Source organism: Schistocerca gregaria, chromosome 1 (assembly GCF_023897955.1).
Source record: "Schistocerca gregaria isolate iqSchGreg1 chromosome 1, iqSchGreg1.2, whole genome shotgun sequence".
Taxonomy (NCBI): domain Eukaryota; kingdom Metazoa; phylum Arthropoda; class Insecta; order Orthoptera; family Acrididae; genus Schistocerca; species Schistocerca gregaria.
Genome location: NC_064920.1, coordinates 996,217,458 through 996,289,546, shown reverse-complemented (window position 1 = coordinate 996,289,546; position 72,089 = coordinate 996,217,458). Strand labels below are relative to the sequence as shown.

The 72,089-nt window shown below is 41.4% G+C and overlaps 1 protein-coding gene across 1 annotated transcript; it reads right to left on the bottom strand.

Annotated features, from left to right (window-relative positions):
- Window positions 1-18,875: 18,875 nt before the first annotated feature.
- On the bottom strand, window positions 18,876-57,391 carry LOC126278441 (GPN-loop GTPase 1). The gene is made up of 5 exons (XM_049978559.1): window positions 56,717-57,391; window positions 43,495-43,859; window positions 43,178-43,407; window positions 23,535-23,776; window positions 18,876-19,084 (listed from the first exon to the last, which is right to left on the bottom strand). Exons 1-5 carry the CDS (start codon window positions 56,973-56,975, stop codon window positions 18,978-18,980), a joined length of 1,203 nt encoding a protein of 400 aa, XP_049834516.1. The 5' UTR covers window positions 56,976-57,391; the 3' UTR covers window positions 18,876-18,977.
- Between the last annotated feature and the right edge of the window lie 14,698 nt (window positions 57,392-72,089).

Here is a 72,089-nt window from a genome sequence, read left to right as displayed (position 1 = left end):
GTGAGAACACAGTCACTGCTGTATGAAGCATTGATATGGCTGAAACTGTCTTCTAGGGTGAGTGAACAAGTTGCGGGTGCGATCGAGTAGTGAACGGGCGGGCGGTAAGGGTGCATAGTGTCATCGAGTCATTGACAAAGATGCGGGTGCAGTAGCCGTGGCAGGATTGTATGTCACGCAGCTGTTTGTTTTGACTGGGTCGAGGTCAGTGAGCCAGCAAGCGGTGGCCATGACGTCGCTGTCGGCAGTGGTCGAGCAGAGTCGGTGCGGCTTGGGTGCTGCGTAGAGGGAGGTGTGGCACGTCCAGTGTAACACTGAGAAACAGCCGGCATTGTCGTCGGTGTAATTGGTGCATTGTCGTTGATCGGTAGGATGTCCTTAATGAAATTGTTCCTGTGATGTTGGTGACAGGCACTGAATTAAAGCGGCTTTTGCTCTGGTGTACTTGTCACTCAAATTGTCACAGATAATGTCCGTAATTATATAATGATATTTTTCAATTTCGTTGGTGATGCCATAAGAGGAGAATATATACTCCGTGGCCATGAACCACACTGGAAGTTGGTATGAGAGAAATGTTGGTAGTTGAATGGTGCAACTGAGGGACAAGCACGGAGAAGCAGCGGAAAAGTTGGCGCAAACATTCGATGTGAGAAGGTGACGAAAGTTATGAAAAAGCACAATTCACACAAGAGTCAGGAATTTACACACTAATTACACTTCCTGTACACTGCATCCAGATTCGGGGCGACGCGAAGTCAATGGACGTATAAATCCAAAAAAGGGTTGCTGCATTGTTTGTCCATGGCGATGTTCCAGTACACATTTCTGGCATCATAAGTGGCATTCGTGAGCATTGGGGTCACCAGTATAGCGATTGAGATGTTACGTACAGTAATATCGAACCTAACATTAAGTATTCACTCGTTAATAATGAATTAACTTTATTTTGATCATGTTGATACAAACACATCCACTTGAATACAGAGTTTGGATCACACTGAGTTCAACAGTTTTCAAAGAAGTTCCTTCTCAAAGATGAGGCAGTTGACTCTTCCAGTCGATAACCACCACAGCTTAATTGAAGGTTGAAATTCAGACACTGGATGGTGTCTTCTAGATGATTTCTCAGTTGGTGAAATGGCACAATAAGCTTATTTCAGTTTATTAGTATTCATCTGTTATACTTAATACAAATTGGATACCAAGAATGGTTTCTTGAGCAAAAGCTTACCGCTGCTTAGTGGGTCATGATTTCATTTTGAAACATGCCTTCATCAGAACAGACAACACACATACACACTCACTCTCTCTGTCATGCAACTCACGCACACATGACTGAGAGAGATTTTCAAATGGGCTGTGTAATCTTGCTTTAGCAACAAGTGTTTTGTCAATGACCGCAAATCCATGCAAGCATTTTTGTTACAGTTTGTGAAAAAATAATGATGTTCTGCATCAATTTTGTAATCAATCTTCTGAAGGTGTGTCCTGAGAATTTTTTTAATGTTTTTGTATTGTACAGCACTACCATCAGAAAAGCAGACCATCTCTTTTTAGGTTAGGCATTTTTCCCTTGACAGTGAAATCATTGTCAACTGGAAATCATTAAAAGCCATTGTATCACGTTCTAAGCAGTCAGACATGAAGCAGATGTTTGAGTTCAGTGCTATCCTCACAACAAAATGATTCACTGTGGTTTGGATAATGACCATTTTATCTTCTTAGCAGTTCATATCATAAGAAATGATCAACAGTTAACAATTATGGAAACACTGAGTAGCCTTTATTCCACTGTTAGATCATAGTTTTTTCACTGTAGCTTTTGCATATATTATTGCATGCTCCCTGTATGAGAGATACTCTGTCAGATTGAATTAATTCATTGATGTACTTACTTGCAGCATAAAATTGCTTATCACTGAAATTGACTTTGAAAATAAAGAATCTCTGCTTCTGTTGTTAGCTTATGTTTGGTGAATAAAGTGGGACAAACCAGTTTTCTGGTTATATAAAATAACTTAAAAGAGGCACAAGTTTTTTAATCTATGACTTTGCTGAAGATTATTCATTTCTGTTCCAAGATTATCCTTCATGTCATTTCAGAGACAAGAAAAACATCTAGTGCATGCTACTTCAATGTCATTCCTGAAAGAACCAGTTCTATTCCCTCTTCTCTCTTTGGTCAAGCATAAAGTTTTTTATTAAAAAAGATAATCTTAGCCAACTGCTACTATTAAGTTTGAAACAGAGTGAACACACTGTATTCCACATTTTCTTGCATTTTTATTTTTCAGAAACTGTAAAAAAAAAAATTTAAGATTTGGTAAGTTGTCTTTGAGAATCCAGGAATTGGAGTGTCATTGCTGATCCATATGCAAAAGTACTAGTTTTGATTGCACTGTTTGGTACAGATGAACTGATGCACCTAACCTCCTTGTGGAACCATGTTTACATGGACACAGTTTCCAACATGTTTCATAAGCTATTATTGACATCTTCCCCTTCAGATGAGTGCTCTTTCCATGAATCCCAATTAAAACTTTCTTTACAACATGTTTCTAAATATTCTAAGCCTTTTGGTTTCACCTCTGCCATTCCTATTCAAATCTCCAGTGCACTATTACAAATAAAACTCTACAAACTTATTTCTTTCTTAAACTAACTCAGCTGAAACTAGCTTGAACAATAGCTTGTGCCAAAACTGCTATATCCACAAGTGGCTGGATACCATTGCACATGTCAGAAAACAGAAGAGAAATGGTGACAACACAAGGCGAGAAGATGCCTGCAGATGGGACTTGAACGTACACCAGAGTGGAGCAACCAGGCTGACTGAGGGGCGGACCCAACACAACAAAAGCAAGTCATAGCAACCTATGCAACAACCTACATGTAACAAACCTTCAACACACTCCTGTGAACAGGTCAAGTATGAGCCACAATCCAAACCATAACCAAAAAGGAAATCTATATCAAAGCGAATTCGTCGACGAGTAGACAGTTGTGCTGTGGAGACAGTAATGAACACTATCAAATTAAGTACACAACTGACTAAGTGGCTGACTTGTGGTGGTATTTATGTTGGCATGGGGAACACTACTGGCTGGTGTATTCATGTTGTGAGACAGTGGTGCACTCACTACGCTGTGCGACACTGCCCTGTCGTCCATCGAGACCCATTTGCTCTGGCAGGCATTCAACTTACTCGCAGCCTGATACCAGGCCCCTCCCCCTGAAACCAGTGCATAAGAGCAGAAACACTCCAGAGAGTGCCATGGAAGATGAAACAAAGATATGAACAAAGGTGCAATCTCGTCGACTGTAGGCTATGGAGGTGCTGGAGATGGCCATGTCAGGGAGAACCACTGATCCACAGGGAGCCACAGGGGCAACAATGGGATGTCCACATTAGCTGCTCTGCATCATATTGGCACTAGAAGGTGGTGGGCAAGGGGCGCCGCGAAGGGGATGCTGGTGTCTGGGGCTAAAGTTGGTTCTGGTGACGACATTCAAGCCACTTCTGAGTTAGAACTGATGTAAATCATCAACTGTAACTGGCATCCAAGCCTCAGCACTCCCATAGGAGCATGCCACACTGCTTTGCAAGGGGTGCAACACTTGGAGGGAGGCAAGTGAGGTTCCGATGGTGACAGTGTCAGCAGATGAAGCAATCTCCAAGGCTGGTGACCAGGGAGGAGCCCTGCAGAGCTATGACTGTTAACTGGTATGATGCAATAAGTGTTCAAAAACAAAGTAAGGGCTGCTGTAGTGATGGAGGATACAGTAGCCTTTTTCATTTGGTGCCTTAAAGTCCGGACCAGGGATTCAGCTTCACCATTGTAGGAAGGGGAAACAGAGGGCTACAGATGCATTTGATGCCATTGGCAGCAAAGAAGTCGTCAAAGACAGAGGCCAGGAATTGTGAGCCACTGTCAGAGACCCATGTGCAAGTCTACCTTTCAATGGCCGAAACTTGGGTTAAGGCAGTAAGGATGGCCTCAATCATGGTGGATGCCATGCTCACGACATAGGGGTACTTGAATAAGCATCCACAATGAGCAACGACATGGAACCCAAGAATGGGCCCGCAAAATCAAAATGGACTCAGTTCCAAGGGAGGTGAGGAGTAGGCCTGGTGGCAAAGGGCTGAGGTGTTGCCACCTGTTGCCAGGCGTATATTGTGCAACTACGGACCATGTATTTGACGTCACCATTGATCCTGGGCCAGTACACTTGGCGGCATGCCAGTGTCTTCATGTGGGACATGCCCCAATGGCCCCAGTGGAGCACATTCAATGGTCGACAAAGCAGTTCTGCTGGAATAACCACATCCATCTCAGTGCCCTCAGCCACACACTGTTGGGTGGCTTGTGGAGTATAAATGTAGATGTAGATCAAAAAGGATGACACCATCCACAACTGAGAGGTGGTGAGAAAGCTATATCCCAGGGCAGATCTCTGTCATCAGCCGATGAGTGAGATAACGGGGCAGCCATGCAATACGCAGCAAAGGACCTGTCACATGGTGGGGTCCCGGAGCATTGCAGTGGTGGCATGTGACTGTAAGGGGAAAACAGTCCAGTGTATGTCTGTGTTCAGCATCGGTGTGGAAGCAGAGGACCTCCTGTTGGTCAAAATCAGGATCTTGGCCAGCCGGTAGATGGGACAATGCATCAACATTAGAATGCTGGGCTGTTGGCTTGTACAGGATAGTATAATTGTAGGCACTGAGGAACAACGTCCAGCACTGGAGGCATTTCACTGTTAGTTCTGAGAGATTGGAAAGTGACCTGAATAGTGTCACTAATGGCTTGTGATCCATAATTAGAGAAACTGTGTCCCAAAATGGTAGACATGAAGTGTCTTGACTGTGAACACTATTGCAAAGGTCTCCTTTCTGATCTGGGAAAAGTTGTGCTGTGCATGGGTCAGACTCTTGGGAGAAAAGGAAGTGAGGCAGGGTGTGGCTGTCAGCATGGTTTTCAATTTGACAAAAGCCTGCTTGCAAGCAGGGATTCAGGTATAACAGATTCCCTTTTTATGCAACTGATTGACAGGTTGTCCAATGTGGGACGCCATGGTTAAAAATTCAGTCTAATAGTTGAGCTTGCCCCAAAACATTTGCAATTCAGGAAAGTTCATCAGGCCGGTTAAGGAAGTGATGGCAACAACATACTGATTGGTAGACCAGATTCCCTCCTTAGAGAGCCAATGCTGCAAGTCCGCCACTCCTGGCTCAAAAAATCTCCACTTTTCTGAATGACAATGCAGGCCTGTGTCCTGCAGGGTGGTGATCAGGGAATCCTATGACAATAAGGTCATCCAAGTAATTGACATAAGCCAAATATGCTGTATCAACTGTTCAGGAAATCACTGGAATACTGTAGGAACTGAGGAAATGCCAAAGGGGAATTTCCTGTACTAATACAACCCAAACGGTTTGTTAAGGACAACAGTGTTCTGAGATGCCTCATCTAAGGGCACCTGGGTGCATGCATCAGCAAGGTTGAGCTGGGAAAAATCTTCCTTTCCCAGTCAGTTTGGTAAGATCTTGCCAGGGAATAGGATTTGTTTCTACCTGCAACTGAACATCTTGAAATCCCCACTCATACAAAGAGACCCATTCTGTTTCTAGATAACGATTAGAGGCCTGACCCATGCGGTGAATTTGACATGTTCAACAACCCCAGCTATATGCAGATGATTGAATTCTTGCTTCACGGCAGCCCCCAAGGCCACCAGAATGGTCAGGAATGGTAGAAATGAGGCATGGCATCCAGGCGAAAAGTTATGTACTCCTGAAAGACTGAAGCATAGTCCAAATCCAGTTGAAAGAGAGTTCCAGTTCCTGGAAAGGGATTTCAGTGGGAGCCACTTTCAATTCATCTGAGATAGAAAATCCAAATGCAGTGAAAGTGTCAAGATAGGTTAGAGAATTCCCTCCATAGGCCCAACAAGACGCCTCCTGAGACGTGGCAAGGTAGGAGTAGGCAAAATGCAACAGGGAATAACAATATTAATGTGCTAATAGTAAACTGCAGGAGCGTCTATGGAAAGGTCCCAGAACTGCTCTCATTAATAAATGGTCACAACGCCCATATAGTACTAGGGACAGAAAGTTGGCTGAAATCAGACGTAAACAGTAATGAAATCCTATACTCAGATTGGAATGTATACCACAGAGAGAGGCTGGACAGTGAAGGGGGAGGCATGTTTATAGCGATAAGAAGTGCAATAGTATCGAAGGAAATTGATGGAGATCCGAAATGTGAAATGATTTGGGTGAAGGTCACGGTTAAAGCAGGCTCAGACATTGTAATTAGATGTCTCTATAGGCCCCCTGGCTCAGCAGCTGTTGTGGCTGAGCACCTGAAGGATAATTTGGAAAATATTTCGAGTAGATTTCTCCACCATGTTATAGTTCTGGGTGGAGATTTTAATTTGCCGGATATAGACTGGGAGACTCAAACGTTCATAACGGGTGGCAGGGACAAAGAATCCAGTGAAATTTTTTTTAGTGTTTTATCTGAAAACTACCTTGAGCAGTTAAACAGAGAACCGACTCATGGTGATAACATATTAGACCTTCTGGTGACAAACAGACCCGAACTATTTGAAACAGTTAATGCAGAATAGGTAATCAGCGATCATTAAGCGGTTACTGCATCGATGATTTTAGGCATAAATAGAAATATTAAAAAAGGTAGGAAGATTTTTCTGTTTAGCAAAAGTGACAAAAAGCAGATTACAGAGTACCTGACGGCTGAACACAAAAGTTTTGTCTCAATTACAGATAGTGTTGAGGATCAGTGGACAAAATTCAAAACCATCGTACAATATGTGTTAGATGAGTATGTGCCAAGCAAGATCATAAGAGATGGAAAAGAGCCACCATGGTACAACAACCAAATTAGAAAACTGCTGCGGAAGCAAAGGGAACTTCACAGCAAACATAAACATAGCCAAAGCCTTGCAGACAAACAAAAATTACGCGAAGCAAAATGTAGTGTGAGGAGGGCTATGCGAGAGGCGTTCAATGAATTCAAAAGTAAAGTTCTATGTACTGACTTGGCAGAACATCCTAAGACATTTTGGTCTTATGTCAAAGTGATAGGTGGATCAAAACAAAATGTCCAGACTCTGTGACCAAAATGGTACTGAAACAGAGGATGACAGACTAAAGGCCGAAATACTAAATGTCTTTTTCCAAAGCTGTTTCACAGAGGAAGACTGCACGGTAGTTCCTTCTCTAGATTGTCGCACAGATGACAAAATGGTAGATATCGAAATAGACGACAGAGGGATAGAGAAACAATTAAAATCACTCAAAAGAGGAAAGACCGCTGGTCCTGATGGGATACCAGTTCGATTTTACACAGAGTATGCGAAGGAACTTGCCCCCCTTCTTGCAGCGGTGTACCGTAGGTCTCTAGAAGAGCGTAGCTTTCCAAAGGATTGGAAAAGGGCACAGGTCATTCCCGTTTTCAAGAAGGGACGTCGAAACAGATGTGCAGAACTATAGACCTATATCTCTAACGTCGATCAGTTGTAGAATTTTGGAACGCGTATTATGTTAGAGTATAAAGACTTTTCTGGAGACTAGAAATCTACTCTGTAGGAATCAGCAAGGGTTTCGAAAAAGACAATTGTGTGAAACCCAGCTCGCGCTATTCGTCCACGAGACACAGAGGGCCATGGACATGGATTCCCAGGCAGATGCCGTGTATCTTGACTTCTGCAAGGCGTTTGATACAGTTCCCCACAGTCGTTTAATGAACAAAGTAAGAGCATATGGACTATCAGACCAATTGTGTGATTGGATTGAGGAGTTCCTAGATAACAGAACACAGCATGTCATTCTCAATGGAGAGAAGCCTTCCGAAGTAAGAGTGATTTCAGGTGTGCACAGGGGAGTGTCATAGGACCGTTGCTATTCACAATATACATAAATGACTTGATGGATCACATCGGAAGTTCACTGAGGCTTTTTGCAGATGATGCTGTGGTGTATTGAGAGGTTGTAACAATGAAAAATTGTAGTAAAATGCAGGAGGATCTGCAGTGAATTGACACATGGTGCAGGGAATGGCAATTGAATCTCCATGTAGACAAGTGTAATGTGCTGTGAATACATAGAAAGATAGATCCGTTATCATTTAGCTACAAAATAGCAGGTCAGCAACTGGAAGCAGTTAATTCCATAAATTATCTGGGAGTACGCATTAGGAGTGATTTAAAATGGAATGATCATATAAAGTTGATCGTCGGTAAAGCAGATGCCAGTCTGAGATTCATTGGAAGAATTCTAAGAAAATGCAATCGGAAAACAAAGGAAGTACATTACAGTACCCATGTTCGCCCACTGCTTGAATACTGCTCAGCACTGTGGGATCCGTACCAGATAGGGTTGATAGAAGAGATAGAGAAGATCCAATGGAGAGCAGCGCACTTCGTTACAGGATCATTTAGTAATCGCGAAAGTGTTATGGAGATGATAGAGAAACTCCAGTGGAAGACTCTGCAGGAGAGACACTCAGCAGCTCGGTATGGGCTTTTGTTAAAGTTTTGAGAACATACCTTCACCGAAGAGTCAAGCAGTATATTGCTTCCTCCTACGTATATCTCGGAAGAGACATGAGGACAAAATAGGAGAGATTAGAGCCCACACAGAAGCATACCGACAATCCTTCTTTCCACGAACAATACGAGACTGGAATAGAAGGGAGAACCGATAGAGGTACTCAGGGTACCCTCCGCCACCCACCGTCAGGTGGCTTGCGGAGTATGGATGTAGATGCAGAAAGAAAATCCAAATGCCATGAAAGCGTTGAGTTAAAAAATGTTGGTAGCACACGGAAGGTTGACAACAAAGAATGTTAAAGCCAAGTAATGCATATGTAAGTTGCCACAATAGAGAACTACTCACAAAGAGGAATTGCACTGTCTCCATAGGGTGGGGACAAGTCAGGTGAATACATTCAAACCTAAGTTGTCTGATTGATCTAAGAGATGATGGCCCCAGTGTCCACCTGAAAATGGATGTTCTGGTGAGACATGTAAAGGATGCAAAACAACTTCTGTGTGAAGGGGTTGCCCTGGCGAACCACTGTCTGCTGCATGTGTACTGTGTCCAGGTGTGATCACGGTGCTGGGTAGAGCCGGGTCATACAACTGCGACATACTGAGCAGAGGTGTCCCTCCGTGCCACTGTGTGTACAAAACCCCCAACAATATGGACAGTCTGCTCGGGAGTGAGAAGAAAAACACTGCAGGCATGAAGCGAGTGGCCCCTATAGCCATCATTGAGGGGGGGCTGGAGAGTCACAAGTCATAGAGACGTTGGACCAAGATGAATCACAACACTGTTGAAATCTGGCAGCCATCTTATGTTTATGACACTGCGTTGGTGTACGGGGTGGTGTGTGAACTGCTTCCATCCGTGTAATTTTGAATGAATGAGTGATTTGCAGGATGTCCTCTAATGACAGGCTATCAGCTTAAATGCCGCCATGCAAAACTCTGGGTCAGGCGCCAGTTGAACCACCACATCATGAATCAGAGAGTCAGCATAGGAAGCTTCACAGCCATGACTGGCACACATATAATCACATTTTTCACCGAGTCCTTGAAAATCAGTGAACCACATGCGGTATGACCGTCCTGGCTGTATATGGCACTGACAAAATTGTAGCCTGGAGGCAACTGTCAGCCACTGTGGCCAAGCGGTTCTAGGTGCTTCACTCAGGAACTGTATAGCTGCTACGGTCACAGGTTCGAGTCCTGCCTTGGGCATGGATCTGTGTGATGTCCTTAGGTTAGTTAGGTTTAAATAGTTCTAAGTGCAGGAGACTGATGACCTCAGATGTTAAGTCCCATAGTGCTCCAAACCATTTGAACCTGGAGGCAACCATTTGGTACCATTGGGCATAATAATTAGTCAGCAGATTGGATATCTCCTGAAAGGAGAGGGCGATGGGGTCAAACGGAGGCGGAAATTTTTGGAGGAGAAAAAATGTGTTCAGTGAAGCCCAAGACAGAAAGACTGATCACTACTTTGAATTGCCTGTGATGTGAAATGGCTGAAATGCTGTTTCAGTTGATAAATATGTGTTCCCATCCTCTGCTGCATCACTGAAAGGTGGAAACAGTGGAGGAAGCTGGTCCCTTGGGCGCAGCAGCCTCTTGCACACGAAGTTTGTCTGTCAAGGGCTGAAGTGAGTGGCTGGATACTGGTGCACACCTCAGAAAATAGGAGAGAAACTGTGATGATGCCAGGCAGGAAAACCGCCTGCGGACGGGACTCAAACCCATGCCACAGTCAAGCAACCAGGCTAAGCAAATAGCGGACCTGACGCAACAAGAGCAAATTATAGCAACCTATGCAACAACAAAGTACAATGAACTTTCAACACAAAATTGTCAACAGGTCAAGTAAGAGCCACAAACCAAATTGAGACTGAAGAGGAAAAGTAATACCAAATCAAAGTTGTTGATGCGCAAGCAGCAGTACAGTGGAGATAGTAATAAACACTATCAGATGAAGTATACAACAGACTGAACAGTCAAGGTGCAGCAATATTTATGCCAGCTAAGGGGGACACTATTGGCCAGTGTATTCATGTGGCGAGACTGTGCTACACTCACTAGCCAAGTGCATCAATGTGGCAACACTGACCTCTATTGTCCACCGCGATCCATTTGCTAGAGCAGGCTTTAAACTTGCATGCAGCTCAATAACAGAAAAACTGCAGGAACTAAAGGAATGCATGTGAGCAGCTTCCACATCACGGAATTTAGCCTGTCATTTACAGATATCACATCGACACCTTCTCAGCCCACAGTAGAGGAGCCACTGCTCAGGATTAGAGAAATGAGCTCTGTATACTCACTTTAAACTCACCTGTGAGCCCTGTGATGTCTTCTCTGAACTCACCATCACCATGTCCCTGTAACAGTTGAATCCAGGTACTTGAAACAATCGACTCTTTCAAAGGTATAACAACCCATCGTTATTTCAACTGTCACAAAATGTCCGACCTTCCTATATGACAGAAGCAAGAAATAACAACTGACCAATTAGGCTCGTTACATTGTCTTGGAGGAGGTGATGAGAGAAGCAAATATCTTGAATATGGGAACGATTTTTCATAAATCTGTGCAGATACTGGCCTAAGCATACAGCGTCGGCATATTAGCAAGAACTCTGACCACAATGAAAGAGGCATTCACAGCATTTGAACAGGCAGGCAGGAATACAGGACTAAATATCAATGAGCAGAAAACAAATACCTAGCTTTTGGGAAAGCACACAGGGAGGCATGCCAGTGCGTCACCTTGCCATGCTTCAGTTTTAATTTCTCCAATTTTTTTGAAATACCCAAGTCACGTAGAGCTTGATATAGTTTCCCTCCGTCTGTACTATCGTATGCTGCTTTAAAATCAATAAGAAAGATGATATGTTCTGACCCCATATTTCTTTGTTTTTTTTTCCAGGGGCAAATATCTAGTCAATAATTGACTGACTGGGCATAAATCCACGTTGGTACGATCCCATTTCCCTCTGTATTATTGGAAGTTGGTCGTACAGTGTGTTAGAGAGGATTTTATATCCCAAATTAAGCAGTCTGATCCCTCTATAGTTACCGCATACCATCTGGTCCCCCTTCTTATAAATAGGGTATATAATTCCCTCTTTCCATGCCTGATGCACTTCCTCTTCATCCCATATTAGATTAACCAGTTTCAGAATGTTCATTTCCAATTCAGAGCCTCCTTGCTTGGAAAGTTCTGCTGGAATGCCATTCATTTCTACTGCCTTGTTGTTCTTTAATTTCCTCATTGCAGTTCTCACCTCTTCTAGGTTAGGTGGGTCCACACTATTATTTGAGTCCTCTTCCTCCTGTTTTTCTGTTGGGTTCCTTGGCACAACTGGTCTAGGATTAAGGAGTTTGTCAAAGTTGCAACGCCGCCTCCCCCATGTCTTCTTCTCTTCAAAACTTTTTTGCCCCTGAAAGGTTTCCGTGCCTTATTCTCCTCTCTATAAAATAACCTTGCCTCATTTGCACATCGACTGCAATTGTATGAAGTGACTACAGTGCCACAGTTCTCACACTTGCCATACATGTGGAACTACAGCATGAACGACGGAGGTCCTTTAGCACTGATTTAGCAGCAATGCTTTGATTTATGAAGTATGCATACCCAACATTAGACTGCACTCACTCCGCTTCTGACCTGTGCTGAGGATCCCAAAATGGATCTAAGAAGCCACTCCACAAGACTGACCAGTGACCTCTCCATGACTTGTTAAAAATAGGACGGTCTTGGCTTCCCATTTGAGGCCCTAATGACACCAGATGAAGAATCAGCAAACAGCTTCCAAGCTGGGTCTTCATTGTGTACTTCCAGAATTTAAAAACAGTGTCACCAGAGGCATGTGCGAAGTGCTGTCTCATGAGTCAAGGAATGGGATAAATAAGTGAACACCACCATCCTTTACCAATGGAGTGTTCTCAGTCAAGTTGGTTGTTGTTGTTGTGGTTACAGTCTGTAGCTCTTTGCACTAGTAAATCTTGGTGCAAGCCTCTTCAGTTCTGCACAATTACTGCAACCTACATCCATTTGGACATAATTACTGTAGTCAATTTTCATCTCACTCTATAATCTTTAACCCTAACATTTCTCTCCATTATGAAAATGACTTTTTCTCACAACCTCAGGCTGTGCGCTATTGACCAAACCATTCTTTTAGTTGTGTTGTACCATAAATTTCTTTCCTCCCCATTTCGATTCATCATCTCCTCATTAGTTACCCCATCTTCTGTATTCTCTGTGGCGTCAATAGTTATGATGCCACAACACAGGTGCACATTCTCGTAAGTTGACACTACGAGAGAAGACTAACTATGCTGACCACAGCGCCCTCTGGCCAATGCTGTGGAGCTCAGAGAGTGCCGTCTTTTTCTCCCTTACTGATGTTTCTTGCTCGGTACTGCTTTATCTTTTTTGTTCAATCTCCATGTAACTGAGTGAATGTGCGCTCCCACCATTCACCCTAAGAAATCATTTCGTGTCAATGATGGCTTCGCAACAGGAACAGACTTTGCTGTCCGATATTGTACGGTTTCAGGCTCAGCAAATGACTCAGCTGCTTGCTGCTGTGAATGGACTTGTCACACTACAAACTGCAGCTGCCTCGGTGCTTCTGACGCCTCTGCCTGTGCCGCAGATGATGCCTACAGCGCCACCATTCCGTGCCTTCAATCCAGATTCTGAACACTGGCCAGAGTACATTGGTCACCTCGAGGTCCACCTTGCCGCATAAAGCATACCAGGTACAGAGTGGCTTGCCTCTTTCATTGCCAACGCTCGTGATGTGTTATACTGTGTGCTTCTAAAATTGTTTCCATCACCCATCCTGAAACTAAAACTTATGCCAAAGTGATAGAAGCATTAAACTCCCACTTCTGTGACAGTGTCCATGTGATAACTGCTTGCAACAAATTTTTCCGTCTCCGGTGTGGTCCTACTGAGTGAAATAAATCATTGTTAGCTGACTTTCAGGGACTAACATTTGATTTTGACTTCAATTGCTCCAGTGTACTCTCCTATGTGGATATCATGATTTGGGACATATAGTGCAGAATGTGGCAGATGACTGCATCCGCGAACAACTCCTAACATTTAAAAACCTGTCTTTGCAGGAAGTAGTAGACATTCTGACAGACAAGATACACTAGATATGGCTACTTCCACATTTGACGTGACTTCGGGTGTGTGTACTGTTAGCGAGGCACAACACATGCCCTCCCGCCCTGCCCCAGCACAGGGAGCCACGCTGTGCTGCTCACACGCAAGTAAACAAACTTCCACCCAGGCACCCACTAAGAAACTGAAATCTTATCCAAACTCCTTTCTTGCCCACCCATGTGACAGTTGCCCATCCCGCCATGCACAGTGTTATTTTTGCAATAAGAAAGGACATGTGCAAGCTGTGTGAAGTAAGAGACTCACTAATTCTCAGACTGTTGCAAGTTCGCGTGAATTGCAGGGACGACACCGCAATGGAAACTGACGTGATCATAGTTCCAATCACCAGCCTATGGACATTAATGCCATTTTTTCAAAGCCTTCTGCTTCAAGTGCTTCTACAGCTTGTAGTGTGCATGAACAAGTTTTTCCATGTGCTTCCTTTTGCATTCAGAGTGATTTGAATAAACTTTTTGTGATTTTGAACATTTGTGGACATTCTGTTCACATGCAGCTGGACACTGGTGAACCTGTTTCTTTTCACAACAGATTGACATATGACTTGCTTGGTTCACCCCCACTTCGTCGTTCGCATTCCACGCTGACTGCATTTACTGGACAGGAAATCTCAGTGTTAGGCATGTGTACTTTGCAAGCCACATATGGTGCAACGATGAAAACAGTATCTTTTCATGTGCTCCGCTCTAGAAATGCTCTGAACATTTTTGGCATGGACGCATTTGAACTTTTTGGTCTCGCAATTCGGGGTAATGTACTTTGCATCAATGCTTGTCACCATGCAGTTAGTGTGGTTGCACTATGCGACAATTTTGCTGAACTCTTTTCTGATGGCCTTGGTTGTGCCACAGACTTTGCAGCACATGTTGTAGTTAGAAACAATGCCATGCTTATTTTCTGGCATGCACACGCGGTCCTGCATGCACAGCGCAATGCCGTAGCTGCTGAACTTCAGCGTTTGCAAAGCAGTGGTGCCATTGAACCTGTTTCTGCTTCACCTACAGTGTGTGTGGCAAAAAGCAAATGGTCGGCTCTGCACTTGTGCTGACTTTAAGTCTACAGTCAATCCTCAGACGGTGGTAGCTATGTTTCCCTTACTGCATCCTGAAGACATTTTTGATAAGCTTGGTGCGGGTAAATTCTTTTCCACAGTTGACTTGTACGATGCATACTTTCAAATTCCGCTTGACGAACAGACACAGCGATGTTTTGTGATCAACACCCACCTTGAATTGTTGAGGTTTATCCGCCTTCCATTCGGTTGTGCTTCAGCTCCTGTTATTTTTCAGTCTTACTTGCAGCAGTTGTGTGCCACTGTTCCTGGTTGTTCCAAGTATCTGGACAATATTGTGGTATCAGGTCGCACCCCTGACGAACATCTGCAGAATTTACTGTACTTTTGCCGGCAGGACTCAAGTGTAACAGAGACAAGTGCAAATTTTTTCAAACTGAGATTCAGTATTTAGGACATATGATTAACGGACACGGTATCCTCCTGTCACTGTCCCATCTCCATGCGATTAGGGACTAGCCAGCACCCAGGAACTTAAAAGAACTTCAGATCTGTGTTAGGCAAAATTACATATTATGTTCGGTTTATACCAAACGCAGTGCACATTGCAGCGCCTTTCCCTTTGTTTGGTCTTCGGAATGTGACGCTACTTTGCGCAAGCTCAAATCTGCTTTTTTGGGTGATCAATGTTTTGATTCCATATGATCCCTCCAAACCAGTTATATTGGCTGTCAATGCATCTTCTCATGGCATCAGAGCAATTCTCTTGCACCGCTTTACTTCTGTCGATCCCGATTGCTTTTTTATCTAAGGCTGGGAGCAGGAGTGCATTCTTCGCCAGCTTGGCTACGCCTTGTTTGTAATTTCTGGTACCTTCAGCACTGTCAAGCAACACTGGAACCAGATCCATTTGTGCCGACCTCAGTTTTCTGCTCCTGGTTCTTTTCCGCCAGACTTGAATGCCACGCAGCTTCCACCACCACAGCCCACGCCTTCAACAATAGTGCCTCTGCTGCTTGCGCCTATCGTGTGGGCGCCCCTGCCTGCGCCGCTGGTCCTGTGTGCTACGCCGTGCGGGTGCCTCTCGTCCCCACCACGGTCCCACCTCCGGCTGCCATCACCGTCGGGTTCCTCCGCGGTGCCAGAGCTGATGGACTTTGAGGCTGACGTCACGCCGCCACCACCATCGCCCATGGACATTGTTGCTCCACCTCTTCATCTGAGCATACCCAGTGGAGGTGCGCATACTGGGCAGTTTTTGCAAGGGGCGCTTTCCTCGCCCCCTCGGGAGCAGTTCAGGGATGTGGGTGGGCAGCATGTCCCGGCAAAGTTACATGCAGTAACAAAGTGCTTCACCTCTCCTGCTCCTACTCACTTCCTTCACTCTTGGCCTATATTACAGAAGCAGTTCACAGGAGCAGACCCACATGCTGCCTATCCAGGTGGGATACAAATTTCTCTTGTAGTACCATATTTCAAATCTTATATTCTCTTCTTATCTGGACTGTTAACTGTCCACTTTTCACTTCCATAGAATAAATAATGTCAGGAAAGACTTTCTGACACAATTTTGTGTTAACAAATTTATCTTTTTATTACTGCCAGTCTGCATTTTATATCCTCTCTATTGCAGTCATCATTATTTTATTTTCATCTGAGATATCAAGACTCATATATGACTTTTAATGTCTCAATTTCTTAATCCAATTCTTTCAGAATCATCTGATTTCCTTCAACTGCACTTCAATACTTTAATCACTTTTCAGTCCAGTATTCATTTATTTCAGCTGAGCCCTTGCCAGCTCTAATGAACTGCATCGGTGTCAGCAAACCTTACAGAAAATCTCTCCTCCCTGGTCTTTAATTCCATTTCCAAATTTTTCCTTGGTTTCCTTTACTGCTTGCGCAATGTTCAAATGGAATAACATTGGGTGAACACAATAACCCTGTCTCATTTCCTTTTAACTACTGATTCCCTTTTATGTCCTTTAATTCTTATAACAGTCGGTTTCCAAAAAAACACACACACACAAGTTTCCATACAAGTTCCAGATAACTATTGCTCCTTGTATTTTATTCCTGGTGCTTTCAAAATTTTAAAAAGTGTATTCAGGTCAAAAGATTTATACAAATTTTCAAATACTATAAATGTAGGGTTGGTTGCCTTTTTTCCATCTACACTCCTGGAAATGGAAAAAAGAACACATTGACACCGGTGTGTCAGACCCACCATACTTGCTCCGGACACTGCGAGAGGGCTGTACAAGCAATGACCACACGCACGGCACAGCGGACACACCAGGAACCGCGGTGTTGGCCGTTGAATGGCGCTAGCTGCGCAGCATTTGTGCACCGCCGCCGTCAGTGTCAGCCAGTTTGCCGTGGCATACAGAGCTCCATCGCAGTCTTTAACACTAGTAGCATGCCGCGACAGCGTGGACGTGAACCGTATGTGCAGTTGACGGACTTTGAGCGAGGGCGTATAGCGGGCATGCGGGAGGCCGGGTGGACGTACCGCCGAATTGCTCAACACGTGGGGCGTGAGTTCTCCACAGTACATCGATGTTGTCGCCAGTGGTCGGCGGAAGGTGCACGTGCCTGTCGACCTGGGACCGGACCGAAGCGACGCACGGATGCACGCCAAGACCGTAGGATCCTACGCAGTGCCGTAGGGGACCGCACTGCCACTTCCCAGCAAATTAGGGACACTGTTGCTCCTAGGATATCGGCGAGGACCATTCGCAACCGTCTCCATGAAGCTGGGCTACGGTCCCGCACATCGTTAGGCCCTCTTCCGCTCACGCCCCAACATCTTGCAGCCCGGTGCCAATGATGGTCGTATGCGTGTTTGGCGCCGTGCAGGTGAGCGCCACAATCAGGACTGCATACGACCGAGGCACACAGGGCCAACACCTGGCATCATGGTGTGGGGAGCGATCTCCTACACTGGCCGTACACCTCTGGTGATCGTCGAGGGGACACTGAATAGTGCATGGTACATCCAAACCGTCATCGAACCCATCGTTCTACCATTCCTAGACCGGCAAGGGAACTTGCTGTTCCAACAGGACAATGCACGTCCGCATGTATCCCGTGCCACCCAACGTGCTCTAGAAGGTGTAAGTCAACTACCCTGGCCAGCAAGATCTCCGGATCTGTCCCTCATTGAGCATGTTTGGGACTGGATGAAGCGTCGTCTCACGCGGTCTGCACGTCCAGCACGAACGCTGGTCCAACTGAGGCGCCAGGTGGAAATGGCATGGCAAGCCGTTCCACAGGACTACATCCAGCATCTCTACGATCGTCTCCATGGGAGAATAGCAGCCTGCATTGCTTTGAAAGGTGGATATACACTGTACTAGTGCCGACATTGTGCATGCTCTGTTGCCTGTGTCTATGTGCGTGTGGTTCTGTCAGTGTGATCATGTGATGTATCTGACTCCAGGAATGTGTCAATAAAGTTTCCCCTTCCTGGGACAATGAATTCACGGTGTTCTTATTTCAATTCCCAGGAGTGTATCTTCTAATTTGTAGATTGAGTGCTGCCTCACGTTTACTACATTTCTCCAGAAACCAAACTGATTTTCACCAAGGTCAATCTTTATCATTCTATGCATTCTTAACGAAATAATTCGCGTTTGTAATTTGTAGCCATGTCTTATTGAGCCAATGGTTCCATAATATTCACATCTGCTAGCAATTGTATTCTTTGGAATTAGAATCATTACATTCTTCCTGATGTCTGATGGTATTTTGCCTGTCTTTCACGTTTTGCATATCAGGTAGAATAGTTATGTCATGGTTGGCTCTCCCATGTATTTCAATAATGTCAGTAGTATATCTTCACTGATAATTTAATCATTATGTGAGAATTACTTTATAGCTTTTAACAGCCATTTCACACACGAAATAATGGTGTATGCTTCACAAGTTTTTCAATGGTAGTGTTTAGGATCATACATGTTCAACAGTGTTTCTTCTTTCAAGTTATAAATCTATGTATGGCATGTTATCACTTGCACTTTTTTTATATCTACAATATTCATTAGTGTTTTATAAATGGCAAGGTAGGTATGGCATTCTAGTAAATAACTTCTACAAAAAATAAGTGGTTTATTAAAATCATATAAATTTGAAAAGTTTTACAGGGTCCATTATTCACAAATGGTAACAATTACAAAATTGTAAACACTCCTTAATTCTTATTCTGTTCCATTGCAGCTTCTACTCTTTGCTCCTGTATCTTCTTTTGTTGTTTGAGAAAGTTCATGAATGATTCTCTTTCCTTTTCTTCTTCTAAATCTGAAAGAGGGAATGATGCATGCAAGTTTTAACAACTAAGATTTCAAGTTAAGCTAGGTGAATGTGAATTGCATTACAAGACAAGACTTACAGAGTTCCTATCTGAAAGAGAAATTCAACAGGTAACGTAGACTTAGTCAACAGTAACTAATATTATATATTAGAATTATTATATATTATTATTTAGAAATATTATAATATTTTATTATATAGAATATTATATATTAGAATATCTTTGGCTTCCCTCTGACAACCAAGCCTCCATCCTTGCTACCCTCCCTGTTTACCTTTCCATGTTGCTTCATAACCTGGGTTGTGAGTAACTGAATCCACTTTCCCTTCTTCCCTTTCTTCCCCTTTCTCCTCCCCGAGGAAGGAACAAAGTTTCGAAAGCTGAGAACATAAATTTTCTACTCTATTTTGTGTATCTATTGGCTGTACCGATCTGAGGTAAGTACTGGCCAACCCCTCTATCTCCTTGTTAGTAACTAATATTATTGTCTCTAGGAAAACTAAATGCCCTAAGCAAGATAAATAGTCACAAATAGTAAATGCAGCACTTTGAAAAGTACATGAGTGTTGACACAGTGCCCAGAGTGACGATGTAAGTTGACATCTTAACATTACATTTTCATTTTGACAATGACATCTTGATAAAAATTTTAAAGTGATAAGATAACAATAAATCACTAATTTATTATGCTTATCATTTAATAAAATAAAGAAAATTATGTAATAGGAGAATGGCAAACAAATACAAATGTCCTAGACATCTTAAAGTAGGACTTCATCATGAAAAAGTAACAAACAGAATGTTGTGAAAATTTGAGTATTATTAATGAGATAATGTAAGTGATTCTGCTCTCACATTTCAAGTGTCTGGCTCACTTAAAGTCTAGTAGCACTAAGTTTTGTATGGCGAGATGCTTCCTGTCATTGCACAGTGAGATGGCCATAGCTTGCTGGGAGGAACACAAGGCCCAGGAGGAGATGGACTCAGGTAGGAAGCAGCATTCAGTGGGAATTTTAGAGGTTTTGGTAGTGTGGCACAGCAGACGGCAAGTGTGCTGAGTGATCTAAGATGGTGGCCCCAGAAATTTGGGATATAGAGTCAGAAGTATAATATTTACTGAAGATACATAAAATGACTTATAGGCATGGTGAGAGGAATCTAAATACAGCTTGTGAATCACAGTAATGAGACATGCTGAGTGCAAGTCAAGCCTACTTTGTAAACACAACATTTAAAAAATTTATCAAAATTTACAATTATTATAATTCATAAAAATTATAACAACTGAACCTATTATGCAACTTATGGTTGCTAAACATCAAATGCAAGCTGATGAGCCCAGTAATTATGATAAGTTACCTTTACTTTTAAACAAATTTGTTAGTAATTATAAACAATTTATTTAGTTATATGCAAACAGTGCCTTAACTATGCATTACTCCACATGAGCACATTAAATAAAGTTAGTGCGAGCATCCAGCTTATTATCCAACTATGTTTATCTAAACATAATTCAATGTTTATAATATATTTAAAACTTGTGGACTGAATATCATCATGCTGTAATGCCATATGTAGCATGACTTTCATTAAGTTAACTATTATTTAAAAAAGTAAGATACTAATGTTTTGTAACAAGTTTGCGAACTGCCCAAGAGTATTTATTATATGTTCTCACTGTATATACAGTATGTGGAATTTATTTTAAAGTATCCTGAATGGCAATCATGTTGTAAGTGAATGTATTGAGTAGAGCAGTGGTCATGTGACCGAGTCTTTAAATAAGCTTGCATACCAGAGCTGGAGAACCTTTATCTGGCAGCAATCAGGATTATAGGCTGGCCATGTACTTGGGTGACCAGAGCACCACAGAGCATTTATAGGACTTAAAACATTTTGTTGATGCAAGCTCAACACTGGGAAATAATTCAGGGCTTTGAAGTCAGTTGGTACTTTGAATATTCAAGTCACATGCAGTGAGTGGTTATTTTGCGACCAGTGAACTTTACCATTACTTAACTTTTACACTACTGGGCATTAAAATTGCTACACCAAGAAGAAATGCACACAACAACCATCTGCACGAACATTTCAACGATGTTTGCAGCAGCATGGACTATCAGCTCGGAGACCATGGCTGCGGTTACCCTTGACGCTGCATCACAGACAGGAGCGCCTGCGAAGGTGCATGCAACGATGAACCTGGGTGCATGAATGACAAAAGTTCATTTTTTCAGATGGATTCAGGTTCTGTTTACAGCATCATGATTGTTGCATCCGTGTGTATTCGTCAGCGCCATACTGGCGTATCACCCGGCGTGATGGTATGGCGTGCCATTGGTTGAACGTCTCGGTCACCTCTTGTTCACATTAATGGCACTTTGAACAGTGGATGTTACATTTCAGATGTGTTACGACCAGTGGCTGTACCCTTCATTCAATCCCTGCGAAACTCTACATCTCAGCAGGATAATGCACGACCACATGTAGCAGGTCCTGTACGGGCCTTTCTGGATACAGAAAATGTTTGACTGCTGCCCTGGCCAACACTTTCTCCAGATCTCTCACCAATTGAAAACGTCTAGTCAATGGTGGCCGAGCAACTGGCTCGTCACAACACGCCAGTCACTACTCTTGATGAACTGTGGTATCGTGTTGAAGCTGTATGGGCAGCTGTACCAGTACTCGCCATCCAAGCACTATTTGACTCAATGCCCAGGCGTATCAAGGCCGTAATTACGACCAGAGGTGATTGTTCTGGGTATTGATTTCTCACGATCTATGCACCCAAATTGCGTGAAAATGTTATTACATGTCAGTTCTAGTATAATGTATTTGACAAATAAATACCCGTTTATCATCTTCATTTCTTCTTGGTGTAGCAATTTTAATGGCCAGTAGTGTAGTTAAACCTAGTGTCTTGGCTAGTAAGAAACTAATTGATTGGGTGTTGGTGGCAGTGCATCACTAATAAAAGTGTGAAATAGCTGCTCCTTAATTTTTTTACTGAAAATCACAACCTATTTTGGCCTTACAAGAGGGCATTACATGTGATATGAGTCACATGCTATTTCAGATGAACACTACCAAATGATTTTCAATAAAATGAGATAGAGTTGTAGGCTATTCTCAATGTTATTCAATCTGTGCACTGGGCAAGTTGTAAGGGAAAACAAGAAGAAATTCTGAAAAGGAATTAAAATTCAGGGGGAGAATATAAAAAAACTCTGAAGATTGCTGATGATACTGTAATTTTCTTAGAGAAAACAAATGATTTGGAAGAGCAGGTGAGTGGAACGATAGTGTCTTGAAAAGAGGTTATAAGATGAACGTTACCTAGAGTAAAACAAGGATAATGGAATATAGTTGAATGAAATCAAGTGATGTTGAAGGCAACGAGACACTAAAAGTAGTAGATGAGTTTTGCTGTTTGGGCAGCAAAATCTCTGATGATGCTCAAAGTAAAGTGAATTTAAAATGTAGACTGGCTATAGAATGAAAAGCATTTATGGCTATGAAAAGTTTGTTAATACTGAGTATAAATTTAGCCATGGCAAATTCAGGATGGACTGTAACAATATAATGGAAAGGATAGTTGCTACTCACCATATAGCGGAGATGCTGCGCTGCAGAAAGGCATGCCAAAAAGACTGTCTGATAGTTAGCTTTCGCCCAACTAGGCCTTTGTCAAAAGTAGACAACATACACAAGTGCACATATTCATGCCAAAACAACTCACACACACATAACCACAGTCTCTGGCAGCTAGAGCCAGATGAATATAAATTTAATTACTAGGAAGTTTTTTCTTAAGGTATTTGTAAGGAGTGTAGCGTTGTGCATAACTGAAACATGGACAGCTAGCAGTTACTACAAGAGGAAAATAGAACCTTTTGAAATGTCATGCTACAGAAAAATACTGAAGGTCAAATGGGTAGACTGAGTAACTAATGAGGAGGTACTGAATCAAATTGGGGGAGGGGGGGGGGGGTGAATTATGGCACAATTTGACTAAAAGAAAGGAGGTAATTTGGTAATGAGTGAGTTGTGGAGAGTAAAAATAATAGAGGAAGATCAAGAGAGAAATACAGTAAGCAGGTTCAAATGGAAGTGGGTTGCCACAGCTGTTCAGAGATGAAGACGTGTAGACATGAAAGAGTAGTGTGGAAACATGGATTAAGACTGAAGACCACAAAATACCATTTATTACATTAAGAGTGGATATTTTTGGTAACTTTAAACTTTTGTTATGGAACTCACTAACAACTTTAACACTAACTAACAACTTTAAATTGGGAAATTACCCACTACTAAGAGTAACAGCAAGAGAGTTTCGCATTAGCAGCAGCAACAAGAGTAGTAGTAGTAGTAGTAGTAGTAGCAGTGGTAGTAACAGTAGTAAGAATTGGAGCAACAACAGTTTAATATTGACAATACCTTCGTCATTCTTCTGTACTATATCTTCCTCGCCTTCTTCATCTTCACTGCTCTCATTTGCTGGATGTTTCAGGTAAATTTCAGATAGTTCCCTTCCGGCACTAATCTGGGTTATTAGTGGAACAGGTTCTCCCTTTCCCTGCTCACTGTCCTTTGCTAAGGTTTCTAACTTCTCTTCTTGTTGCTTTCTTTGTTCTTCTTGTTTCTCTTTCTTCAGTTTTTCCCATTCAACACGATAATCTCTGAAATAAGAGGAAAAAAACTTCACTTTTTTGACATATCTGCATCATAATAACAAAGCTCAGCTACAATAAAATACAAAAAGAAAAACAATTTATTGTTCTAGTACTGGGACATGACAGGAGCAAAAAAACGGTTTTCAAATTCAAACATGGTTTCATTTAGTAAATGTGAGGAAATGACTGAAGGGAATAAAATTAATTGAGGATTACTGCTGATTTCCTACTTGACCCATTCTGTTTCACCTTAATTGACCAAGGGTATTACAATTAGGTGACTCTTCTAACTGATTTTTGACTAGACACATTTTTTTAGTTACGGAAGAATTAACTGAAAAACGCCATGATCCTTTGTAACACTCAGGGGTCTAGAGAAATGTAAAGGAAAGATAGATTGCTACTTACTGTAAAGATGACACATTAAGTTGCAGACAGGTATGACTAAAAGACACTTACACATAAGCTTTCGGCAAAGCACTTGTTAGGAAAAGAAAACACACACACATTTACACAAGCAAGCACACCTCATGCACACAACTGTCATCTCCGATAACTTGGGCCAGAATGCAGCTGTCATGTAGAATGAGAGTAGCTGTCTGGAGGGGTCGGGGAAGGGGAATGGTAAGGGATAGCACTGTACTGGGGAAGGGGGGGGGGGGGGGGTAGAAAAGCCCTGTCTGGTTGGGTAGAGGGTGTGGGGACAGACTGTTACTATATGTTGATGCTCGGATAATTTCAGAAGTGCAGAATGTGTTGTCAGGGTAACCACTGGTGATGGAGAGGAAGATATAGATGAATTGGGTAGTGAATCAGCCATGGAACAAGCATGTTATGTTCAACTGCATGTAGAACCACAGGGTGGTCAACTTTGCTCTCAGCCATAATTTGTCTTTGGCCATTCATCCTGCTGGACAGTTGGATAAAAAGCTGTGCAGTGATTGGAGCAGAGCTGGTACATTGCAGGGCCGCTTTCACAGGTGGCTCAGCCTATGATGGCGTAGGATAACCTTGTGCAGAACTGGAATAGGAAATGCTGGCTGGGTGGGTCGGACAGGTCTTGCAAATAGGTCTTCCACAGGCCTATGATCCTTATGGCCAGGAGTTGGGATTGTGAGTGACATAGCAATGGACTAAGATGATGTGAAGGTTGGTTGGGCGACAGAACACCACTTTAGTAGGGGTGGGACAGATCTTGGTTAGCATGTCCCTCACCTCAAGGCATGATGATAGGTAGTCAATGCCCTAGGGAAGGATATGGTTCAGTGGTTCAGTTATTCCAGTGCATGGTGGTATCGGGTGACAAAATGGGCTCTTCATTGTGGCTGGTTCTTGGGTGGTGGTGGGAGGATTGGGGGTATGAGGAGAAATGGGGTGAGAGATCTGTTTATGGACTACGTCTGGGGAATAGTGCCTGTCTGTGATGGCCTTGGTGAGGATCTTCAGCATACTGTGTAAGGGAGTTCCCGTCACTGCAGATACGCGCTGTCCTTGATTGATCAGACAGTATGGGAGGGATTTTTTGGTGTGGAAGGGATGATAGCTGTCGAAATGCAGATACTGTTGGTGATTGGTGGGTTTAATGCACACAGAGGAGTGGATGGAGCCATCAGAGAGGAGGAGGTCAATGTCCAGGAAGGTGGCACACTGAGTTGAGGAGGATCAGGTGTAGCAGCTGGGAGGGAAGGTGTTGAAATTGAGACAGAATGAAGATAGGGTGTTTTGTCACTGAGTTGAGATTGTGGGGATATCATCAATAACTCTGATACAGACTAGAAGTTTGGCATTTTGGGAGACTATGAAGGTCTCCTCTAGACGGCCCATAACCAGATTGGCATACATGGGTGCCATGCAAGTGCCCATGGCCATGCTGCAGATTTGTTTGTATACTTTCCCTTCAGAGGAAAAGTAGTTGTGAGTTACGATACAGATAGTAAGTGGTATGAGGCATGACATGGTGGGTTTTAAGTCGGAAGGGCGTTGGAAAAGGTAAGACCATGCACATGAGGAATACTGATGTACACAGAGGTAGTATCAACAGTGATAAGTAGGGACCCAGGAGGTAAAGGGATTGGGATGGTGGAGAGTCAGTGAAATAAGTGGTTGGTATTTCGATATGTGAGATTATATTACGGGCAAATGGTTCGAGGTATGGGTCAGTGAGGGCTGAAATTCTTTCAGTGATGGCACAATAACCAGCCGCAATGGGGTGTCCAGGATCTTTGGGTTTGTTGTTTTTGGGGAGCATGTAGAAGTTGGGTTTGCAGGGTGTCATGTGGGGTGAAGAAGGAAAAAGATTAAGGGGAGAGGTTCTGGAAAGGACCTAAAGGCTTAGGTAGGGATACGATTTTATGTTGGACTTTAAGGAATGGGATCACTCTGGCAGAGTTTGTAGATGGAGGAGTCAAATAATTGCCAGGTAGTCACTGTGATTCATAACAACAATAGTAGAACCTTAGTCTGCAGGTAGGACGATTAGGTCAGGATTTGTTTTGAGGTTGCATATGGCTGTCCTTTTTTCTGCTGATAGGTTGGTGTTTTGAGGAAGGGACCTCGGGAGGGATGGTGAGGCTAGGTTGGAGGTAAGGAATTCCTGGCAGGTGACCCCTAGCCACTGGTCACCTTCCACTACACGAAAAATACCAACCACTCCCTTCACCGACTCTCCACAATCCCCACCTATTTACCTCCTGGATACCAACTTGTCATTGTTGATGCTACCTCCCTGTACACCACTATGCCTTATGCCAATGGTCTTACCACTGTTGAACACTACATTTCCCAACGTTGTTCAGTCTTCAAACTCACCATCTCATTCCTCATACATCTTAGCAACTTCATCGTAATTCCTTTGAAGGCATGATATACAAATAAAACTGTGGCACAGCCATTTGCACAAGCATGGCACCCTCCTATGCCAGCCACGTTATGCACCATTTGGAGGAGATCTTAATTGCATCCCAAAACACCAAAATCCTGGTCTTGTTCCAATTCATTCATGATCTGGACTTAGTGCCAAAACACTCTACCTTCATAGCTTTTCAACTTCTACATATTCTCTCCCATCCGCTTCACCTGGTTCTCCTCAACCTAACATGCCACCTTCCTGGATGTTGTCCTTCTCCTCCTCTCTGATGGCTCCATGTACACCTTCGTCCACATTAAACCCACAAACAATCAACAGTATCTGCATTTCAACAATTGTAATGCCTTCCATGCCAAAAAATCCCTCACATACAGCCTGGTCACACAGGGATGGCATATCTGCCATGATAGGAATTCCTTTATCCAGTATGCCGAGGTCTCACCAACATATTCACAGACAGGCACTATTCCCCAGACTTAGTCTACACACACATCTCTCATGCCATTTCCCCTCACATCCCCAATTCTTGCACCATCCTCTGGAACCAGCCACAAAGGAGGCCCCTTCATCACCCAGTACCACCCCTCACTGGAACAAATGAACCACATCCCTTTCCAGGGCTTTGATTACTTTTCATTATGCCCTGAGATGAGGGACATCCTACCCAAAATCCTTCCTGCCCCTATTAAGGTGGTTTTTTGTCACCCACCCATCCTCCACAACATCCTTGTCCATCCATATACTACTATCATGCGCATAGATCATATTCCTGTGGAAGACCTGCCAAAATCACCTACCTAGAACTTCTCATTCCACTCCTGTTACAGGATTATCATAACCCATCAGAGGCCAGGCCACTGTGAAAGTAACCATGCAATACACTTGCTCACTGCTGTCATTGCACAGGTTTTTATAGTGGTGTGACTACTAACCACCTATCTTATAGGATGAATGGCTGCCACCAAATTGTGGTCAAGAGCAAAGTAGACCACTCTGTGTCACAACATGCAGCTGAACATAACATGCTTGATTTCAGTGAGCTGGCCAAGCAGTTCTAGGCGCTACAGTCTTGAACCGCGCGACCGCTACGGTCGCAGGTTCGAATCCTGCCTCGGCCATGGATGTGTGTGATGTCCTTAGGTTAGTTAGGTTTAAGTAGTTCTAAGTTCTAGGGGACTGATGATAGAAGTTAAGTCCCACAGTGCTCAGAGCCATTTGAATCATTTTTTTTTTTTATTTCAATGGCTGTTTCTTTACATGGATCCTACGCTACACCACCAGCGTTTCTGAACTGTGGAGATGGCAGCTACCCTTGAGTTCCCTTAAAATACATTCAAGACTTCTGATATTATCCTGGCTTCACCTTTAGTAAAAGTCTCTCCCCATACCCTCCACCCAACAGTTTCCATCCCCTCCATCGTTTCACCTCCTCCCTATTCTTATCTCCCACCCTCTCTGTGTGCCGCTCTCTTCCAATGCACTCGCCCATCTTTCCCTGTGCCTCTACTCTTTTGCTCCATCCCTCCACCCTCCATGTCCCATAGCCTCCCATCCCAGTGCCTGCTGGCAGTCTAGACCTGCACCCTCCACCAGATAGTGCTCCTGCTCCTCCCCCCCCCCCCCCAAACACCCATACAGTGCTATCCCTTACCATTTCCCTTCCCCACCCCCTCCAGACTGCTGCTTCCATTCTAAATGACAGCTGCATTCTGGCCTGAGCTGCCTAAAATGATGGTCATGTGTATGTCAGGCATGCTTGCCTGTGTGAAAGACTGTTTGTTTTCTTTTTCAGATGAAAGCAGCGCCGAAAAGCTTACGTGTCAGTGTCTTTTAGCTGTGCGTGTTCGCAATTTAATGTGCCATATTTATAGGAAGGAACAATCTATTTTTCTCTTACATTATACACATTCAGAGGAGGTATAAAAGTGTAAGGGAAGGAGATACAAAACTAAGATTTGCAGGTGACATAACCCTTTGGACTTAAACTAAGGAGACTTTGAAGAACTGCAGAATGTAATGGTTAGCATACTTTTCAAAGAATACAGATTGGAGATAAATGAAGCTAAGACAAAGCTTGACATTAGAAGCATTAGTGCAAGGATAAAGATCTCTGTGGCTGGAATGTTATCACCGATTTTTTTTTTTGTTATCTTGCTACACAAAATGCACTAATATACATTTGATAGCACAAGTACCAGCATAAAATCAATACTAGAGTCACAGTACGGTATAGTACTGATGTGAATGAAAGGCAACAGGCCATTTTTCCATTTTATTTTGTGGATATGCAGAAGAGGAATTATTATTTGAAATGTTGTGCAAAAAATGGTCAAGACCTATTCTAAGACAACATGTAAGTGTTCCTACAAATAAAATATTCTATTATTAGCTACTGATACACTACATATGACCTTAACAGCAAATTTATGATGGTCACTGTCAGTGAAATGTCAACCTCTAAGCATTCTATGTAAATGGACAGATGTTCCACTTTGTTTTAAGTTGCAAAAGCATTTTTCTTCTTCTTCTTTGGCATAAGAGATTTACTATATGAAAAACATCCTTCTATTCTGATGTTGTGCAGTTAATTTTTCACAGTAGATGTGAGTCACACTGTGAATTGGAAAAGATGGTAGGAAATATGAAAAAATGGGTGTCAAAATTTTCTGTTGGCTCATCCACATGGGATGCCTCTGACTTCTGCACAAAAAAGGAGTGATCGTAATAATCTAATGTTAATAAATTAATTCCATCAAAGGCTAGCAAATGAATGAAAATCATCAAACTATGTAGGCTTTCATGGCCGATATTGTCTTCACTTAAAACTTCCGGGCTGACAGACTATGGTCAATATATAAAACTCTCCAGTGACATTTCATCTCTGGCTGCAGGGGAAATCCTTCAAGGTAAAGCTACAAACTGCAAAGAGAACTCTAGGAAACGCTGATTATATACGGAGTGCAGAGGGCATCATTGCCCATCATGGGGTGTCAGCTATGAGACTGTCTCTGTAATGCCAACATTCTCGATTGAAAGTAATTGATTGTCATGCTTCTGCTGCAATGCTGACATCCAGATTTTATCCAGTTCAACGTGTTCCTCTTTCCTGTTAAAATTATTATCGTGTTTATTGAGCTCGATAGCCTCTCTGTACATGCGCGCATAATAATGTAAGGTATTAGATATAATGCTTGTCTCACTGAATTTTATTTCATGATTACCTACCTGGTAAACATTTTCTGCTCCTGCTGATTTATCCACGTGACCCAGACGGGAATTCCTTTTATGTTCAACAAGATGGGTGTTAACACATCTCTTTGTGGTACCGATACAAACCTGTCCACAACTACAAGGAATTTTATATACCCCCAGTGTATCTAAAGGATTTCGTGCTTCTTTTTCTGATATTAAATATATTTTATTTTCCTGCTGGGTCTGAAAATGGTTTCCACCCCATATTTGCTTAATACTTTCCTAATGTGATCTGTGACCTCACTAATGAATGGAAGAAAAACCTTGCCGTTAGCAGCTGTTGCTCGTCGTTGCTCCTGATTCTCTGCCTAGAGCAAAGTGCTTGATCTGCCTAGTTGCAAGTGCTTGATCTATCTGTTTACTAGAATAGCCATTCTTCATGAAAGGTGACCATAGATGTTCAATCTCATCTTTTTAATGAACTGGGTCACAAATCTTGTATGCCCTGTCTACCAAGATTTTTATTACACCTCTTTTCTGTCTAAGGTGGTGGTTTGAATCTTTATGCAGATAACGATCAGTATGTGTGGCCTTTCTAAACATATTACGGCCCAACATTCCATCTCACTGGCAGAATCAGCAATAAGTTTTTTGATCTCCACTTGTTTATTGGTAATGCTATTCAGTGTGATGATTGGACTAAGATTGACGGTCTAACATTGAAAACTATGGAACTTGATGCAGAAATATCAGTAAATAGACAGAAGAAGAAGTTTGTTAACTTACACGAGAACATTTCAGGGGATTCAGTTGCGGACAATTCTCTAACTGTTATCAACTTTTCTGATAAAGATTTGTCAGAAGTTGAAATTTCTGTACTAGCCAAAGGATGCAATTTTGCTGAGATTTCCCAAAACATACCCACTGAGCATATTGTAACAAGTACTGAGGCAGTAGTCCGCTGATGTAATTGAGATGGAAACAGCTAGGATTCTACGTACATGTAAGCCACCTAACAGTAATTTGTCACAGGCAGAAAGGAAGGTGCCGAGGGATATCAACGCAGATTAAAACATTATTGTTCTTACTGCAGATAAGAATAAAGCCACCACCATATTGAAGAGTGAGGACTATCATGGAAAGATCAATGATATTTTGGTTCCTTTCAATTACAAAAAAACTTCAAAAGGAACTGACTATGAAGATTTTAAAAATGACCATTCCAGGTGAAAGCATCTTCTTTCTACTCCGATGTTAGGAAGCTGCTTTGTAAAACAGAAGTGTACCCACTTAGACTCTATGGATTACCTAACATGCATAAACGTGAGGTTCCTTTGAGGCCAACTCTCAGTGCTATAGGCAGTCTCACCCACGGAGACACCTTGCCTCAATGCTGCAATCATGTGTTAGTGGAACTGACAGTCATATTAAAATTCAGCTCATTTCACTGACAAGTTAAAGGAAACGAGCATGGGCCCAGATGATATCCTCGTTAGTTTTGATATTGTGTTGCTATTTACCATGATTCTGGTAAAAGAAGCTATCTCATGCATAGCACATATTTTTCCTACTGACATTGTGACATTATTCCGACACTGCCTCACCACAACCTACTTTCAATAAATAGTAATTTTTATGAACAGATTGATGGGGTGGCTATGGGCAGTCCTCTTAGTCCTGCTGTGGCTAACTTGTTTATGGAGACTTTTGAACAACGGGCATTGCAGACTGCCAGTAAGAGACCAACGAGATGGTATCGCTGTGTCGATGACACTTTTTGAGTATGGACACATGCTGCACAGGTATTGGATGCCCTGACACAGCATTAATCAGAGAATCCAATTTACTATGGAGACGGAGAGTAATGGGCAACTGAATTTTCTGGTTATGTCTGTGATTAAATGACAGGACAGAATGTTGGGCCATAAGGTATATAGAAAGGCCACACATACTGATCATTATCTGCGTGCAGATTCAAACCACCACCTTATACAAAAAAGAGGTGTAATAAAAACCTTTGTGAACCTGTCTATTAAAATGATAAGATTGAACGTCTACGGTTGACTTTTGTGAAGAATGGCTATTCTAGTAAGGAGATACATCGAGCACCTACACTCTAGGCAGAGAATCAGGAGCAATGACGAACAGCAGCTGCCTAATGGCAAGGTTTTTCTTCCGTTCATTGGTAAGGTCTCAGATTGCATTAAGAAAGTATTAAGCAAATATGGGATGAAAACTGTTTTCAGACCCACCAGGAAAATAAAAGAATATTTAATGTCGGAAAAAGATGCATGACATCCTTCGGCTATTTATTATATATTAAATTCCTTGTCGTTGTGGACAGGTTTGTATCGGTACCACAAAGAGAAGTGTTAACACCCATCTTGTTGAACATAAGAGGAATTCCCACCTGCGTCACAAGGATAAATCGGCGGTATCGTAACATGTTTACCAGGAAGGTAATCATGAAATAAAATTCAGAGAGACAAGTGTTATATCTGCAACCTCGCATTATTATGTGCACATGTATAGAGAAACTATTGAGATTACCGAACACCACAATAATTTTAACAGGAAAGAGGAACACGTTAAACTGGATAAAATCTGGACGTCAGCATTGCACCGGAAGCGTTACAATCAATTAATTTCAACTGAGAATGTTGACATTACAAAGACAGTCTCATAGCTGATGCCACATGATGGATAGTGGTGCCCTCTCCAGTGCGTATATAACCAGTGCTTCCTCGAGTTCTCTTTGCAGTTCGCAGCTTTACCTTGGAGGATGACTCCCGCAACTGGAGACGAAACATCAGTGGAGAGTTTTAATACATCAACCATAGCCTATCAGCCCAGAAGTTTTAAGTGAGGATCATCAAAGATTTTTTATTTAGCTCGCACAACATCAGAAGCAGCAAAAACTCTGCTGTATTTTAAAGATTATATTACCCACTTATGGCAAGGGAAGGATTCATCTGTTAAGCAGCTGATTTCCATATGCTTTACCACACTGCTGGGGGGCACTCAATAGTAATGCTAGTAAAAGGGTGCAGGTCACTAGATATCAGATTTAGCACAAATAAATAATCACACCTCATATAATTTTGTATCATCGTTTAGACAGTTTCTTCCTGAACTTAGTCTCAACAATGTGTCACGTTCACAAACCTTCTGCACTTTTGCATACTGAATAGAAGACATTTTGGCACATCTACATTTCTTTACATTTCTTTTGACTAATAGTTGAGAGCATTAATTATACACATGGAAAAAAAAAGTGAGCCAGGGGATTTGAACCCATGATGTCCTGGTCGGCAAGTAATCACTGTGCCAACTCACCAGCTGTATGAAGTAAAGTGCTCAAACATGATTACAGCGGACTTAGATTTTTTCAAAAACCAACCCTAATGATCTAAACCTTGTATGGATGCATTTAGAGGGACTAAACTGCTTCACTTCCTTGTAGGATCGCCTTAACCATAGGACAAATGTAATCTGGAGTAATTTACCAAACTATACATTGTCCTTGCGTGTGGTAAAACTATTCTGCTACAGTGACTGACAAAGTAAAGAAGTGAATTGCATTTATCATTTCACTATTCATTCCACAATACCAATGACGGTACATGTTTGAAGTTCAGGTACCTGAACCACCTTGATTTGAGTCCAGTCACTTTCTTCACAAGCCATACCTCATCGTCAATAAGCTATCTGTGACCACATCATTGCTCTTGTGGATGAAGGTGTCAGAGGCTAACATTGATGATTCCAACACAAGTAACCACCTTCCCATCCTTCTTGCGACCAGTGCTACCCAACCTCCAGATGAGATGCTCACATGGCACAGTATGGAGTATCAAGGCACACTATGCAACAATGGATAAAATGACATAGTGATACTGGAGAAACAAGTACTTGTCTGGAAACAGGACATTGGTATGTAACAACTCCAGTCCAATAGAATGAACTTGTAACACATCATGGAAAAATTCTTATATATACACGGTGCAGCTAAAACATAATATTGCATTTCGCCAATAAGATGACATAGTTTGGTGTCAGTTTTGGGAGATTGGATGACAAAGTGAGTGTGTGGCTGTCAAGGCAATGCTCATGATGATAATCAACTCTACCAGTTAGTGCTTGCCGAGGAAAATCCATTATGACTTGCAGAATGTAACATATTCCCATGAAAAAGTATTTTCCATAGTGCATGATGATCTAGTAAGAGTATACTAGAGACGAAAAATGATTTCTAAATACTCGCTTTAAACTCACAAGCGGGCCCTATGTCCTGTGATGTCATATCCGAATTCGTCGTCTCTGTAAGATCAGCCTCCACCACTGCCCAATTACACCCATAAACTCATCACTTGAGTATTGTCTTGGGTATAAGTGGACACTACCAGTGCAGAACGGAGAGTAAGTACTTGAGTTTGCAAGTATAACTGAGGACTTGCAGCACCGTCACTACATTAGCAACTGTTGGGCAGTGAATATTATTCTGTTTATAGATGCATTTATACAGAAGTATATATAACCAACATTATTATTATTATTATTATTATTACTATTATTAATAACAATAATAATAATAATAATAATAATATAAGTAGTAGTAGTAGTGGTAGTAGTAGCAGTATTAGTATTATTAGGTGCAACTGAACACAATCAGATCATAAAAAGCTACCACGTTTTAATCCTTGGGAGTTTTCTGTAGATCTCATTTTTTTTCTCCATGGACACTTTTTCTTTCTTCAGTGCAGGTTTGGTGCTGACTTCATTCTCTGACAATGCTACCCCTTTGCTAATTTTTGTCTTTATGAGTTTAAGCTGAAAATGTCTGATGGGCTTATATCAGCCTTTTCTAAATCCTTTCTGATCTAATGGCTCCAAGGTATGGTTTTGAATTGTTATATACATCACTGTGGTTGATAGGAACACTGCTACATATAGTAATCACCATAATCTGTCATCAAGGTTGAAACAAAAACATATAACTCCATAACTGCAGCCTAAGTCTATTTAATTTATTTTTATATATGTACAGAACTTTTTCAAAAAATGCTGTAAATTTATTTTACTATTTCTAGATCTACATAGATACTTCACAAGCCACTGTATGGTGCAAGGTAGAGGGTACCCTGTACCACTACTATTCAATTCATTTCCTGTTCCACTCGCAAATAGAACGAGGGAAATACGTCTTTCTACATGCCTCCATATGAGTCTTAATTTTCCGTTTCTGATCTTTGTGGTCCTTATGTGCAATGTATGTTGGTAGCAGCAGAACTGTTCAGCAGTCAGATTTAAATGCTGGTTCTCTAAATTTTCTCAACAGTGTTTCTCGAAAAGAACGTCACCTTCTCTCCAGGGATTTCCATTTGAGTTGTTCAAACCTACTGGTAACAAATTTAGCAGCCTGCCTCTAAATTACTTTGATGTTTTCCTTCAATCCGATCTGGTACGGATCTCAAACACTCCAGGAGTAGGCCCTACTCAAGAATAGGTCACACCAGCATCCTATATGTGATCTCCTTTACAGGTGAACCACTCTTTCCTACAATTCTCCCAATAAACCAAAGCTGATCATTCGCCTACTCTTCGACAGTTCTCATATAGGCCTGCTCATTCCATCTCATTCAATCTCTGTTCAGAGTACATCTACAAATACACAGTTTTGAGTCTGTGATGACAATACAAAGAAAATAGGACATGACGACTAAGTTTATTCTTTACATGGTGATTAACTATTAAAATACATTTACAGTAGTCCTCAAAAATATTTCAGAAGTGAATGATAAGCTACACAACTCACTAGCAGCTCATAGATGGCTAAAAGAATACAAAACAGTGCACTTTTAGGCCACAGGGACATAACAATGACACCACTCTGCACCCTATTTCCTTTGATGGACCACATACATTTTTCATGGTAGATGTAAAATAAACAAGAATACAACCACTTTACTTGCACCGGATGAACTTTGTATGTTTTTCATCAAACATTTCCCAGACATCACTCTTCCTGTAACTGTGCACATTTGCTCTTGTATACACTGCATCACTTAGCTTTACTAAGAGGGAACTAGTTGATGAGTAGGAAGTGATATCATGGAACACAGAACATTAATACAGTATTAAGGTAACAATGGAACCTCGATTTCTAAGGTATGCAACTCTCAACATTAGACTCGTACTTGGAGGAGGAAATTAACATTTAATGTCCCGTCGACAACAAAGTGATTATAAATGGAGCACAAGCTCAGATAAAGAAAGGACGGAGAAGGAAAGTGGCCAAGTCCTTTTCGGAGGAACCATCCTGGCATTTGCCTTAAGTGATTTAGGGAAATAATGGAAAACCTAAATTAGAATAGCTAAACACGTCCCCCTGAATTCAAGTCCAGTCTGCTAATGACTGTGCTCCCTTGCCTGGTAGACTCGTACTTGTTCTGTGTTTGATCTCTAGTATACAGACTGCATGGTGTCTGGTTTGACCCCAAATATATTCACAAGCCATACTGCAGTGGGTACATGGAGGTGGCAGTCTGAAAATGGATGTGTTTCCACAGACTTGGGACACCAACAGTATAGATGGCTGACTTCATGTTGCCCACTATAATCATATTATGGATAATGTTATCCCATCAGTATGTCAACTATATAATTATGGATTAATCGGTTTCCAGAAGGATCAGTTACCAATACACATTTCAGTTATGGAGCAAGAATAACTTGGAAGAACACAATGACATTTTGTTTTCGAATGGCTTCCTTCTGCACCAGAGTCCAGTTCCAGCAAAACTGTATGGGCAGAGAGAAAAGGGACCATGCGACAAAACTGGAAGGGCCATGTTCCAAGTAACGCCATGACCTTCAAATGTTGTTCTAGCTGCCTGTGGGAAAATGATACAAAAAGACACACATCATAGACCCCCTTCCTCACACAATACATGATCACTAAAGTGGACAGCCTTTGGATGGAATAGTCAGTGGTAAAGAATACACATGCTGGTTCCTTTTTAGGGTCAAAAAATCATATTCAGAACCACAAACTGTTTATTCCATCAATTTTGTTTCTCTTATTGATTAAAAATAATAATAATGGTGCTAAAGGTGGGATTTGATCCATATCGTGCCACTATACAGTTGCTTAACAGCCTGCTGACTATGCCACTGAACTATGAATTCACTATTTAATTGCTGTGATGTTCAGGTATTTGACTCCATGACATCAAGTGCTTTATCCATGTCTGAAATCCTAGAAATTATGCAGAGATTTTTGTGTGTATTTTTGTGTTGGGATTTCTGGCATTGCCAGTTTACAATCAAACTGCCATGTTCCATTCTAACTTAGACCACTGGCTTTGCTACAGGTCAGTCTGTCAGCACAACTAGCTTTTTTTTCCAATTATCATACAAATATGAAAATCAGTAACCAACTTAAAAAATTCATAATAACTGAGATGAATAAATGTTATTGTGGCATTATACAGGTAAAAAACAAATGTAATCAATTTGTGTCATCTGACAAAAGAAATCATTTATATTCAGCCATTCTCACTGGTTACTGTATGCTATCTCCCAATTGGCTGGCCTCATAAGTGGACTTTAGCTAATTATCATGGATTCCCCATTCAGAATTTGCAACGCTTGTAGAAAAGTGTTTGTTTCCGATGTGCAAAGTTTTGTAAAAATATTGTCAAATCAAGTATAAATCAAACAAGTTGCTCAAAATCAGCACCAGAAATGAATGGAACAGTGTATCCAATGTAAAGTTGGTAATAATATTTGTGAACATGTTTCACAAAGTTGAATCTGAAAAATTAATAAATAAAACACACCAAGAGGTACCACATTAAAATGTATTTTATTACTAGATGTTTCTAGAAATTACTCCAAAGAAGTAACAAACCACAGGTGCCCATCTTGGTATTATGACACCTCTGTTCCACATTGGCTGAATGAAGCTAAAACCCCAGGGGAATACTTTTGTGTTTTCTAGCTCCATAAGGTTATTTTAAATAAAAGCCCTTGTTTACTGTTGATGTTTGATTTTGGTAATACATACAGAGAAATTCTTATTTTTCATAGCAAATTTTGGGAGTGTTCCAATACAAAGAACAAATTTTGTAATAGAAAGAAAATATTTGTAATTGTGAACAATATTTTATAAGAAATATTAACAAATATCGTGTACTTCTAATTATTTATGTGTGGATTGTTTGTGCACACAAAACATGCAATACTCTAGCAAATAGCAATAACAACCCACTGTGTAGAAATGAGTGACATTTTCACTGTTTAAATGACTGCCGCTGACAACAGAGTACAGTTTCCATTGTTACTGGCTGGCCAGTTCCACATAAATCAAAAACAAGCTTGTTTTTCTGATGTTAATCAGTCTGTAACTGCCAACAAAACAAGTTAAAAGAAATTTGTAAGAGATATGACTGAGAAACCAAGAAAACATGTTGACATTAAAACAAAAATCAGATGTAACTGAGATTTGAAAAGGGGGAAACTACTGCAAAACAAAGTGCTGATTGTGGTGCTGGAATGCAGCAGAAAATACAGGATTTTGTCCATAACTGTGATTCTATTTCTGGACCATCTGTTTGACAATGCTTGAAGATATCTACATTTGATGAATTAGAGGCTGCTCTTTTGCAATGGTTTATCCAAAAATGAGAAGAGGGTATCACTGTTTCAGGTGCAATGTGTGTTGGAAATGCTAATTTTTTTCATGGAGCTCTACGGCTAGAGAGAGAATTTACCACATCATATGGATGGCTAACCAGAATCAAACAATGTCACGGGATTAACAAACTTACTGTGCAAGGAGAGCAACTTAGTTAAAATGATGCAGCAGCTGATTCCTTCCGGGAAGAGTTCCACAAATTTGTGGAAGAAGAGAATTTCACACCAGACCAAATTTATAATGCAGACGAAAGTTATCTGTACTGGAAATGTCTTACCATCTGGAATCCTTGCTTTTGAGAGTAAAGTACATGCTTCCGGGTATAAGCTGTCCAAAGAATGCGTTACAATCCTGTGCCACACTAACACTTCTGGGAACCACAAAGTGAAACTACCAGGGATTGGAAAATCAAGAAAATCCTGAGCGTTCCAGGATACCAAAGCTAAGGATCTCCCTGTGCATTATTACAATCAAAAGGACTGTGCATTATTTCAATCAAAAAGGAGCACCGATGCACTGTGAATTTTTAAAAAACTGGTTCCACACACATTTTGTACCACAAGTTTGGCAATTTCTAGAAGAGAAAGGATTGTCATAAATGGCTATTCTCTTGTATGATAATGCCCCTTCACATCCCAACATGAGGCTTGTTGTATCTGATGATGGTCTCATCAGAATTCTGTTTTTACCTCGAAAAACGTCACTGCCATTATACAGCCAATGGACCAAAGCATAACTGCATCAGTAAAACAGTTCTACCAAGCTGGTCTACTGAGAATGCTACATGATGAGGATGATTTGGTGGCATTCTGGAAGAAGAAGATAATTGTAGATGCCTGGCAGGAAGTTAAATCACATACATCAATTTGAACATGTAGGAAAATTCTTCCAGATGTGGAAGCAAGTGATTTTTTCAACATATCCCTGATGAATAAATAAAAACTGAGCAAATAATGAAACTGGAAATGGGGTCAAACTGTTTTGAAGATGTCAATGAAGAAACCCTGAATGAGTTGCTGAAAATTGACACATGTGAACCCAGCTTCTATTATATGAGTGTCACCGAAATTGTGACCGCTCCTTCACAACAAAAAAAGAAGAGAACAGTGAATGTGGAAATGGGGATAAAGGCGTGGCATTGTCGTCATTGTACTGCATTGCAGTGTATTGATATTCTTCTAGATTATATGGACCAGAGGGGGTTTCAGCAGTACAATGACATTATTCTGCAAGAAAAATTTGCAATGCATGGGGAAAATGCCAACTCATCTCCGAAGCAGACCAACATCACAACTGTTGTAAGAAGTAAACAGTCCTGCAGTACCTACGACCAGAAGTTGGATAAACTTTAGAACAAAGAATACAAATTTGAAAATATCTCAATTATTCATGCATCTTCTCTCCCAAATTATCCTGAATAATTATCACTATACTGTATTACAGTGCTGAGGATGAGGTGTCAAAGAAAGTGATCTGTAATTTCTATATGCTTAAACACCAGAAATTTATAATTAAAATGCATGAGAGTGTTACCCATACAACAAAAGTACATGCCACTCTGCATATCACCATTTGCTGAAAAGCTCATTTCAGTAGCTTGAACAGTTTATGAAATAAAAGGAATGTTATGTCTTATGCAACTCATTCTGTATACGAACGATGGTATATTTGTAACAGAATAGCAGATCTGTATTGTCCGAAAAGAAATGATGGAGAAATAAATACGATGGGTAAGAGGATTGTGGTGCTGCTGTTACAACTATTTAATTAGTGACTGCTTGGAATTACATGCCACTCTCCATGGGAATATGGGCTATCAAGCTGAGACTAGAGGTCACTCTTTAGCAATAGACTTTACAAAGGTCTCAATAGTTTACAATCAACTGCTTCAAAGGACAAACACAATTAATAAAGTATCTATTGTCTTGATACTGCAGGTTTCTCTTTGTAGAAATAAACACAACTGGACACAAAAATAGACCCTGATCACGTTTATCACCCCCCCCCCCCCCCCACCACCAAAAAAAGAAAAAAATTATATAAATATATATAATTAATATTACGTTTGTGTCTGCAGCCCTGTTACACTTTAACTTCCCAGTGCAACTGAACCATAAAATGCCTCTACTGCTACTAGAGGAACCAAATAAAATTGGAACACCCCACTGAGTACTAAGTGGTAGTTTGCTTTAGGCACCAGCAGAAATGTTGCAGCTCTGCCAGGTCAACCTAAATGAGTTGCTCCTCAATAGTTTATATTTCAATGGTTTTACGTTTTATTAAAAAATGTAATTGTTGACTTGGAGTTAATGACAGAAAAGATGCCTCTGTAACTGATCTGCAAGTCCCTGAAGCAAATGACACAATTCACACCACAACATAATACTCACAAAACTCTTAGCTTTTGGAACCATGAATTACTTCTTCAGGTGACAAAACACAATATATCTGAGAATTTTGCAGATGAATGGCTGACCATTTGGGAAGAATTGAAGTTTAAGATCACATCAGCGAGAAGATTATTACTGATAGAAGCTGAGCTCAGATAGGGCAAGGATGATGTAGGAAATCAATCTTTTCTATTTTTTATTTATTTTACATTGGTCATCTGAATGTTTTGATGTGGTCTGCCATGGATTCCTATCCCGTGCTAACCCCTGTATCTCCGAGCAGTAATCTGACCTAACGTCCTCAATTACTTGTTGAAGAAAACCCTACAAAATTTAAATGTGGGTGACAGAATGAGGATTTGAAGCACACTTCTCCTTGATGTGAAATTAGTGCTACAACAGAAACTCAGAACCCATATTAACATGAACCTACCTCAGATGGAGCTTAAAATTAATTACTATTACAAAAAATATGATGTAGTGTACACAGTGAAAAAGAAGTAAGTCACACAGGTATTTTATCATGAAATAAAATGTAAGATGACACAAATAATGTTGTGCTTGCAGCCAAAAGCAGAGAAAACCTACAGAAACAAACTGAAAATTGTTATGATTGACTCCAACCATATGGCCAATATACAAACACCCTCAAAACCAAATACTTGGAAACTATGCAAGCACCTGATTCCATTAAATTAAGCAACAGCACACTACAAACAGTAAACAAAATTCTGTAACCTGAGATCTGCATTCAAAACAACAAAAACATAAATGGTGCACCAGCCAGAGTCAATATAGTAGGAATGCAAAGGTCCAAAGTCACAGGAGTTCTATGTGATTGGAAAATTCTACTCCAACTTAAAGCCTAATTATATCGAATATTGGTAAAACCTGTCATTGTATATGGCAGTGTCTGCTAAACCAAAAATTGCTGCACAATCCCTCCAGGTGGTGAAAATGTGGATGCTGTCAGATAACAGGAGCAACTTTGACTAACTGTATAATAAGCAGCCGTATCAGACAGCAGGTCAGTGTTACGTTAGTTAATGAGAAAATGTGCGAGGTGGAACAGGCATGTACAGACAGCAACTCTGTGCCAGTGATTAAGGCTGCATAGTAGCATAATGTGGACGAACAAAAATGGTGGAGACACCCCAACACCAAGAAGATGCATTTAATCAAACCAGAACAAATAGTTGTAGCAAGACAGCTCTACTGTCCATGAAACACCTGGTAAATATACAATGAAGTAAAAATGTGTCAAGTAATTTTCTCTCAGTCTGACATATTTTGTTACTCTTATCTAGCCAAGATAAGAGAGAACGGAGTAAAAGCATTTTGCACCTTATGGTAACAACTCAAATCAAAACATTGAGAGCTTAAATTTGGTCCTAAGAATGTACCACTTCCTCTAGCATACATGTGATAAACAATTACATAACTGAAATCAAAGGAATTGTGAAACAGAACAACATACTGTTTTTTGAAAGGAATAACCAGACAGGACTAGCCTCTACTAAGTCATGCCATAGTCCACAAGTGGTTTGCAAAGTATAAACACAGATGGAATACACTGAAATCTTTCACTGTTGATAAATCACACAGCTGAAATATGGGAATACTGAACATGAACAAATCACTGATAGTGAAGACAAAATGGTAATATTCTTTAGAGCGATGAGAATATTTTAATGTACATATTTTCCAGCAGAATACAGATTTTATTTGAAAAATTAAGCAACAAATGAGAGTTATGGTATTCTTTTTATTTTTATTCTGATTTCTCTTCAGTCCATGACTCACTTTCATACAATGCTGCTTTTGAGGTGACATTTCAATTCTTGTACATAAGTATTTCAACTGATGACTTAGGGTGCCATGAAATAATCGATAACAAAATTAACCCACATCTTAACAATGAATAAGTAAAGACAATCATCCTTGCACATAGGACACTTTGGCTAGTACATATTGTACTGCACTCTATACATGCACACGAACAAGAAAATCATAACGCATCTTATGAGACAAAGTCTGCATACATCCCTTTCTACTACGCTCTGAAAAAAAGCTAAGTTTGGACTGTGTTACAATGTCCAAATTCTTGTTTATGTGCCTTTCAACATCTCAGCAGCTCCTCTGAATATTGAGTACTTTTTGTAACTCATTTCACTTTTCGCACTTCCAAAAATTCCCCATTTTCCTATTAATTACATATTATGAATTAAGTGTGATAAATAAAAAGAAAACTTTTGACTCACTGTTCAAATTCTTCAGCTGCCTTTTCTACCAAATGAAAAAATTCATCCATACCAGCACCACTAACAGCTGACACTCCAACACTCTTCAGTGTGCTGTAGAATTCATCTAAAGCTAAAGACATCGACCTTGTTAAATTTGATATATATGTTGTTTCAGATTCCAGAGCTTCCTGGAAAACCTCAAAGTCTTTCATCCATTCCACAGCATAACTGTGCTCCACAATGTCAACCTTGAAAGCATCAGATGTAGTTATATAAAATATGTTACTAACTAACAAGACAATGAATAACTTTGCAATTAGAAAAATAAATCTTACCTTGTTCATTGCAACAATGAAAGGTAGTTTCGTTTTGTACAGTATAGAACATGCATACAGCATATTAGACATAAAAGTGACAGGATTAACACTTCGAACTGTGTCCATCACATAAACAACAACAGTAGGAAACGATGAAGCCAAAGCTTCAGTGACTATGTTTCCTGATGCTGACCATGTAAATACTTCAATCTGACCAGGAGTGTCAAGTATTGCCAAATCATACTGTGATCCTGCTTTTTCAAGCAGCGACACAACTTGGCTAAATTTTGTAGCAAACAGGTTCAGTGATGTTACTATGCCACCATTGGGGCCAAGGCCGTATTGCTTCATGACCTCCTTGTAGTTCACTGTATCTCTTATATCTGTAAGAACAAAGAAACCATGGTAAAATATGTACAATGAAACATATATTTTCATTTTAAGCATATTCGGTTATTTTTACAAGTAAGGATTAACTCCAGTAGATGATAATTTCATAAGTAAAATAATATGCAGAATACATATAGCTGATAATTTTGGGATACAAAATCACAACTGCAGCTACAGTTAACTGTCACCAAGTTTAGCTTTTTACTGCAGGTGGCACCGTCATATGATCCCAGAATCAAACTGCAAGTCTTCTCAAAACTTATTAGGACTTTTACTGTCTTCTACAAAATACCACACAGTTTTCTCGTATGTAACTAACTTGCCCTACGTTTTGTGTCAAACAAATGTTCCTGTTCATAATTTCAGTGTAAACAATCAGCCTGCATTAGATATACTTAGCCTCTAAAGTGTTAATAAAAAAAATTGGTAGCTATATCGACAGGCACAAAAAATGTAATTTCTTAAAAACTTTCTATTTTAAATTCCAAACACTTTTAATGACACTGGTCTACTACTATTTTATAATAAAATATTGTGGTTCAGTCCCATCTACAAGTTTAACAATGAAAACAGATGATTATAAACAATTAAGCCACAGATGCAGAAGTAACATGAGTGGCTTCACATCTGAAGCAAATTTTGATGAAGCTCATGATGGTAATGTACCTCTGTTTCAGTTTTCTACACATCACAGACCTCTCTTCACATCTTCAAAACCATGTATCATCCCCTCTTCTTGTACCAATAACAGCATCCATTCTTTCTGGCAAGCTCTAGATTAATTTTTCAGTGTTCTCTAGAGAAATCATCTAGCTGTCGGGAAGACCTCCTACAAGGTCTCTTAATAGTGCTGGCGGCTCCATCTCCCCAGCTGCTGCCATGCATGCTCAACAGTATCCAGATTAAGGCAACAAGCAGGCCAAGTCATAGCATGAATCTCTCCTTCTTACAAGAACTCTTGCACAATTCTCCCAACATGAGGCTGTTTACTGTCATGCATTAGTGTGAAAATATCACCAACAAATGGAGTTAGAGGCACAACATGCTTCTAAAGGATTTTCCCCACATACTGACGTGCTCTAAGGCTCCCATGCTCCATGAAGACCAAATCTGTCCTTGCAGTCATACTAACTCCTGCCCACACCATTAGAGAACCATCCTGAAAAGGTGCACTGGATGCAGAAATGCAAGAGAATGCCTTTCCTCATGCCTCCTCCAGACCCTCTTTCTATTGTCAGCTGATTGCAAGCCAAATTGCAACTCATCAGTGAACAATACTCGCTCTTACTGTTCTGCTCTCCAGCATTGATATTCCCTTGCAAAATGTAGTTGAGCTGTGTGATGTTCTCTGCTGAGTTCTGGGCTTGTAGAATGTCTTCTAGATTGAAGATCTGCTTACTACAGTCTTCTTCGAACGGTTCTTTCACTAACACTCACCCCTCGAACTTGGTGGAGCCAATATCATGCCCCAACAAGGTGGTGCGATAGTTGTGGATAACTTGAAGTTGAAAGAAGTAGTCATCTCTTGCTGATGTGGTCCTTCTAAAGTCTGAACTTGGACTCCTTGCATAGCCTCCAGTTTCCCTGTACCTTGGAAATCGTGGAAGGTGTAGTTCTTAACACTTCCACAATATACTGCATGCCTTTACAGGACATTACTCCAGGAAGCTGATTGCCACAATCACATAAAAATCCTATCAAAATGTATTATTGAACGGGAAAAACTACAAGGTACACCAATAAAAGCTACAAGAGTGGGAAAACATTATTGCCTCACATTCAGTGATGTGTTTTCGCGTTGCAGGAGTAGTACAGCATGCTTTATAAAGAAATGTGAAAAATCTTATGTCATGCCCCAAGCATGACTTACAAACTAACTAAATTATGCTATTTATCTTCTATTTGTGGTATTATTTCATTTCTGTAATCATGATACCTTCATAAAGCACTTAACTGATCCCTCTACAACTGCCTAAATATCAACTATTTACAGTGAAAAGACTGATGGTATCATGATGGAGAATTGGCCCAAATTATTCTTATGAAGCAGGCAAGGGGGAGCAGGGGGGTGCGGGGGTTGTCTGAAATAATCTGCAATTTGTTTGGGAAGTATTAAGCAACATCCAAATCACTAAACAGAAAGAATGAGCAGGAAAATGTTACATTTTAATTTTGAGCAGATGGTGCTTCATAGCTCTTTATAAAAACTGCTGATATAATACTTTATTTATATGACCAGTTTCAATCATCTGCTCATCATCAGGTTCTTAAAAGTATTCACAGCATCATGTTATGTGAAACATAAAATTGTTATCATCAAATAATAACAATATAATGCCATCACATTGTAATATAAGTTACATTGTCAATCTATTTAACATGAATGTGTACATTCCATAGCACAGTGTTTACACACTGGATGTAGTTTGTACTACGATATGATGACGGTGTATTGTTCATGGCTTTGTCACTTCATGATTTTATATTTCATGTAACATGATGCTGTGAATGCTTTTATGAACCTGATGATAGTCAGATGACTCAAAACTGGTTGTATAAACAAACTATCAGCAGCTAAAAGCAGTTACATGACATTTTTTCATTTTAATTCTGAACACTGACAGTGTGTAAAGTTACAGATGTTGGAGGTCCAATTTTTCAGACTCTCTCTAAGCTTTTTTCCCTTTTTTCCTTTTCTTTGAATTTTGTACCATTTTCATGACCTGCACACTGAAGACAATAGCCCCATTCCCCGGGAGAGCCAACATTTTAGCACTGCACAGTGGTTGCTCAAGCACATACTGAGTTCACACCTACAGATGGCGGGTGGCAGTTCCCAGTCACTTGGAAACCAGAGATCTGTCAAACCTGTATCCAGCAACAATGTCAATTGCTATTTGGCATCACTGCAAATCTTTATATGGTTTACTGATGTTGCAATGTGACATTTACCGTAATATGGTCCTTTTCATTTTTATTAAACAACTTGGTTACAATCATGTTTGGCTTGTACATTAATTTGTTTTTCTTGTTTTCTTTATCTCAATGCTGTTCTTTTTGTGGAAACACTTCTGGCAGCAAAATGGAATGTCATTTGCTTACATAATACTTGTTCACTACCTTTTACATTTGTTCTGGAAATTGACATTCCACTGTTACATTTTGTTTTATTTATCTTTCATTTTCTGTGGCTATTTTAGAGGGAGTCATAGTCCCATACTCAATGAATCATTCTGGCCATTGGCCAAACCATAAGGCTGGAATCCGGCATCACTACTGGTTACAGTGAAACAAAATTGGGTAGAAATGTGATATACAGTGATTATGTCCATACTAAGAATGTTTGCATTCTTTTCTACAAACGTGGCTACCTTAGATTATTATAAACCAACAGATGAAAGACACAGATACCATACTTCGCTTTATCCACAACATGATGGTTCTGTGTGTGATGTCATATGAGCACAAACAAAAAGAGAACATTAGGTTAAAAGGTGACAGTTTCTTACGAACAGGTGAAGCTAACAAATGTGATCTGTAATGCTTGCTTCGGTATGTACGTTACAGAAATTAGATTTCCACATCTACATCTATACTCTGCAAACCACTATGAAGTGCATGGCAGAGGGTACATCCCATTGTACCAATTATTAAGCTTTCTTCCTATTCCATTCACGTATGAAGTGTGGGAAGAATAATTCTTTGAATGTTTCTGTGTGTGCCGTAATTATTTTAATCTTATTTTCACTATTTCTATGTGAGTGATAAATAGGGGATTGTAGTGTATTCCTAGAGTCACCATGTAACACCAATTCTTGAAACTTTGTTAACAGACTTTGTCAGGATAGTTTACATCTATCTTCAAGAGTCTTCCAGTTCAGTCCCTTCATTACCTCTGTAACACTCTCCTGTGGATTAAACAAACCTGTGACCATTGATGCTGCCCTTCTCTATATACTTTCAATATCCCCTGTTAGTTCTATTTGGTACTGGTTCCACACACTTGAGCAATATTCTAGAACTGGTTGCATGAGTGATTTGTACGAAGTCTCTTTTGTAGACTGATTGTACTTCTCTAATATTTTGCCAATAAACCAAAGTCGACCACCTGCTTTACCTGTGGCTGAGCCAATGCGAGCATTCCATTTCATATACCTACAGAGTGTTACACTCAGGTATCTGGATGAGCTGACTGATTCCAACAGTGACTCACTGATGTTATAGTAACAGGATACTGTGTTTTTTGTATTGTGAAGTGCAGAGTTTTACATTTCTGAACATTTAAAGTAAGTTCCAAATCTCTGTGCCACTTTGAAATCTTATCAAGATCTGACTGAATATTGATGCAGGTTGTTTCAGGTCGTACTTCATTACAAAAACTGCATCATCAGCAAAAACACTAATGTTGCTATTAATATTGTCTGCAAGGTAATTAATGTACAATATGAACAGCATGAGTACCAACACACTCCCCAGGGGTACACCTGAAGTTATTTCTACATCTGATGATGACTCTCCATCCAAGATAACATGCTCTGTCCTCCCTACCAAAATGTCATCAATCCCGTAACAAATTTCACTTTATACCACACGTGATCAAACTTTTGACAATTAGTGTAGATGCTATACTGAGTCAAATGCTTTTCAGAAATCAAGACATACTCCATTTACCTGACTGCCTTGATCCAAAGCTTTCAGTATGTCATCCGAGAAAAGTGCAAGTTGGGTCTCACATGATCAGTGATTTTGGAATCCATGCTGGTTGGCACTTGGGAGGTCATTGTGTTCAATACACCACATTACATTTGAGTTCAGAATATGTTCAAAGATTCTACAGCAAAATGACGTCAAGGATGTTGGACAGTAGCTTTGTGGATCACTTAAACTACCCTTCCTGTAGGTGGGTGTGACCTACACTTTTTTCAAAGAATTGGGTGCTATTTTTTGTTCATGGGGTTGGGTTGTTTGGGGAAGGAGACCAGACAGCGAGGTCATTGGTCTCATCGGATTAGGGAAGGATGGGGAAGGAAGTCGGCCGTGCCCTTTCAAAGGAACCATCCCGGCATTTGTCTGGAGCGATTTAGGGAAATCACGGTAAACCTAAATCAGGATGGCCAGACGCAGGATTGAACCGTCGTCCTCCTGAATGTGAGTCCATGGGATCTACAATGGATCATAGTTAGAAGAGGGGCTAACTCAACCACAAGTTCAGTAAAGAATCTGACAGGGATTCCATCAGGCCCTGGAGCTTTGTTCAATTTCAATGAATTCAGCTGTTTCTCAAAACCATTGGCACTTATACTTATTTCACTCATCTTTCCAGTGGTACGAAGATTAAATTGAGGCAATTCTCAAGAGTTTCCTTTTATAAAAGAACATTTGAAAATGGAGTTAAGAATTTCAGCTTTTGCTTTGATACACTAAATCCCCCCACCCCAATGAACCTTGGACCTAGCCGCTAGTGGGGAGGCTTGCGTGCCTCTGCGATACAGATAGCCGTACCATAGGTGCAAGCACAATGGAGGGGTATCTGTTGAGAGGCCAGACAAACATGTGGTCCCTGAGGCGGGGCAGCAGCATTTTCAGTAGTTGCAGGAGCAACAGCATGGATGAGTGACTGATCTGGTCTTGTAACATTAACCGCCAGCCTTGCTGTGCTGGTACTGCGAACGGCTGAAAGAAAGGGGAAACTACAACTGTAATTTTTCCCGAGGGCATATATCTTTACTGTGTGGTTAGTTGATAATGGCGTCCTCTTGGGTAAAATATTCCTGAGGTAAAATAGCCCCCCATTCGAATCTCCAGGCAGGGACCATTCAGGAGGACATTGTTATCAGGAGGAAAAAAAACTGGCATTCTACGGATCAGTGTGTGGAATGTCAGATTCCTTCATATAGTAGGTAGGTTAGAAAATTTAAAAAGAGGAATGGATAGATTTAAGTTAGATATAGTGGGAATTAGTGAAGTTTGGTTGCAGGAGGACCAAGACAGAAGCAAATAGGGGTAATGCAGGTGTAGGTTTATTAATGAGTTTAAAAAATGGAGCACGGGTAAGCTACTGCAAACAGCTTAGTGAACGCATTATTGTAACCAAGATAGACATGATGCCCACGCCTACCACAGTAGTACAAGTTTATATGCCAAGTAGCTCTGCACACAACAAAGAGATTGAAGAAATGTATGATGAGAGAAAAGAAATTATTCAGATAGTGAAGGGAGACTAAAATTTAATAGTCATGGGGGACTTGTATTTGACAGTAGGAAAAGGAAGAGAAGGAATAGTTGTAGGCGAATATGGAATGGGGATAACGAATGAAAGAGGAAGCTGCCTGGTAGAATTTTGCACAGAAAATAACTTAATCGCAGCTAACACTTGGTTTAAAAATCATGAAAGAAGGTTGTATACATCGAAGAGGCCTGGAGACACTGGAAGATTTCAGATGGATTACATAATGGTAAGCCAGAGATTTAGGAATCAGATTTTAAATTGTAAGATATTTCCAGGGGCAGATGTGGACTCTGACCACAATCTCTTAGTTATGAACTGTAGACTAAAACTGAAGAAACTATGAAATGATGGGAATTTAAGAAGATGGGATCTGGATAAACTGAAAGAACCAGAGGCTGTAGAGAGTTTAAAAGGGAGTATTAGGGAATGACTGACAGGAACAGGGGAATGAAATACAGTAGAAGATGAAAGGGTAACTTTGAGAGATGAAATATTGATGGCAGCAGAGGATCAAGCAGGTAAAAAGATGAGGGCTAGTAGGAATCCTTGGGTAACAGATCGACAGGAAGTGCAAAATGGCTAAGCAGGGATGGCTAGGGCAAAATGTAAGGATGTAGAGGTATATATCAGTAGGGCTATGATAGATACTGCCTACGGGAAAATTAAAGAGACCTTTGGAGAAAAGAGAATCACTTGTATGAATATCAAGAGCTCAGATGGAAACTCAGTTCTAAGCAAAGAAGGGAAAGCAGAAAGGTGGAAGGAGTATGTAGAGTGTCTATATAAGGGTGATGTACTTGAGGACAATATTATGGAAATGGAAGAGGATGTAGACGAAGATGAAATGGGAGATATGATACTGTGTGAAGCATTTGACAGAGCACTGAAAGACCTAAGTCGAAACAAGGCACCGGGAGTAGAGAACATTCCATCAGAGCTACTGATAGCCTTGGGAGAGCCAGCCCTGACAAAACTCCATCACCTGGTGAACAAGATGTATGAGACAGGTGAAATACCCGCAGACTTCAAGAAGAATATAATAATTCCAATCCCAAAGAAAGCAGGTATTCACAGATGTGAAAATTACTGAACTATCAGTTTAATATGTCACTGCTGCAAAATACTAACATGAACTCCTTACAAATGAAAGGAAAAACTGGTAGAAGCCGAACTCAGTGAAGATCAGTATGGATTCTGTAGAAATGTTGGAACATGGGAGGCAATACTGACCCTACAACTTATCTTAGATTAAGGAAAGACAAACCTATGTTTCAAGCATCTGAAGACTCAAAGAAGGCTTTCGACAATGTTGGTTGGAATACTCTCTTTCGAATTCTGAAGGTGGCAGGTATCAAATACAGGGAGCAAAAGGCTATTTACAATTTGTACAGAAATCAGGTGGCAGTTATAAAGAGTCGAGGGGCATGAAAGGGAAGCAGTGGTTGGGAAGGGAGTGAGACAGGGTTGTTGCCAATCCCCAATGTTATTCAGTATGTATACTGAACAAGCAGTAAAGATAACGAAAGAAAAAATTGGAGTAGGAATTAAAATCCATGGAGGAGAAATAAAAACCTTGAGGTTTTCCGATGGCACTGTACTTCTGTCAGAGACAGCAAAGGACTGGGAAGAGCGGTTGAACACAATGGACAGTGTCTTGAAAGGAGGATATAAGATGAACATCAACAAAAGCAAAACGAGGATGATGGAATGTAGTCAAATTAAATCAGGTGATGCTGAGGGAATTATATTAGGAAATGAGACACTTAAAGTAATAGATGAGTTCTGCTATCTGGGGAGCAAAATAACTGATGATGGTCGAAGTAGAGAGGCTATAAAATGTTGACTGGCAATGGCAAGGAAAGCCTTTTTGAAAAAGAGAAATTTGTTAACATCAAGTGCAGATTCGAGTATCAGAAAATCTTTTTTGAAAGTATTTGTCTGGAGTGTAGCCATGTATGGAAGTGAAACATGGACGATAACTAGTTCAGACTAGAAGAGAATTTTTAACTGGCATAATCCGTATTACTTCAGGCAGGAGGGGTGGGGGGTTACATTCATAGTCTCGGATGTTATTGAATTTAGCGTATGTTAAAATTCAGGAGTAAGTAAGAAACATGTATTTTTGGTTTTCTCCAAAAAAATTTCTGCCCCAAGATACAGGTTGCCAAAGATGAGACTGTGAACACCATTTTGAAGATGAGAATTTCGGAAAACTGTTTAAAACAGTTCTAGATATTTTATTAGAGTTATTTTTATTTGAAAGATAATTTCTTTATGACTGCTTGTATCTGTGTATGTGCGGATGGATATGTGTGTGTGTGCGCGAGTGTACACCTGTCCTTTTTTCCCCCTAAGGTAAGTCTTTCCGCTCCCGGGATTGGAATGACTCCTTACCCTCTCCCTTAAAACACACATCCTTTCGTCTTTCCCTCTACTTCCCTCTTTCCTGAAGAAGCAACCGTCGGTTGCGAAAGCTAGAAATTTTGTGTGTGTGTTTGTGTGTTTTATTTATCGTGCCTGTCTACCGGCACTTTCCCGCTTGGTAAGTCTTGGAATCTTTGTTTATATTTAGTTTGTCCCCTCCCAAAAACACCCCATTTTCCACACTTGTCCCGTTAGTGTCATTAGGCTTTTTGTGGAAAGTGTATGTGTATGTTTTTCGATGTATTTTCGTACTCATAATGTGTACGTACCGACTTTATACGGGCCATATTGGAATCGTGGTTTATGGTCATTTCTGCCGTATTTGTGACGTCATGCATCAAAGCAGACAGGCGGGATCGGACGCTTCCGTATTTCCCTGGTCTGTAATTCTCCCACAAGAAGTACAAGGGTATCATTGGAGTAATGAACAGGTGACATATTTTCAAAACAAGACCACAAGTGTTGCACTTATAAGTGATGACACAAGACATGACTCAGCACATGCTTTGCTAGCAATGGGCAAAATTCTTCAACTGCAAACAGGGGCAGAGAAGATCATCATTATTTTTGATGGTGCTCCTAGTCATTTTAAAAATCATTACCTGCTGTTTGGACTGAGTAAGTTGCTTGTGCTGCATCTGGTTATAAAGTGCTACTGGTCCTGGGAAAGGGCCTTGTGATGGTATAGGAGCCCTGCTGAAGCACCATGCTGCAAAACATAATATTTCCAGACCAAATACAGCTGAAATTCAGACTGCTGAAGATTTTACGAGAGTCATGAAATGTTACACATCCACAGCCCTCATTCTTTTCTCCAAAGAGGAAATTGAAGAATTACGTGAGCAGAAAAAAGAAGAATGGTCCAAACAAGTTACTCCTGTGAAAGGAAATCAGAAGACACATTTTTGGACTCAAAGTGATGGGTGAGCTCATACTGCGTGCACTTGAAAGAGCAAGAAAGAAGAAACTTAGCTTGTTCAGTCAACACCTCAGAACAGCAGGATAATATTCAGATACACAATCTGAGAAAAGGGATGTTTGTGGTGAGTGTGTATGACTGTGACTGGTGTACTGCAGAGATTATTGGCACCAGTTATGAGTTAAACGAAATTGTGGTGAACTTTATGTTACCACATGGACCAGCTACTGGATATTGGTTTCCAGCTGAAGGACAGCAACAACGTCATCAGTACTGACTTCCTGTTCACAATGTTTCGAAGATTGTATGTGCTCCAGTTGCTATTGGATCAACAACAAGGCATCACTTTATATCAAAGGACAATACTGAAGCAGTGGAACACATTTTTAGTTCACTGAATGCCCTATTTCAGTACAAAATAGAGTGCACAGAAGTTACATAAATTGAAACCTTTAAGTCACTGGATCTTTCACATACATTTTGGAACCACTTAAAATGCTTGAAAAATGAGTCTCTTGCTCATCCTTCAAAACTAAAATTATTTTAAATAAGCCTAGGTTTGGATTTTTATGAGCGTGTTATGCGATAATGTGGTAATTAAACAGTTTTTATGTATGGTAAAAATTTCAGTTGTTTATAAAACCTAAAAGTGGAAGCTTTCTTTTTCAGGGAATGTAGAACTATATGGTAGTAATCAACAGAAAAAAAATCAAAATTTTATGGAATGGCATATTTGGAAAAAAAATTTCCCTAAATCACAAAAAAGTTCACAATGCTATAGTAAAAGAACTTTGACAGGTAAGTCCAAATGCAGGGCAGAGCAGAAATTTTTTTGGAGAATACAAAAAAATTCATCTTTTTTAGTTAGTCCTTCATTTTAATGTATGCTAAATTTAGTAAGATCCGACACTATGAAGGTAAGATTTTTTCCTAGCCTGCCTGAATTGATATGGACTATGCCAACTGCTTTTTTGTTAGGTATGGATATGGCATTGAAGTTCATGAACATACCATTATGTTCTGAGATGGGTGATGATATGATGACTGTCACACACTTTCTGCAGATGTTTGTTCTTATTGCTGAATATGTTATTAGGTGTCATGTTTGTGGCAACAACATGAGGTTCACAAGAGTGCAGGAGGCTCAGGTCCAGGATATGTACATGTGGCGTTGTGTGTGTGTGTATTGCCAGTCTTTTATTGGTAAGTAATTATTATTTTGGTTTCATTCTATAGTATTTGAGATGTTTTGTATGTCTTATATTTACAGTTGGTCACTTGGATTTTAATTGGTGTAGTGAATCTGAGGTATTTGGGTTTTTAAGTTGTTGGGGCTTTGGTTCCATTTTTTGGAGTTGTAGGTGTTGGTTTTTTTGTATTGATAGCTGCAGTTGCGCTATATAGATCAAGGGAAATCTCTGATTCCACTTTTTGGGCTTGTAGGTCTTGATTTTTGGTATCAGTAGCTGCGCCTGACCTATATAGGTCAAGAGAAGCGTCGATTCCTGTGGTTTTGTTGGTGTAGCAGACTGCTATAAATTAATTTTTTGTTTTGGGTGGAGTGGTGTTCTTTTATTGTTGTTTATTTAGCTTGTCCCCGCCCTAAACCCCCAATTTTCCATGGTTGTTCCATTAGTTTCATTTTATTTATGAAGTGAGACGTTATTGCGCCATTCTTATTTGTGTTTGCATTTGTTGGCATGTGTATGTAGTGACATCATTGACGTCACACTGATGATGTCATGGGTCAAAGGGGATGGGTGGAATCAGATGCTTCTGTAATGCCCAGTAAGGTACAAAGTGTTTGGTTTTGAATGGGCTGTTTCCAACATATACAGCAGGTACAAAGTGTTTGGTTTTGAATGGGCTGTTTCCAACATATACAGCAGTAGTAATATATGTATTACTCAAGTCAAGAATTGTTTTACAAATTCATACTGGTTTTCATTTTCTAATTAATAAGGACACTTAAAATTTTCTGTCTTTTCTAGTTTAATTATCCCTCACATCCTTGTCATGATATCCTACACTAGGAGGTACAATTAACGTTTGTCTGAATAAGTATTAATTTTCAATTGTAGAGTTGTAGCTGCAGTTAACCCAAAACTGCTTCGTCAGGCATTCTAGCATAGCAAATTTATACAGTGAAGAATGAAACTAAATACAACATTGAAAAATGGCTTGAAGTGCTAGGATTTCTGTGAATTAATGTCCAAAAAGTCCAAACACACAAAAAATGTACAGAATGTAAGGGGGAGGGGGATTGTTGAAATAAGTTATAACAATAACTTTTGAAAACATTGCTGGAAAAGAATAGTGATCTGATAGATAATTATGATACTAATCAGTCTTGAATGCAAAGACTTATTACAAATTAAATACATATCATTATTTTAACTGGTTTCTATTTTAGCAAAAATCAACTACAGACCAGTCTCATCAGATGGTGAACAGAGACAAAAGCTTGAGCATTACCATGTGCTGAAGGCCACCACTGGTAACTGTTCTCAAGATCATTTTTGGTAAAATGGAAATCAGTTACCATTTCGACATGTGAGTATTAATTTTTTAATAAATCCTTGAGATCAAAACTGATTAGTATTTTAATTTAATAATTTGTAATAGTTCCCACAGTGGGTTGCTGACTACAAGTTTCGGTGCACTTTTACACTGTTTTCAAGAGACTGCATCCCCGCGACTAAAAAATTTCATTTAGCCTATCTTTGCTTACAGGTAGTATCTGCAAAAAAACTGTGTGGATTGTTAGGTGTAGAAAAATTACACACTTATGCTGAAGGTGCTGCAGCCTACCATTTAATCTACAAGTAAACAATGAAGACATTGTGTCATGAAAAATTCACAAATAATATTTTTTTTTCTTTTTTCAGTGTTAACACTTACGGTGCAAAGGGAGTTATGAATTTCCACCACTTTTGACCATGTGACGTATAGGTAAGCAAAATATCGTTCAATTACTCTGGACTAGTAGAAATTGTTTCCGTGGAACTTGACTTGCTTAAGCAGACCTACCACTAATGTCGATATACGTTACCCTTTACATTTATTTATTCTGTTAGAACCTATTAGTACACAGAATGTTCACGCATACTGAAGGAAAAAAATATCAATATTTGTTCAAACTAAACACTTTAGCTGGTACTACACTGTATCACACAACTGCTTTTTTTTCTTTGTAAACGTATTAATAAAAAAATTATGCATTGCTTTATTTCACTACAAATCATTTCAACGTTACACTAATAAAGAGATGAACTTACCAATATTTGCTGGATAGGAAACCTCATGACAAGCTGGGTCGAGATTGATCACATAGGGAGGCTTCTTCTTCGCATGTAAATGCAATGTAAGCCTCTGCACAAGAGTTGATTTTCCTGATCCTGCCATTCCTAGGATAATCAAGCAAACTGGGGTTTTCCGCTGTATGTTCTTGGCGGCATTTTCTTCCGTAGTCTCTTTCATGTCGATTTCGGCAGATGAGCACTGCTGCGAACTTTGTGCTGAGTCCATAGCTTGCATAATTTAAATAGTTTGAGGAAAGCACTCAGACAAAAACACTTATTTATATAGTGAAACGTGTGACTACGCCATATCAACAACTAACGCACATCCTCAGTCTTCGTATGACTTCGTTTACACAACAAATAATCCTACTACATCCAACACGTATAAACACTACTCCATAACCAAAACAAACTAGTATAGCGAGAGCACACAGCGATATATCGAAATATCGATACATAGGAATGGATAATTTCCAAGAATGTTTGCCTATCGAAGCCGCGGGCTCGAAACGATAGATATCGAACTTGCGATTCTAAATCGATTACGTGACTGTGGTGGCGGGCGTTATGGTAAATTGATTAATAAAATTCTTTTCCGGGCTATTATGCCGTGGTCTGATGGATTTCGCATTGTAAACCAACGTTTCGTCCCCATCTGCGGAGGACATCTTCAAGGGGGTTCGTGGCTTCTGTTAACCTCCAAAACACACACTGTCTCACTACTGACTGCAGCAAATTTTTGTTTTCGCGTGCTCCCGCGCATAGGCGTGACGTCACATGTTTTGAATACGCGAGCGCAATTGGCCGTTGTCGGTTGCCGCCGTCCGCTGTTGCTATCATCCCATGGCGGAAGACTGGTACACATCTTCTTCAGCACCGGCATCCAGATGTCATTTAATTTCACTCCCTCCTCCTTCCACACCCCAGGAATTTTAATAGGAAGGAGGAGGGCGTGAAATTAAATGACATCTGGATGCCGGTGCTGAAGAAGATGTGTACCAGTCTTCCGCCATGGGATGATAGCAACAGCGGACGGCGGCAACCGACAACGGCCAATTGCGCTCGCGTATTCAAAACATGTGACGTCACGCCTATGCGCGGGAGCACGCGAAAACAAAAATTTGCTGCAGTCAGTAGTGAGACAGTGTGTGTTTCGGAGGTTAACAGAAGCCACGAACCCCCTTGAAGATGTCCTCCGCAGATGGGGACGAAACGTTGGTTTACAATGCGAAATCCATCAGACCACGGCATAATAGCCCGGAAAAGAATTTTATTAATCATGACAGTTCCGGCCGTGAAAGTTTACATTTTACAGTTATGGTAAATTATTTGTGAGATGCTAGGAAAACCCAAACGATTTATGACCGTAGCGAGTGGGATGTATGGTATTGTTAACGTTTCTTCGGCCGATTAGCTCAAGTGGAAGAATCTAATTCGATGCTTATGAAATGTAGAAAATAGTTTGAATTTTTACGGAAATGTGACACTCTACCCATATTTTTGCGTGACATTGGCAGAGTTACGGCAAAAAGGGAATGCTTCCCGCAGCATAAACATCAAATGGAATTTCTCATGACGATAACGTTGAAGACGAGTAAGTCGTTTCCTTTTCAATTACAGCTATTTTAGAACGCTCTTCCTTTGTTGTTGCTATAGGGGCCACTATAAACATGCTCATAACGCCCGCCCCCACAGTCGCGTGATCGATTTAGAATTTATTTTAACAAGAGGTGGAACCCCTCCACGCCCACACCGGCATGATGGCCACCTCAAAAGGTCTACTGCCATGTCTGCATAAGGGTTAGTTTGTGAGGTGTCGCAAGATGTGGGTATTGCGATGTTTGCATACGTCTGGTTATGGTTAACCATTAGTACGCGCTGATCTGGAGATAGATTGGGTCGAAAGTCGAACAAAGGGTAGCGGTTTGAAGGGCAGAGGGAAAAAAAGTGCCAACTCAAGAGCCAAGGAGAAAAAACCTCTGGGTTAGTTGGGTCGGGTAGTAAGAGCAGCAGCAGATTTCCTGCTGCCTGCGGCAGGTCATGCAAGGGTAGGTTTTGTTAGTAGTGGGTATTATGGATGTCGATACCTTTGACGTTGTGCGGTGCTGTTACTCGGCGGATGCTGCGGGGTTCCGGTGTTGATCTCTTGGTCAGCGTCAGCAAACTGTAACAGTTTCACCATCGTTTTGTGTCCGGTAGGTCATATATCAGATGCACAGTGTGGGGTGACGTTGGTGATTTGTTTGTGCGTCAGTGGGCGAGCTCCTCGGTTTCCCTGCTGTAGCCTGTTAGTCGGCTTAATAGTAGCTGGTATATCCAGTCAACGTTGCTGATATGCAGGGGCTTGCCGACGTTTGTCGCTTGTTGGTGTATGGTAGCTTGTCATAGGTGGTTATGCACTAGCTAGTAGTGTCTTTGGCCACTTAGGCTTCCACCTATGGTTGTGATCATAGTTACCCAGAGTAAGGATGAAAGGATTGTTTGAGTGTCTCGAGTTCCTGTACAGTCGTGTGGCGTATTTTTTGAATACTTCCTTGAGGGTTTCAAGGCGGTATTCATTGTGAAGATCCACAGTGCGTGTGTAGTGTGGATCATTGCTAATGATTCGTAGCACTTTGTTCTGTCTGATCTACAGGCGGCGCAGGCGTGTAGGAGCTGCATATCCCCAGACGGCAGCTGCGTACGTCATCAGAGGTCTAATCTGTGTCATGTATATGGACCTCGACTCCCTCCTATTCAGTGTGCTTTCCCTGTTGAGCATTGGGTAGAGTTTTTTAGCCTCGCGTGCGCTCTGTTGGCAACATATTCGATGTGGTCCCCCCATGTAAGTTTCCGGTCCAGCCAGACACTGAGATACCTGACTTTCTCTCGGAAACGTATTGGGTGTGTATGTACAGTTATCTGTCTACTGTGGTGATGTTTGCGCATTAGTTTCGGTCCGCATGTAAGCAGAACTGCTTCGCACTTGTCGGCGTTTACTTTAATACGCCATCGTATCAACCAAGGCTCGGCAGTTCTGAGTGCTGTCTGTATTCGTGAATTAATGTTCCACGGTTTCCAATCTTGCGCAAGGATGGCTGCGTCATCCGCGTAGATGGCTAATGTCATGTTTTGTGTTGCTGCGAAGTCGTTATGTACAAGTTGAACGAGATGGGTCCTAGGATGCTTCCCTAGGGTACTCCAGCTTGGATACCGTGTTGTGTTGATGTTTGCTCGGCACGTCAGTGTTGAAACATTTGTTCGTGAGATGTGAGTATATGAGACGTACGAGTCCGTCCGGGATACCAGCTTCGCTTAGTTTGCGTATAAGGCCGTTGTACCAAAGACGGTCGAAAGCTTTTTCGATGTCCAGGGACACGGCCCCTGTGGCTTTGTTCATGTTGTAGGCGTGTGTTATATGTTCGACTACGCGGAGGAGTTGTTGTGTTGTTGAGTGGTGCTTCCTAAAGCCGAATTGCCCCCATCTTAGGGTGTCATTGACGATGCAGAGCGTAGTGATGCGTTTTAATATTATGGGTCGGTAATTTTGTGGGAGGGAGTGGTCTTTCACTGGCTTCCTGAACACCGGGACCTTGGCCGCCTTCCAAAAGTCAGGGAAGTGTTTGTGTATTAAGATGGCATTCGTTATGTGCGTAAGGTATGGATGACACGGTTTTGTGTGCCACCAGACCCAGGGGCTTTCCTAACATTGGTATGCTTGATAGTCCACATAATTTCATTTGTGCTAGTGCGTCTAATTTCGGCTCGCGTGGACTGGGCTACAAGACGTGTAACCTCCTGGTCCGTTTCAAGTGTGAATACTGGATCTGAAGGAGCCAGATTCGGCGTTAAAGGCGCTGCACGTGTTGTGGCCATAAGCTCTGCATTCTCCGACGCAGAGTAAGCTGGGCCGTCTGGTCCTTGTAGAGTGGGAATGTAATGTTGCTCCCTGCTGAAGTGTCTGCCTAGCTACACACGCCAAGATGTGTGGTGTCTAGCCCAGCGAGTTTCTGTCCCCATTGTCCGTTTCTAAATGTTTGTATTTTGCCCCTTATTATAACCCTGAGTCTGTTGACGTGCAGTTTATAGAACTGGCGCCTGCTACCCTGCCAGTATCTCCGGAGGCGGTTCCTCGTTGAGATAAGGCCCAGGATCTCCTGGGACAGGGCCGTCGAGTGTTGTTTTGGTGATGTACGTGGAATGGCGTCAGTCATTGCGTCATGGACGGCAGTAGTAAGAGCCTCTACAGCCTCATCGACTTGTTGCGTGTTGTTAATTTCGTGGGTGTCAGGAATACGACAATCAAGCGCTTCCTTGAACAGTGCCCAATTCGCGCGCTTGTAGTTCGGTATCCTGCATGGTTCTGTGTCCTGTAGTGTTTCTTCCTTATGCGGTATTACAGGCATGTGGTCTGAGTCCAGATAGTTTTCAACCATAAGGTTGAGTGTGCAGGTGACGCCCTTGATGAGGGCTATGTATAGCACGTCTGGCTTGTATCGGGCCTGTATAGGCACGTTCGTGGGGACATCCGGCCCAAGTATAATGTAATTTGGTCCTAGTGCGTGTTCTTGTAGTGTCTTGCCGTTGTAGGTTCGTATTCGTGAGTTCCAATGGCGGTTAGATCTCCAGCAGCGATTACCCGCGGTGCTATTTATTTACACGTCAAGTTCCGTAGGACCAAATTGGGGAACAAATCTCCAACGTCATGGAACGTGTCAGTACATGTAATTACAACATAGAAGTAAAACAGATAAATATAAATGTTTATGAACCCGAAAAAAGTCAGTCCAAAAGTTTAAGTAAACGTCATCAACAGTACAATAAGAATCAGCTTAATTTTTCAAGAAACGCCTCGGCAGAATAGAAGGAGTGAACCATGAGGAAACTCTTCCGTTTGGATTTGAAAGCGCGTGAATTACTGCCAAGGTTTTTGAATTCGCTTCGTAGCTTATTGAAAATGGATGTATCAGTATACTGCACACTTTTTTGCACAAGAGTTAAGGAAGTCCGATCCAAATGCATGTTTGATTTGTGCCGAGTATTAACCGAGTGAAAGCTGCTTACTCTTGGGATAAGCAAATATTGTTAACAAGAAATGACAGTAAGGAATATATATATTGAGAGGCCAATGCCGAAATACCCAGACTCGTGAACAGGGGTCGACAAGAGATTCGTGAACTTGCACCACTTACTGCCCGAACCGCCCGTTTCTGAGCCAAAAATATCCTTCTAGAATGGGAAGAGTTACCGCAAAACATAATACCATACGACATAAGTGAATGAAAATTAGCAAAGTAGACTAATTTTCGTATCGAACGATCACTCACTTCTGATACCGTTCGAATAGTAAAAATGGCAGTATTAAGTCTTTGAACAAGATCCTGAACGTGGGATTTCCACAACAACTTACTGACTATCTGATCACCTAGAAATTTGAACTGTTCAGTTTCAATAACCATATGCCCGTTCTGTGAAATTAAAACGTCAGGTTTTGTTGAATTGTGTGTTAGAAACTGTAAAAACTGAGTCTTACTGTGATTTAGCGTTAGTTTATTTTCTACAAGCCATGAACTTAGGTCATGTACTGCACTATTTGAAACCGAGCCAATGTTGCACACAACATCCTTTACCATCAAGCTAGTGTCATCAGCAAACAGAAATATTTTAGAGTTACCCGTAAAACTAGGGGGCATACCATTTATATAAATAAGGAACAGGAGAAGCCCCAACACTGATTCCTGCCCCCCCCCCCCCCCCCCCCCACCTTGACAGTACCCCACTCAGACCCACATCACAGCCGTTATGAACATTGTGAATAATGACCTCTTGCTGCCTGTTACTAAAGTAAGAGGAGAACCAATTGTGAGCTACTCCCCGTATTCCGTAATCGTCCAACTTCTGGAGCAATATTTTATGATCAACACAATCAAATGCATTAGTTAAATCAAAAAATATGCCAAGCGTTCGAAACCTTTTCTTTAGCACATCCAGAAAAGAGAATATAGCATTTTCAGTTGTCAAACGACGACTTCTAAAACCGAACTGTACATTTGATAGCAAATCGTGTGATATAAAATGATCAATTATCCTTACATACACAGCCTTTTCAATGACTTTTGCAAACACTAATGGCATAGAAATAGGTCTAAAATTATCTACATTAGCCCTTTATCCCTTTTTATAAAGCGGCTTTACTACTGAGTACTTTAATCGCTCAGGAAACTAACCATTCCTGAAGGAAAAATTACAAATATGGCTAAATACAGGGCTAACATGTGCAGCTCAGTACTTTAATATTCCGCTAGACACTCCATCATAACCATGAGAGTCCCTAGTCTTCAGTGATTTAATTATTGACTCAATCTCCCTCTTGTCTGTATCACAGAGGAGTATTTCAGACATCAATCTCGGAAAGGCATTTACTAAGAAATTTATATGATTTCCTGTAGAAACTAAATTTTTATTTAATTCACCAGCAATGTTAAGCAAATGATTGTTAAATACTGTACATATATCTGATTTATCAGTAACAGAAATATTTTTACTGCGAACTGACTTTATATTGTCGACCTTGTGCTGCTGACCAGACACTTCCTTCACAACTGACCATATGGTTTTAATTTTATCCTGTGAATTAGCTATTCTACTCGTATTTGCATACCACATTCTCTTTGGCTTCCTAATAACATTTTTAAGCACCTTACAGTACTGTTTGTAATGGGCTACTGTAGCTTGATTGTGACTACTTCTAACATATCTTCTAACATATCTTGTTCTACAAGATATCCTTATCCCACTAGTCAGCCACCTGGGCTGCTTATTACTGCTAGTACCCCATTTAGAACGTTCTAAAGGAAAGCAACTGTCAAAGAGCATGAGAAATGTGTTAAGGAAAGCATTGCAATTATCATCTATGTTATTGGCTCTATAAATATCCTGCCACTATTGTACCTTGACAAAATTTAAAATCTCTCTATTGCTGTTGGATTAACTTTCCTACATAGTTCGTAATTAAATATGACATTGGTTTGAGTACAAAAGCGTTTTAGTGTTAAAACTTGTGCATCATGATCTGAAAGGCCATTCACGCTTCTACTCACAGAATGACCATCTAGTAATGAAGAATGAATAAAAACATTGTCTATGGCTGTGCTACTGTTCCCCTGCACCCTAGTTGAAAAATAAACCACAGTCTGCATCAGATCATATGAATTTAGATCTACCAATACCCTTCCTCTTGCACCATCATATACACAATTAATATTTAAGTCACCACATATAACTCATTTCTGGCACTTCCTACAAAGTGAATCAAGAACCCTCTGTAACTTGAGCAGAAATGCTCTGAAGTCGGAGTTAGGGGACCTATAAACAACAAAAATTAGAAGTTTAGTTTCACTAAATTCAACTGCCCCTGCACAACATTCAAATATCTGTTCAGTGCAGTGTCGTGATACGTCTATGAACTCAAATGGAATACTGTTTTTTTACGTACATAGCCACTCCCCCAACCCGCACGGAACTCCTTGAGAAAGAGCTTTGTTGAGAACTGTGCTGATAGCGCGTATTACTATGTCTGTAGGAGGATTGTACAGCGATACCAGTGCGGTGTTGGCTCCTTTGAACTTGACCCTGACGGCCGTCGCCTCTAGTCTCTCAAGCGCAGTGAGCTCGATGTTCGTGTGTTCTAGGTCTTTGTGTACGATGATTGCTGTACCGCCTCCCTTCCTACCATCCGCTCGGTCGGTACGATAAACGCAATAGCCTAGGATGTTTAGCTGTTTGCGAAGCGTAAGCAGTGTTTCGTTCACTAGGGCGATTCGGATACCCTTTCGCTCCATGAACGCGACTATTTCGGCTCTATTGTTTGCGATCCCGTTGGCGTTCCGCAACAGGATCTGTGAGTTTGTGTTAGCGACTGCATTTCGGGGTGGTGTGGTGATTATCAATGTAGTGGTGTAAATAATAGCATCATAGAGGCTTGGATGCTAGTCCAGTTGAGCGAGACCGACATGAACTGCGTGAAGAGTTGTGTGACACACGCCATAATCCCCATGACTATTTCGGTGGCCGTGAATCCGGTGAATAATGTCTCCATTATTCTCCGGTATGTTAAGATAATGTCGGGCGTGTCGGCCTGTGAGTTGTTGGGTGTGTTGGCCGCCACTGGGGCTTGTGTTGGCGTCTGGTGAGGGTTGGCTTGTGTCTCAGCTGTTCCAGTGATGGTTGGATGTGTTGTGTGCGTCGTTGTGTTGGTGTCCGAACTGTGCTCGTGAGGATTGGTGTCCTGTTGTCTGTGTGCTTGTTATGGTGAGGTCGTGTTCCTCCTGTTCAAAAATGGTTCAGATGGCTCTAAGCACTATGGGACTTAACATCTGAGGTCATTTGTCCCCTAGACTTAGAACTACTTAAACCTAACTAACCTAAGGACATCACACACGTCCATGCCCGAGGTAGGATTCGAACCTGCGACCGTAGCAGCAGCGCGGTTCCGGACTGGAGCGCCTAGAGCCGCTCGGCCACAGCGGCCGGCGTTCCTCCTGCTCTAATTTGCGCCTCAGAGTTTCTTTATACGCAATGCACCCCCTGTAGTTGGCCGGATGGACCGCTCCACAGTTGATGCATTTGCGTGGTGCTGTGTTGGGGAGTTTCTACTGTTGTGTCGTGCGACCACCAGCGCATTTGTGGCAGCGAGGAGCGAGATCGCATTGGATACCCGCGTGTGCAAAGCGCTGGCAGTTGTGGCATTGTCGGGGAGGGCGGGCGGGGGGGGGGGGGGGGGGGGTGCGGCGCGGCGTGTTGTAGACCATGTGAAGAAATAATATTAACTTCAACAGGTCGCGGGACTTGGCCGTGTCGGCCACCTCCGCCATGTAGTTGTGAGATGATCTCGCTGTGCCGAACTCTGTCATTCGGTTTACACGAATGCACTCCCATCCGAGGGCGGTGAGTTCCTCGTGTACCGTTTCGATTGGGGTTAGTGAGTCTATCCCCTTGATCAAGCACTGCTGTGTTTTTTCTAGGAGTGTCCTGTACGTGAAATGTTCTACATTTCTTTCTTTCAGAAAGTCCATCAGATTCGAGTAGTCTGGTTTGTTTGCCACGTACAGTGTGGCGTGGTCCCGGGTGAGTTTTGAGTCGAATGTTGTGGGGTTGTGTTTCGTATTAAATTCTTTGTTTAGGAGACTAAAGTTTCCATAGTTGTGTATAATGACTGGTGGGAAGCCAGCCGAGGATTTGTTCGGGTTCTGCGTAGCTGCCTGTTTGTTTGTGTGTGCTGCAGTCTCAGGGTTGTTTGTATTGTTCCCTGTGTTGCTGGAGTTGCTAATTTGTGATGTTTGTCGGAGCTGGCAGCAGCATTCGGCGGTTGCCTCGTGAGTTTGTGGACTCACTTGTTTGTTGGCTGTTTGCGTCGTGGGATGACCTGCTGCCACGGTCCGTCTTCGGAGTTGTTAGGGTCTTCTGTCAGCTCTGGCTCCGACTCCGTCGGTGCTTGAGACGCCAGAAGTCAGAGCGAGGGCATATCTCTTGTGTTTGAGGCAGGCGCTTGTGTGTATGGAGTGTGTGTCTGTGTTTGTGAGTGTTCACTCTCCATCAGCAGCTCGATCAGCTGTTGCTGATCTGCAATCTGCTGGTCCTTCGAGGCAACTGCCTCTTGCAAAGTGGAGAATGGGACGGAAATGCTGGCTGGAACAGCCGGCGTCACCGCTTCTTGTGCTGGAGCTTTGCTGTGCGTTACTGGTGGGGATATGCAAGAAGGATCAGACATCTTTCCTGCATAGGGAAGTTTTATTGGGATAGGGAGGGGTGTACGACGGTTTTGCTCTTTTAGAAACGACAACTTTTGTTTTTTTTCAGTGAGAGTGCAGTATATTATGTACCTACTGAAGAGAGGAGTCCCTACGACCTATCTGTGCGAAGTGCAATGCGCGGCGCAAGAGAGCGCGGGTAGAAAAGAGCGGCCAACAGTGCCCAGGGTTATACGTGAACGGGCTCCTGACACTGAAAAACCCGACCAAGGGACGGGAGAGTCTCGCTGGGGGGTTTGCAACCGAAGTTGCGGAGTGATGAGCCGAAGCTCCTGCCGCTTAGCGTTCCGAAGCGTTAAGCGGCTTGCGCTGGTTCGCGGCGCTCGGAAGAGCGTCACCTGCAGCTACGCCTGTTGCAGCTTGTTGGAGACCACTCCGAAGAGCTATCAGCAGGAAGCTAAGCCATGTACAGAGAGCAGCGGTCCGCTCGATTTAGAATCGCACATTCAATATCTATCGTTTGGAGTCCACGGCTTCGATAGCCAAACATTCTTGGAAATTACCTAGAAAAACACGCGACATTTTAACCGATATTTGTGTACGATCAGTAACGTTGATGTTGTTGTTGTTGTGGTCTTCAGTCCTGAGACTGGTTTGATGCAGCTCTCCGTGCTAATCTATCCTGTACAAGCTCCTTCATCTCCCAGTACCTACTGCAACCTACATCCTTCTGAATCTGCTTAGTGTATTCATCTCTTGGTCTCCCTCTACGATTTTTACCTTCCACACTGCCCTCCAATGCTAAATTTGTGATCCCTTGATACCTCAGGACAAGTCCTACCAACCGATCCCTTCTTCTAGTCAAGTTGTGCCACAAACGTCTCTTCTCCACAATTCTATTCAATACCCCCTCATTAATTACGTGATCTTCCCACCTAATCTTAAACATTCTTCCGTAGCACCACATTTCAAAAGCTTCTATTCTCTTCTTGTCCAAACTATTTATTTTCCATGTTTCACTTCCATACATGACTACACTCCATACAAATACTTTCAGAAAAGACTTCCTGACACTTAAATCTATACTCGACGTTAACAAATTTCTCTTCTTCCGAAACGCTTTCCTTGCCATTGCCAGTCTACATTTTATATCCTCTCTACTTCGACCATCATAAGTTATTTTTCTCCCCAAATAGCAAAACTCCTTTACTACTTTAAGCGTCCTATTTCCTAATCTAATACCCTCAACATCACCCGACTTAATTCGACTACATTCCTTTATCCTTGTTTTGCTTTTGTTGATGTTCATCTTATACCCTCCTTTCAAGACACTGTCCATTCCGTTCAACTGCTCTTGCAAGTCCTTTGCTGTCTCTGATAGAATTACAATGTCATCGGCGAACCTCAAAGTTTTAATACCTACTCGGAATTTTTCTTTTGTTTCCTTTACTGCTTGCTCAATATACAGATTAAATAACATCGGGGAGAGGCTACAACCCAGTCTCACTCCCTTCCAACTACTGCTTCCCTTTCATGTCCCTCGACTCTTATAACTGCCATCTGGTTTCTGTACAAATTATAAATAGCTTTTCGCTCCCTGTATTTTACCCCTGTCACCTTAAGAATTTGAAAAAGAGTATTACAGTCAACATTGTCAAAAGCTTTCTCTAAGTCTACAAATGCTAGAAACGCAGGTTTGCCTTTGCTTAATCTTCTTTCTAAGATAAGTCGTAAGGTCAGTATTGCCTCACGTGTTCCAAAATTTCTACGGAATCCAAACTGATCTTCCCCGAGGTCGGCTTCTACCAGTTTTTCCATTCGTCTGTAAATAATTCGCGTTAGTATTTTGCAGCTGTGACTTATTAAACTGATAGTTCGGTAATTTTCACATCTGTCAACACCTGCTTTCTTTGGGATTGGAATTATTATATTCTTCTTGAAGTCTGAGGGTATTTCGCCTGTATCGTACATCTTGCTCACCAGATGGTAGAGTTTTGTTAGGACTGGCTCTCCCAAGGCTGTCAGTAGTTCTAATGGAATGTTGTCTACTTCCGGGGCCTTGTTTCGACTCATGTTTCTCAGTGCTCTGTCAAACTCTTCACGCAGTATCGTATCTCCCATTTCACCTTCATCTACCGCCTCTTTCCATAATATTGTCCTCAAGTACACCGCCCTTGTATAGACCCTCTATATACTCCTCCCACCTTTTTGCTTTTCCTTCTTTGCTTAGAACTGGGTTTCCATCTGAGCTCTTGATATTCATACAAGTGGTTCTCTTTTCTCCAAAGGTATCTAATTTTCCTGTAGTCAGTATCTATCTTACTCCTAGTGAGATAAGCCTTTACATCCTTACATTTGTCCTCTAGCCATGCCTGCTTAGCCATTTTGCACTTCCTGTCGATCTCATTTTTGAGATGTTTGTATTCCTTTTTGCCTGCTTCATTTACTGCATTTTTATATTTTCTCCTTTCATCAATAAAATTCAATATTTCTTCTGTCACCCAAGGATTTCTAATAGCCCTCGTCTTTTTACCTACTTGATCCTCTGCTGCCTTCACTACTTCATCCCTCAAGGCTACCCATTCTTCTTCTACTGTGTTTCTTTCCCCCATTCCTGTCAATCGTTCCCTTATGCTCTTCCTGAAACTCTGTACAACCTCTGGTTTAGTCAGTTTATCCAGGTCCCATCTCCTTAAATTCCCACCTTTTTGCAATTTCTTCAGTTTTAATCTACAGTTCAAAACCAATAGATTGTGGTCAGAGTTCACATCTGCCCCTGGAAACGTCCTACAATTTAAAACCTGGTTCCTAAATCTCTGTCTTACCATTATATAATCTATCTGATACCTTTTAGTATCTCCAGGATTCTTCCATGTATACAACCTTCTTTAACGTTGATATCTTGCGGCAATATAATCGAACAATAATGTTATTATCTTGTAATGCATAATAGATAAAATTCAGTTCTCTTTTTAATACTGAAATATTTACAACATAATAACGGCAACTATAGTTTTTTACTTTGAAGTTCTTAGAGGAATTCTGAATGTTGCCAGTTCGGTGTTTCCGTACCACTTTATCGCCACCTCGGAGATGGTGTGTTTCATTGCTCGTGCGCCGACTATAACACCACGTTCAGGCTCACTTAAATCTTGATAACCTGCCACTGTAGCAGCATTAAGCGAATTAACAACTACGCCAGACACTTGTTGTCTTATACAAGCGTTACCGACCGCAGCGCTGTTTTCTGCCTGTTTACGTATCTCTGTATTTGAATAAGCATACCTATACCAGTTTCTTTGGTGCTTCAGTGTAAGACCACAATGAACCTGCATGAAATATTTCTGAGTGTTACAACTAGCTCGGCTGTGCTGCACCGCGAGTAATTATAAACTCAGATTTGGGAATGTTTAAAAATTTGGCGCAGCTATGGCCGCAAGGTAGAAATTAAAGGTACAATGGACACATCGGGCAGTGGGCACTGACAATGTTATTATTAAGCAAACGTTTCTGCGAGGTAGGCTAACGACGCTGTTCTCAGCCAATGTGGAGACGGGTTTGGAGTAATCAGGCGCAACAAAGTGCACTGATGTGCTATGAAGATGCTTTACGTTGCGCCTAGCAACCTCTATGTGGAGACTGAAGCCGGCTAGAAAAAGCTGGCTTTCTAATTATGAAGGAACACTAAACTCGTACCCTCCAAAGGGACTACGTCAGAGAGGTAAGAAAAGGAGTGTAAGTAAGGGAGCCCAGAGGTTGAAGACAAGCAGTCGTGTCGTGTGCAGGAAGCAGGGAGGCGGCCAGCCTCTGATCTCTGGGTGACGTCGTCCGACGGACGGCAAGCTACCATCCACAACGGTGGAGCCGGGGCGCGATCCCTCGGCCTCCCAGGTCTCAGGCAGTCCTCAAAAATGGTTCAAATGGCTTTGAGCACTATGGGACTTAACATCTGAAGTTATTAGTCCCCTAGAACTCAGAACTACTTAAACAAAATGGTTCAAATGGCTCTGAGCACTCTGGGACTTAACATCTGAGGTCATCAGTCCCCTAGAACTTAGAACTACTTAAACCTAACTAACCTAAGGACATCATACACATCCATGCCCGAGGCAGGATTCGAACCTGCGACCGTAGCGGTCGCGCGGCTTCAGACTGAAGTGCCTAGAACCGCTCGGCCACATTGGCCGGCACTACTTAAACCTAGGTAACCTAAGGACATCACACACATCCATGCCCGAGGCAGGTTTGAACCTGCGACCGTAGCGGTCGCGGGGTTCCGGACTGAAGCGCCTAGAACCGCACGGTCACCGTGGCCGGCAGGCTGTCCTCCATCACCGACAGAGTCACCTTACGTGGGCGACTGGAGCTGCTGAAGTTCTACTGTGACGACTGCTGCTGACTGTTACCCTTCGGCTCTCCACATGGTGAGAATGAGAACGGCAAGAGAAGGATGCTCTGGAGGGCAAGTTCGGAGTTTCAGGCTGTGCTGATATTTGCTGCCGGCCACACGGCCTGAGGTGGGAGGGGAGCCATTATGTCACGAGGGCGGAGTGGCCGAGTGCGTAGCAGCACATTCCTGCACTTGCAGTTGCACTGACACAAGTACAAACGCCGCGCCATCGTTGTCTGGCTCAGCAGAGGCACAGCGTCCAAACAATTCAAGCAAATAACATTAGTAGTGTTATTTCTATAAAGCAGACTTGACAATACGTAATTTGGAGATTTACAAGGAGTAGTCGCACTTTAATGCGATTCTGTCTGTTTTAATTATTCGTTACTTGACCATCTGGTTTTAAACATTTTTGCTTCTTGCGTTTAATTTGATTGGAAAACCGTTGAGATTGAACTTAACATATACATGGATGGACATGAGAAATGAAAGGTTGCAATAAATTTTTCATCTGTCATTATTACTTTACGTATGAAATACTCTGTTATAGATTAATAAAAATTCAAGTTTTACTTTTATTCAAGTACTAAAGCTGTTTGTGCAAGAATGAAAATATTATTGGCCATCTAACTTAGGAAACATTTTCACGTTGCAGTGGATTTTTGTTTAACTGGATATACCCCGACTAGCTTTGAAGCATAAGACTATCTTTACCATATGAAAATGTTTTCTTTTTTATATTGCTAAGCTCTCATGAAAATTATCCAGTTTTAAATGCACTTTACGATATGTTCAGAATTTATCACTTTTTTGAATGAAAATTTACAAAAGCCGCAGCTTGCATCCACCTGTGAATGCACAAGATAAAATCCATCACTTTATTATTCTCCTTCACCTCTACCTGTACCCTTTTTAGGATGGGGTCGTAATTGTGATCGTATATTTAAATCTGCCGCTGCTGCAGACGGCTCGCTCGTGGCGCAGCTCCGCACCACCAGCGATATCCAATAAAATGCTGAAATTTCTTAAATAAAATGGGTAATGTCCGGTGCGAACTTTGCAGTAATTGTGACAAACAGATTTTACTAGATAAATATATTTTAACAGAAACAATTAAAATATTTACACACCATTTACAATCCCAGCTACAAATGGCGTCGATCATCGACTTATGACAAATGAAGACTACTTAAGAGTCTAATGCAACGTCACGGGTTCCTCTCCTATTCAG

Bases quoted from the DNA above. Each gene is read 5' to 3' on its own strand.
- LOC126278441 (XM_049978559.1), bottom strand. From the start codon at position 56,975: ATGCAAGCTATGGACTCAGCACAAAGTTCGCAGCAGTGCTCATCTGCC. The intron at 43,860-56,716 runs GTAAGTTCATCT...TTGTTCTTACAG, and splicing joins TTCCTATCCAGCAAATATTG to ATATAAGAGATACAGTGAAC. The intron at 43,408-43,494 runs GTAAGATTTATT...GATGCTTTCAAG, and splicing joins TCATTGTTGCAATGAACAAG to GTTGACATTGTGGAGCACAG.